We start from the raw sequence: 72,089 nt of genomic DNA on the forward strand, positions 1-72,089 counted from the left end.
GCAGTGAAGGATGACCAGACTGATCTCTGGAATGACAGGCTTATTGTGGGAGCAGAGTTTGGGGCGACTGGGCCTGTATTCTATGGGCTTTAGGAAAATGAGTGGTGATCTCAGTGAGATATATAAAACTCTGACAGGGTGAGACAGATTGGAAGCAGGGATGATAATTCCCCAGGCTGTGATGTCTAAAACAAGGGGCCACAGTATTAGATACAGGCAGGCTATTCTGCATTGAGATACCAATAAATGTCTGCCCTCAGAGACTGGTGAACCTGGGGAATACACTCGAACCATGACACTGAATATAAATACGGATTTAGAGACAGTAAAGGGATGGTGGGAGAGCAGGAGTACGGTGTGGTAATAAAGAGCAAGCCATCATTATATTTAATTGGGTAGCAAACTCAATGGACCAAAGGGACTACTGCACTTGCTAATTTATAGCTTCTCAAGGTTAATCACATTAACGGATATATTCATTGCATGGGATAAGTGCATTGTGGAGATGTTTGAACATGAATGACAATGAGGAAGGCTCAATGTGCTGTATGGCCCACTCCATTCCCGATGTTTCTGTGCAGTCTGTGGGAAAGCTCTGTGAATGTTGTCACAAGCTCTCAGATGATAGGAAGGAGGTCTCGGAAGTGTCAACAGGACTGTGTTCCCGTTCCTTTTTTCCGATACTGAGGCTGGGACCGGATGTTCTGTCCAGGTTTATCCTTTAAGACCTCGTCGCAGTTTGATACAATAGGGTGTCTTGTTTGGCCGATTCAGAGATCATTAAAAGTTTTATCCCATGTATATGTGTCTGCAGTCACAGATAATCATAGATAATCATAGATAACAACCTCCAGTCTGACAAGGGTCCTTCCACTAAACCCTCTGTTTCCTACCATCAAGCCAACTGTGTATCCAATTGGCCGGTTCCCCCAGCATTTCACGTGATGTAACCTTCCAGAGCAGCCTGCCATGTGGAACCTTAACAAAGGCCTTACGGAAATCCATGGAGACTATGTCTACTGCTCTGTCCTCGTCAACCTCCCTCGTAACTTCATCGAAGAACTCTAACAAATTTGGGAAGCATGATCGCCCACTCACAAGTCTATGCTGACTGCTCCGAAACAAACCCTGTGTAAGTAATGGGTTCAGACAATGGTATGCTGTCCTTCATTGTAAGATGATTCGAGTACATAAGTAAGACCATCTTCCTGCTGTTGTCGAGCCTTGCTGAGAAAGCATTAGGGGCACTCTCTACAGATTTGAACTCCTTTGTAAGGAAAAGTCTCCTTACCACAGACACGGGTGATGGTAACATGAGGATAGAGTGAATAAGCTGAGTGTTTAATCTGTGGAGCTGCAAGAGATGAAGAAATGGTGATGCTGAAACATGAGGAGTGGCAGCGATCACTTATTTCCAAAACAGACATTGACAGGAAGAGAAATTCCATACTTTACCCAGGATTGATTGGTTTGATTTATTGTTACGTGTACCTCAGTACAGGGAAACACTTTGTTTATGAGCAGTGGGGGCAGGTCATAATAAGCATGGCCAGACAGATCATAGGGTGGAAATAGACTTGGACAGAGTAAGGCACACAGGTTACACTGAACAGGACGTGCACTCGACAAGGTCAACATGAACAAGATCAGCATTATTTGAACTTAGAGAGTCCATTCATCAGTCTAATGTGACTATCCTAATAGTTTATTTGCCTAAATTAATTCTCCCCATGTTATTGCGCAATCGGCGTGTGAACCCTGTACTGAAAATCAGGTTGCTCACAATCCCCAACAGCAGCCACAATACCTTCCGTCTGAAACAGGTAGCCATTCCCACCAGCTTCCTCCCTTCATAGAAACACCAGGCTGTCTTCTCGGAGATAAAAGGTGCCTTCTTGAGACTTCACACAAGACATATGGCTTCCCTCCTCACCACTAGAAAACCACGTTAAAGTCCCACGTGTATATCATAAGCAACGGAGCCACGAGGAACAACGTGGAACTGTCTGTCTGTGCAGTCTCTGCCCCACTTGTTCATCACGTTAGAGCATCAATCTGGAGACGCTTAAGAATGCCGATGCTGGTGATCAGAGTAGAGCGTTGATTGCTGGAAAAACACAGCAGGTCAGGCAGCATCCGAGAAGCAGGAGAATCGATGTTTTGGGCATAAGACATTCATCAGGAATCAGCATCAATTACCTCATTCTGCCCCTGTGTAAGTGCTTTGAGGTGGGAATGGCCTCCTACTGTTCCTGAATAAGTGACTCAAGGGACTGACTGGCTTCTTCCTCGTCCGATTGGATAGGGCCAAGGGACTGACTGGTTACCCCTGGTTCCTGTTTGATAGCTCATTGCACTGACTAGTGTGACAATGCTGCAGCTTTAAGAGATTATTTTATCCGGGTTTCTTTTAAGAGAGTGATTGAACGGTTGTTACCAAGCTGGATAGTGAAGACCACTTGAGTAACAGCGAGGGAGGCCTTAGGTTTATTTTAATGCAGCCTGAATGGGTATGGCCAGCTCTCACAGATTAGGATCACTGGGTTTTGGTTTCTTAGCAACATCAAGAACTATACAGGTCTCCACAGAGTTGGAAGCTTCAGGGAATGTCTCCTGGCTGCTACTCTCTCGGAATTTTCTCTTGATGCTGTTTTCAATTCCTGAATTTTCCATTTTGCTAAGGGCTGTGTTTATGGGGAATTTCCTATGTTGGACTAGTTCATTAGAATAGCTCCTAGATCTATTATTCTGTTTAGTTGCCCAATAGAATTAGGGTTATTCTAAATTCCTCTTTCTTTGGTTTTATTTCATCTTTCGTGTTTAAATAAATGGTGTTTTGCTTACCACCGAGTAGTTTGACCAGTCACATTGCATCTGGAACAGACACTTTACATTTCCTTTAAAATAAGAAAACATTAGAGTCGAGGCTACTGCCTTCAAATATTTTCGAGGGGCTCTGGTGTGGTCCAAAACACTAGACTCCTTCTCTTCCTGAGTAATAGGCTGCAGGCACTGAATTGGCTGTCACTGTTCTTTTCCAATCGTGTCAATGGGGTGAATGGTTTCCTCATACTCCTGTGAAACCAGCGTTAGGTGCTGAATGAACTCTTGTTTAACTGTGACAAGTGCAGTGTCAGGAAGTGCTGTTACATGAATGTTATGGACACTTTAACAGCACACGCCTCAATGGAGTCTAAGTCTTGCTGCTCATGGACACAGACCAGTTCAGGAACTGATGGGGGATAAAATGTTCTGAACATTGTGGAATCTTCAGTGACCATCCCCACTTCTGTTCTTATGGTGGGGAGGGTGAGGGCGGCTGAAGAAGCAGCTGAAGTTGTTTGTGAAGAGGAAGCTACCCTGAGGATCTCCCACAGAGGTGACCCATGACTGAGATGGTGAACATCTTCCTTTGTGCCATGTTTGACCCCAAACACTGGAGAGGTTACTCTGATTCCAATTAAGTCCAGTTTTGTTCAGCTCCTTGATGTCAACAGAAGTCAACCACTGCCTTGATATCAGGGCCAGTCATTTGTACCTGAACCCTTGTCTCAACCTCTTTTGTTCATATCAATAAACCATGATATAGGAGCAGCAAGTGTTTTCTTCAAACAGGTGGTATTGAATGTCAGGATTTCTCTTCTCAAGAATGTTCGGGAAGCTAGATGACTGAACGTATTTGAAGAGGAGGTAGATGGATATTGACCTGACAGAGAGGTGAGGGCTATGAGGAATTGGGTATGAAAGAGGATTTCAGACCAAGAGCAGATCAGTCATGATCTTAGTGAAGGGCAAGGCAGACTTGCGGAGTGAACGACCTGTCCCTGTTCCTGATGTTCTCACATTCTGTTATTGGAGAGTTAGTGGGTGTTATTTTCATGGATGTTCGGTTATTGAATGTTTCAATCAGGGTGATCAGAGGATTTTGTGAGCCATCTCTGGGTGAGGTATGGGAGCTGTATTCTCAGTGAATCTGGGTCTACAACATGACCAACACATGAAGCACAAGTTGCAGAGAGGGGAAACTCTGTTTAGTTTAGTAAGGTGAGATGAGGGGCCTCTTTCATACCCAGCCTGGGTTTTCCAATTTCATTTCCCAATTCACTTCAAACCGTGTGGGACAGTACTGAGGGGCTGAATGGTCTCCTCTGTTTCTGTGCACCAGGTTATAGCAGTAAGTAGCCTCCAACTGTCCCTGTCTAGCAGGTATGAGGGGCTGAATGGAACACAGGAACATAGGACTGAGGAGCAGGAGTGGGTCATTAGATACGTTGAGCCTTCTGCACCAGGCACTAAGATTGTGGCTGATCAGGTTGTGGACTCAGCCTCACTTTCCTGTCTCCATCCCATTATGCATGACTCACTTCTCTGTCAAATATTTAACTAACGCAGCTTTCAATCAATATGAACATCAAGGCATGATAAACTTCAAGCGAAGAGAATTATGACTTGAAAGGTCCTTTCAGAATTTTTTGTCATCCCTCTTATAGAATCAGAGAGTCATGCAGAACAGAAACAGACCCGTTAGTCCAATCTGTTCACTCCGATCAGATATCAAATCTGATCCAGTCCCATTTGCCAGCATTTGGTCAATATCCCTCCTCTCAGATACTTTTTAAATGTACGATTGTAACCGCCTTCATCACTTCCTCTGACAGCACTTTCTGTACACGCACCACTCTCTGTGTGAAACATTTACATTCAGGTCCCTTCTAAATTATTCGCCCTCTCACCTTCAACCTATGCCCTCTTGTTTTGGAACCCCCTATCCTGGCGAAGCAGAGCGTGGCTGTTCAGAATATCCATGCCCCTGATGGTTTTATAAACCTCTATAATGTCACCCCTCAACCTCTGACAATCCAGGAGAAAGCACCTCAAACTAATCAACCTCTCCCTAAAGCTCAAACTTCCAGTCCTGGAACATCTGTGTAAGTTATTTCTGCAGAAAACCAAGTTGTACGCAGTATTCTTAAAATGGCCTAACAACATCCTGTATAGATACAACATACCACCACAACTCCTATACTCAATGCTCTGACTGATTAAGGCAAATGTGCCGAATGTGTTCTGTCCCACATTGTCTACCTGCAACTCCACTTTCAACGAACAATGTATCTGCAGCCCAATGTCCCTTTTTTCCACAACACTCCCCAGGACCTTACCATAAAGTGTATAATTTCTGCCCTGATTTGCCTTCCCAAACTACAAAACTTCGTATTTATCTAAATTAAACTTCATCTGTCACTCCTTGCCCCTTTGACCCATCTAATTGTGGTCTTGTTGTACTCTGAGATAATCTACTACACCACCTTTCTGATGTCATCTGTAAACTTACTAACTATGGCCCCAATATTCACATCTAAATCCTTGACATAAATGATGAAATGCAGTGAACTCAGTACTGATTCTTACAGCACACTGCTGCTCACAAGTCTCCAGGCTGAAAAATATCCCTCTTCCTTCAAGCCAATTGTGACTAGCTTCCTCTGTATCTTGTGTGACCGAACCTTATTAATCTGTCTACCAATCAGAATTAAATACTAGCTATGAAGAGAGGCTGAGTCAAACTGGCCATCAACAGGTCCAGGCAGCGGGCCGTGGAGGGTGTCGTTAGGGCCGACTGCCTGCCCCTCTTCCGGGGTTACGTTAGAGCCCGGGTGTCCTTGGAGAAGGAGCACGCGGTGTCCACCAACACCCTGGAGTCGTTCAGGGAGAGGTGGGCGCCGCAGGGAGTGGAGTGCATCATTTCTCCCTCTAACTCTATTTTGATTTAGTCCCTACCCTCCCCTTCACTGTTTTGCTCACACAGCATTGCCCTGTGGTTTGAAGGGCAGTGCTCGTCACTGGCCACTTGGGTGTTTTTCCTATCTTCCTGGTGGTGGAAATTGAATAAAGGTTTGTGCACTTTGTGTCTTTCACTGTGTCTCACATCTACACACACACACACCATGGGTGCTGGGGAAAAAAATAAGCACTACCGCACAAAAAAAAAATTTTAAAAAAAAAGAGAGGCTGAGTAGGTTATGTTTATTTTCACTAGAAAAAAGGAGATGGGGGGGGGGGACCTGATTGAGGTTTACAAAATCATGAAGGGTACAGACAGGGTGGATAGAGACAGGCTTTTTCCCAGGGTGAAGGATTCGATAACAAGAGGTCGTGCTTTCAAAATGAGAGGTGGGATGTTTAAGGAGGATACGCGTGGTAAGTACTTCATACAGAGGGTGGTGGGCGTTTGGAACGTGTTGCTATCAGAGGTGGTAGAGGCAGGCACGGTAGATTCATTTAATATGCATCTGGACAGATGCATGAGTAGGTGGGGAGTACAGGGATACATATGTTCAGGAATTGATCGACAGATTTAGACAGTATATTTGGATCGGCTCAGGCTTGAAGGGTGAAGGGCCTGTTCCTGGGCTGTAAATTTTCTTTGTTCTTTGTTATTTAAATGAATATCTTGCTGAAGTCCATATATACAACGTCTACCAAACTGCCTTCATCAATCTTCTTTATCACCTCTTCAAAAAACTCAACCAAATTAATGAGATGTGATTTCCCATGCAGAAAGCCACGTTGTCTACACCCATCAGCCCTTGCCTTCCCAAATGTATGTAAATGCTATCCCTCTGAAACCCCTCCAACAACTCACCCACCATTGACATCAGGCTGACCGCTCTAACGTTCCCTGGCTTTTTGGGTCACTGTTTCCTTTTCTAGTCCCACTCCTCCACTGCTCACAACAAATGTCAAATGGAACCAGGTCGGTGATGTGGTTGATGATATTGGTCTCAGACTGGGTCAGGGTCAGTTTTAGGAACAAGTCAGGCTAGTTTTTTTAGTCTGCTAAAACAACACGTTTATGATCCAGAGTGATGTTACTCAAACTATGATGGAATGATGAATGGCAAACTGTTTGGGTATTGCAAATATATCGTCAATATTTCGGTTTCACAAAAACACACACACACACACACACACAAACACACACACACACACACACACACGAAATCTTTGCAATTTTAACTTGAAAGAACTTTGTCCAGATATTATTGGAACTCATGACAAAAGGAAAAATTGCGAGATTGTCCAAAACGTTATTCTGCTTCTGAAGATATTGTACTCACACAGTTGCTAGCAATGGGGTTTCATCCTGGAAGAGTTGGATTTGGCTGAATTCCCTTTGCTTTAGGCAGTGAGTAGATTCCAATGAATTCTAGTCAGGGAGCACCCAAAGGGTAGCACGGTGGTTAGCACTGCTGCCTCACAGCACCAGGGACTTGGGTTCGATTCCAGCCTTGGGTGACTGTCTGTGTGGAGTTTGCACATTCTCCCCTTGTCTGTGTGAGCTTCTAATGGGTAATCCAGTTTCCTACCACAAACTGTGTAGGTTTGGTGGATTGGTCATGCTAAATTGTCTGTACTGTTCAGGGGTTTCTAGGTTATGTGCAATAGTTAGGGGAATGGGTTGGTAGGGACTTGTTGGGCCGAAAGGCCTATTTCAAAACTGCAGGAATTCTATAAAAATAAGAATGGTAATGATGACTGTAGAGACATTTTAGCTCGCACTCATTGCTGTCATGAGGAACAATGAAGGAGAGGGAGTGCAATAGGCCATTCCTTCTCAGGCAGATTACATTTTCTCCCTCTCTGAGCTGAATCACACAGTAATGTCATGCTCTCCCAAACTGGACCATGTGAGGTCTCCTTGTACATTGTCCAAACTATGTCTCCATCACATTCCCCGTTCCATGTAGGTGCATCATTGCTGATGTCATACACAGTGCCATACCCTTCGCAGAAAATGGTCTCGGTCAATTTGAAATATGTTTGCATGGCCCTGCATCATTAAAAACTTAAATGTTTAATTTATTCAGAATACCTGTGTTAAACTGAATGCATTTTTTAACGAAATACAGGAATTGCTGGAAAAACTCGGCAGGTCTGTCAGCATCCAGATGCTGTAATTGTACCAGCCTCCACCACTTCCTCTGGCAGCTCATTCCATACACACACCACTCTCTGTGTGAAAAGGTGCCCTTTAGACCTCTTCAAAACATTTCCCCTCTCGCTTTCAACCAATGCCCTCTAGTTTTGGATGCCCCTAACCTGGGGAAAAACCCTGACTACTCACCCTATCCATAACTGTTCTGATTTTATAAACCACTACTGCTGCGAAATGTGACTCCAATCAACACGAATGGCTGTACTTTCAGTCATCCTGAGCCAAAATTCTGAAATGCAATACTGACACCTCTTCCTTCTCCATCAGGTCACAATTCTAAATCCATTTTAATCAGTTTGTTCAGATATATCACGAGATACATCTGTGAGATTTACACTTAGACCTTTGTGCCTGGAGGTAGGGACTAGCATCACTCAGCAATACCCATAAAGCTGTAACATTATTCTCCTGTGTGTTTGTTCATCGGCCTGTTCTGTCATGCTGTGACATACCTCTGGAACAGGCAGGACATGAATCCAGGCCTTCTAGTCCAGAGCTAGGAACACTACCACACAAGTACAGGAATTGGAATCAATCCAAAGTTCTGGCTCAGAGACAGGGACGCTACCCACCACACCACCATACCCAGATTTTGGGTCATATTTTAGTGCCCACTTTCAGCTCGGTGTGGATTTATTATAATCAGGTTACCATTACTGAACTACACAAAACATTTTATATTGTTAAACAAATGCAAGATATTTGTCTCAACTGTAGGATATTGAGTGTTTGTGCTGTGCTATCGAAATTAACCATGAACATCTTTAATTGCTATTATCTGTAGTCTGCAATATTAGGGAAAGAAATCCTGCAGACACACTCTGCACAATGAAGGGTCTCAAATGGATATTTATTACTGAACACCACAGACGAAGGAAGAGTTTAATTTCTGGTCCCAAAACACCGATCATTATTACCCACCTCTAACGTGTGACTGCCTTCTTCCTAAAACCATGAAGTGACACCAGGCCGCTGATTACTGTCCAGCCTCACCTCCCCACTGACTGTGTCTGCAATCTGTCCCTCCTCCCCCTAACCACACAAGGCAAACCAAGCTCAGGGTCTTTGTGACAATCAAGGCCGGAATGTGCAGGCATCCTGGAGAGGGATGGGCATTTAAAATTGAAGGGGGAGGGTGAGGTGACAGTAATAAGACTCACTGGGCTGAGGGGTGGCAGATGGAGTTTAGTTTGGATTAATGCGAGGCATTGGATTTGGTAAATCGAACAAGAGCAGGATGTATACGATTAAAAGTAGGGCCTTTGGCAGTGCTGTAGTACAGAGACCTAGGCCGTCAGGTATCAGTCTTTATAATTTGCATCTTATACAGATACTGTGGTTAAGAAGGTGTTTAACACACTTATCTTTAATGGTCAGACCTTTGAATATCGGAATTGGGACGTCATGTTGTGGTTGTACAGGACATTGGTGAGACCTCTTCTGGAATACTGTGTCCAGTCTGGTCACCCTGTCCGCTCACTCCATGGGCACACCACCCTCTGGGTGAAAAAGCTGCTCCTTAGGTCACTTTTAAATGTTTCCCCTCTCTCCTTAAGCCTATGTCCTCTAGTTTTGGACTCCCCATACCCTTAGAAAACACCTTGAATATTAACTTTGATGTTATTGACGTTGAGATTATTAAACTGGAGAGGATTGAGAAGAGATTAACCTGGACGTTGCTGGGAAAGGAGGGAGTGAGCTATAAGGAGAGGCTGGGTATGCTGGGACTTTTTCACTGGAGAATATGAGATTAAGGGGTAACTTTACAGAGGTTTACAAAATCACGAAGGGTACAGAGAAGCTGAAGGGCTGATGTCTTTTCCCTAGAGTTGGGGTTTCAAAACTGAGGGATATTTTAAGGTGCAAGGAAAAAGATTTACAAAAGTCACGAGAGGTAAATATTTTAGACAGAATCTGGCTTGTGTGTGGAATGAACTTCCAGAGGAAGTGGTGAAAGCAGGGACAGTTACAACGTTTAAAGGATATTTAGATCAGTCCATGGATAAGACATCAGTTTGGATGGTGCTGTGAGCAGCTGCCCTCTCCCTCCCCCTCTCTGAATGAATCCCTGTTGGTTTTCACCCTCTGCCAATGTCTGTGCAGTGGCGTGGGGAGGCCAGCAGAGGGTGGCATTGCATCACTTTGAGCACCACAGAGACTGCCAGACCTGCCCCACACAGAGACACACAGATACACACACGGGGATGGTTAGGGCACGGCGTGAAGCTCATCTGGTAATTTAAACTAAATGTAAAGAAATGCTCAGTTCGCCTCGTAAAATGTTAAATAATGAGGATGGATCTGCAAAATTCCACTGTTTAAATAAAAACATCAATTTATTTTTTCACTCTGAAAATGGACATTTTACATCAACTATTCACAATTCTGGGTCCCACTTTCTTTTAACTGCTTATTACCCGACTCCAGCTCTATAGCAATATATTGTTTTTGGGTCTCATACCACAGGTGCTTGTAAGCTCTCAGTTCAGAACAGCATTCCCTCTCTCTTAAAGGTACAGTACACGGTTTCAACTTGATCACATTATACCCTGATGAATATCGATAAGTGGGACCTAACCGGATTTCTCTTGCTCTGTGTTTTGTCAATATTTCATCTACTCTGTCTCGTATGTGTCAGGATTTTTGTTGCTCCATTAACAGCATGTCATTATTCGACTCTGTCCGTGGGAATATATCAGTATTTCACTTGCTCACAATCGTGAATGTGGGGCAGGATTTCAGTTGTTTCATGGGGACTGTGACGCTATGACAATCTCAATGTTTGTAGATGGCACCGAACCTGGAATAACTCTGAAGTCTATGGAGGAGAGTGTGGAACTCTAACACGACAGTGACACGTTGGTGCAGTGTTCAGGTTTATGACAGATGGGGATCAATGCAGAGCAGTGTGTGGTGATGCATTTTGGTCGGAAAGACAATGAAAGACAGTTTAAAACAGGCTGTGCCATTATGAAGGGGCTGCAGGAGCAGAGAGCGCTGGGTGTATATGAGCACAGATTGTTGAAGATATCAGGACAAGTGGGGAGAGCAGTAACTATCACAGATTAGTTTCAGTATCTGAGCTGTTTACAGGGGGAGGTGTAGGAGGGAGTCTCCGTGCTCCCTTCCTGGGAGGTGGTGGTGACGATGTGTTGTGAGCCCATCCTCCTACCCACCGAGACTGTGGGGATTCCATTTGTACCAGCTCGACACAAAAGGGAGATGGCATCAGGGCCACGGCTTCTAAGTTGTGCCGGGGGGAAACGGAGCTGGCAGTGGGTTTAAAGTGAGAATTGCCCTTCACTGAACGTTGCTCCTTACTCGGTCGGTGGGACGTGGATGTTTCAGAATCTCCACACGAGGTGTCCTGGTCCTGTCCGGCTCGTACCAGGGTCCTACCCACAAGACGGGGGAAGGTGGTGGGGGGGGGGGGTGGTGAGGGAACGGATATCGGGCACTCCACCACCCGGCTTGGCCCTTTCTGTCCTATTCCAGGCTGTTTCTCCTGGAATGGGAGAAAGGGAGGGTGGGAGGGTGGGAGTGGGTGGTCCTGCTGTTAGTGCTGGTGTAGGTGGGGAAACATGGGGAGGGGTTCAGAGGGAGTCAGTATACAGTGTTGTATCCATGCAGTGCTGTTGGTGTGCGTAAAGTGGAGGGGGAGGGAGAGAGAGAGAGAGAGAGAGAGATGGGGTGGAGGGGAAGGTGCTGCATGCAGCAGTGAGAGTGGTGGAGCATGAGCCTTGTTTGGTGGTCGGTGCTATAACAGATATACAGTGACTGTGAGGGAGCAGAGAGGACACAGTGACCTTTACCCTGACAGAGTGGGGAAGGTTAGTGATGTTTGTCCCGTATTGCTAGACATTTCCTCAGACCGCAGATACTGCTCTGAGCTGGGTGGGGAGCTTAGACCATGCTCGGTGGGTCTGGTGGTGTGGCTCTCTCTGGGAAAAGAATGGTCCCCCTCTGTACTAGCGCATCTACCAGGACCTTGGTGCCCTGTCAACAAACCGTGGTGTAATTGCCATGGTCGGAATATCCAGGGGTACCCGGGTGGTGGGGAGTACTTCCAGTTATGATGGGTGGGAGAATCGGGCTGGTATTGAATGAAAAGTACACCATGGGATGGAGTGGGTAGTTAATGAGATGAGTCCAATACGTTAGCACCAGGAAACTAGCTCAGCCTTGTGTGGACGGTCACTCTGTCACACTCAAGGACAATCAAACAAAGATAAATTATTGTTAGAATCTGCCCAATGAGTCATCGATTCGGTTGAAAGCAATTCCAGTTACAAAGATGCAGAAAAAATGCTCATCTGACCTCACACCAAAATCCCTTTTTCCCATCTTTCCTGGGAAGACTGGCTCATGTTACAGGATGCTATCGAAGTGTCCACATTTCAGCATTCTGCAACCTGGGAACACATCCTTCCATGACACTGTCTTTCAGTCTCCCCCTCTCCGTCTATACCCCAAACCCCTCCCGTGTGGTGGTATTTAAACTGATTCCCCCGCCTTCTCTCTCTGGCAGTGATGTTCACACCCACAGCACCCCCTTGTCAGGGCACAATGGAGAGATGGAGCTCTGTAAAAACAATGACTGCAGATGCTGGAAACAAGAGTCTAGATTAGAGTGGTGCTGGAAAAGCACAGCAGTTCAGGCAGCATCCGAGGAGGAGTAAAATCAATGTCTCGGGCAAAAACTTTCATTCCTGATGAAGGGCTTTTGCCCGAAACATCAATTTTACTCCTCCTCGGATTCTGCCTGAACTGCTGAGCTTTTCCAGCATCACTCTAATCAAGATATGGAGATGGAAATGGGTGGGAGCTGCACATCCTGTCACTTCCAGCATCGCATGCAAGTTTCCTCACACTAACAGTGATCTAACACAGTGTTACTGAGCAATGCACTGAGGTGGGGTACACAGCTCTACATGAGGGAGGGTAACTGCTCCTGGTTTGCAGATTAATTCACGGGTGAGCATTGCACAGGTTGCTGTGGTGAATAGACTATCTGGTGAATAGGTTTATAGATAATGGAATGATGTGGACAGTGCAGCTCCCCGTGCTGGATGGATATGTATCTGGATTAGTGGTGCTAGAAGAGCACAGCGGTTCAGGCAGCATCCAAGGAGCAACGAAATCGACGTTTCGGGTAAAAGCCTTGTTTACATTGTTTTTACTTTTTACCTGGATGGATATGTAGCCTGTGCACAGTATACCATGTTGGTGGGGTGGATAGAGGGGGGAAAGGTGATGGACAGGTCAAGGAGCTCCCCGGAACGTTCTGTCCCTGACATTCTATAACTGCCATTTCCCGGAAGGTTCTGTCCCTGACATTGTTTGTGAATGGCCGAACGTCAGTGAATTGAACAAACGATAAGATCCCGAGGGAAGAGATCCCGTTCCAGGGAGAAGGAGACAATGTTCCGAAGGCCCTCAGGCAGTTAAAGGGGTGAATACATTTTCCCTGCGTTTACATTTCTTCCCGACACAGGATCGACCACAATTTAGACCAAAATACAGAAATTCCCAAACTCCGTTTGTCTTCAGGATACTGGGAGAGAATCCTTCAGGACAGCAACGTTTCCACCCTCCATATTAGGAACTGGGAAGGAGTGACCTGTGTCTGCTCTCGAGTGATCGAGTGTGTGGGAATGTTCTAGAAACCATCTCTCCTTATGGATGTGTCTCGGTGCGTTTGGGGAGGGAGGGTTTCTGGTGCTTTATGTCCCATTTTTGTCAGTAATTCTGACCTTCCCATTTGTTATTCCAGCTCCGATTATTTTAATAAATCCCTGAATACAGGGACACATTTGAAAATCTCACTGGGTCCCCGATCAAACGGATCCCTTTGCCTCCAGGCTGATGGATAATGGGTTTGTTTTCCTTCCTCACAGTTAACGTAGTGACTATCTACGTCCTGCTTTATAAAGATAGTGGATTGTCTCCATGTGTCAGACGTTACCTGGGGGCCATGGCAGCGGCGGATCTCCTGGTCATTATCCTCGACCTGATCCTGAGACACATTCCCATTGTTTATCGGGAACAGTTTTATTTCCTGATGTACTCCGTCCCCTTGTGTAATATCCACGCCGTCCTGCTTTATGCAGCCACTGACTGCTCTGTCTGGTTCACTGTCACTTTCACCTTTGATCGGTTTGTGGCCATTTGTTGCCAGAAGCTGAAAAGTAAATATTGCAGGGAGAAAACGGCGGCTGTGGTTCTGGGAGCAGTGACTGTGCTGAGCTGTTTAAAGAACATTTCCTGGTATTTTATGCTCACGGCTCGGTATTGGCTGGAGAATGACCCCTGGTTTTGTGCTGTAACAGACGCTGTTCGATTCTCCAGTGTCTGGGTCACAATTGAGTTCCTCCACCACATTCTAACCCCGTGTGTCCCATTTCTCCTGATTGTGGTGCTCAATGTTCTCACCGTCAGACACATTTTAGTGACCAGCAGAGCCCGCAGCAGACTCCGCGCTCACACCAATGGGGACGCTCAGTCTGACACTGAAATGAGGAAACGAAAAAAATCCATCAATTTACTGTTTGTGATCTCGGCCAATTTCATCCTGTTATGGTCAACGTTGATGCTGTATTCTATATGGTACCGGATGGATGATATTGGGTATAAGTCTGTGTATCTCCATTATTATGTGCAGGAATTGGGCTTCATGCTGGAGCTCCTCAGTTGCTGCACAAACACCGCGATTTATGCCGTGACCCAGACTAAGTTCAGACAGCACCTGAAGAATGTGCTGAAATATCCCTTCACCCAAATCCATCCATCCATCAAATTCCCTCATTAATCAATCTATCCGGGATTTTCTCATTTCAGTTCAGTGTTTCAGCGATGGAGCAGCCTGTCGCTATGGTAACAGACTGAGGGTAGCGCTGGTTTGTCCATCCTTATCCCACAGGGGGTTACAGGGAAACATTTCAATGTTTCTCACAACTCAGGGGCCAGTGAGAAAAGGCACCATCCCACTGACTGTATCCATCACTTCCATTTGTAAACAATAAAAATGTTGATTAAAGTGTGCCGAGCAGCAGAGTGACCGATGTTATTGTGTGTCTTTGTGTTGGAGAAGCTGGGCTGGAGAGAGACAGACTCAGCCCCAAGTCCTCGTCCTCAGGGAAGGGGAGGGCACCGCGCCCTGAGCTCAGGAAATGGGGTTAACTCCCTCTGTCCCCCCCCACTCCAACCTGAACTCCCCATTTCCTCTCCCCCCTCTTTCTCCTCATTTCTCTCCCTCTCTCTCTCTCTGCACACACTCTCTTTCTCACCACCTCTGCCTTTCACTCTCCCTCATCCACTCCTCACTCTCACACACAAACCTAACACTGGTTTCTCCACCTGCCTCCACTCTATCCTCTCCCCCCTCCCTTGCACTCTCTCTCTCTCTCCTGCCGCCTGTCTCCTTCCCACAATTCCCTTTCTACCCCATTTTCCCCCTCCTCCCATCTCCCACATCTCTCTGTCATCTCACAACCACCCCTCCAACCACATGCAGCTACAGCACCAACCACCCAACCCCACCACCCCAGTGTCTGGATCAGAGGGAGAGGGACGCATCATGGAGTCAGAGTGTGTCAGAGGGAGAGGGAGGGACAGGAGGGAGAGAGATTTAGCCAGAGAGAAACAGAGGGAGGTTGGGAGAAAGAGAGACCGAGGTAGGGTGGTCCAGTGAGAGAAGGTGGAGAGAGAGTGAAGGAGCAGGGAGAGACAGAAAGAGAGAGAGACCCAAGGGAGAGATAAGGTGAGGGAGGGAGAGAGAGAGAGAAAAAGAGGGGAGCACATAATGAGAGGGGTCAGAGAGCGGGGGGACAGACAGTGGGCGGACAGAGAGAGGCGGAAAGAGAGAGGGAGACAGACAGACAGGGGGTAGAGAGAGGGGGGACAGAGAGCGGGGGGACAGAGAGCCGGGAACAGAGAGGGGGGGACAAAGAGAGAGGGGACAGAGAGGGGGGGACAGAGAGAGGGGGACAGAGAGAGGGGTCAGAGAGAGGGGGGAGAAGGGGAGAGAGAGTGGGGCAGAGATAGGGGCAGAGAGAGGGCGACAAAGAGAGGGGGACAGAGAGTGGGGGAGATAGAGGGGGTCAGAGAGAGGGGGACAGAGAGAGGGGGACAGAGAGTGGGGGGACAGAGACTGGGGGATGGAGAGACTGGAGGACAGAGGGGGGACAGAGAGGAGGGACAGAGAGACAGGGGGGACAGAGAGAGTGCGGGGACAGAGAGAGAGAGGTGGGACAGAGGTGGGACAGACAGGGGGGCACAGAGAGAGAGGGGGACAGTGAGAGGGGGTTAGAGGGGGGACAGAGAGACGGGGACAGAGTGGGGGAGGCAGAGGTGGGGACAGCGAGGCTGGGACAGAGAGAGGGGGGCAGAGAGAGAGGGGGACAGAGAGAGAGGGGGACAGAAAGGGGGTCGGGGGGGCAGTGAGGGAGAGTGGATAGAGAGAGAGAGGGGACAGCGCGAGAGAAGGGACAGAGAGAGAGGGGGACAGAGAGGGGAGGGACAGGGAGAGGGGCACAGAGAAAGGGGGGCAGAGAGAGGGGGTCAGAAGGGGGGACAGAGAGGAAGGCAACCGAGACAGGACGGACAGAGAGTGGGACAGAGAGACGGGGGGACAGAGAGAGAGGGGGACAGTGAGAGGGGGATGGGGGGGACAGAGAGAGATGGGACAGAGAGGGAGGACAGACGGGAGGACAGAAAGGGGGAGATAGAAGGTGTCAGAGAGTAGGGGGGCAGAGGTGGGGACAGCGAGGGTGGACAGAGAGGGGATAGAGAGAGAGGGGACAGCGTGGGAGAGAGGACAGAGAGAGGGGGGGATAAGGGGGAGGGACAGGGAGAGGGGAAGAGAGAGAGGGGGACAGAAAGAGGGGGACAGAGAGAAAGGTGGAACAGAGAGAGGGAGGGCAGAGAGATAGGTAAAGAGAGAGGGGCCACAGAGAGAGGGGGGGGACAGTGAGACAGGGACAGAGAGAGGGGGACAGAAAGAGGGAGACGGGGGGCAGAGAGAGGGGGGACAGAAAGATGTGGGACAGAGAAGGGGACAGACGGAGTGGGGGCAGAGAGGGGGACAGACAGAGGGGGGACAGAGAGAGTGGGGCAGAGAGAGAGGGGACAGGGATTGAGGGGGGACAGAGAGAGGGAGACAGAGAGGGCGGTGGACAGAGAGATGGGGAGAAAGAGAAGGGGGGCAGAGTGAGATGGGGGCGGGGGGCAGAGAGGGGGGATAGAGAGAGAGGTGGGGAGAGAGAGTGGCGGGACAGAGGGGGACAGAGAGGGTTGGACAGAAATGCGGGACATAGAGAGAGGGGGCATAGAGGGGGAAAAGGGAGAGTGGGGACAGAAAAAAGGGAGTACAGAGAGAGGGTTGGACAGAGAGAGGGGGAAAGAGAAGGGCGGGACGGAGAGGGGCACAGAGAGAGACGGGGACAGAGGGGGTGGACAGAGAGAGAGGGAAAGAGAGGTGCACAGAGAGAGAGGGGACAGAGTGTTGGGGACAGAGGGGGGGAGAGAGAGAGGCGTGGAGAGAGAGTGGCGGAGAGAGGGGAGAGAGAGGGTGCAGAGATGGGGCACAGAGAGAGAGTGGGACAGAAAGTGGGAAAGAGAGAGTGGGGACTGAAAAAGGGGGTGTACAGAGAGACGGGGCAGAGAGAGGAGTACAGACGGGTGGGGACAGAGAAAGGGGGACAAAGAGTGGGTGGACAGAGAATGGGGGGGACAGAGATAGGGGCTCAGAGACAGCGGGACAGAGAGAGAGAGGAGACAGAGAGAGGGGCGACAGAGAGCGTGGGACAGAGAGCAGGTGACAGAGAGAGTGGGGACAGAAAAAGGGGGGTACAGAGAGAGGGGTGGACAAAGAGAGGGGGGAGAGAGAAGGGCGGGGCAGAGAGGGGGACAGAGAGAGAGAGGGGGTCAGAGGGGGTGGACAGAGAGAAGGGGGAAAGAGAGATGGGGCACAGAGAGAGATGGGGACAGAGAGAGGGGGGACCGAGAGGGGGGGACAGAGAGAGGCGTGGAGAGAGAGTGGCGGAGAGGGGGAACAGAGAGGGGGTTCAGACAGGGGGGCACAGAGAGAGTGGGACAGAAAGTGGGGAAAGAGAGAGTGGGGACAGAAAAGGGGGATGTACAGAGAGACGGGGGCAGAGACAGGAATACAGACAGGCGGGGACAGAGAGAGGGGGACAGACAGAGGGTGGGTGGACAGAGAAAGGGGCTCAGAGAGAGCGGGACAGAGCGGGGGGACAGAGACCGGTGGGCAGTGAGGGGAAACAGAGAGAGGGGGACAGAGAGAGGGGGACAGAGGGTAGGACAGAAAGGGGATAGGTAGAAGGGGTCAGAGAGTAGGGGAACAGAGAGTGAGGAGGCAGAGGTGGGGAAAGCGAGGGGGGACAGAGAGGGGGACAGAGAGTGGGTGGACAGAGAAAGATGCTCAGAGAGAGCGGGACAGAGAGGGAGGACAGAGAGAGGGTTGACAGAGATAGAGGGGGAAAGAGAGCCGGGGACAGAGAGAGGGGTACAGAGAGCGGGGGACAGAGAGCAGGGGACAGAGAGAGGTGACAGAGAGAGAGAGGGGGCAGAGAGAGAGAGAGGAGGACAGAGAGCAGTGGACAGAGAGGGGAAACAGAGAGAGGGTGACAGAGAGCAAGGGGACAGAGAGAGGGGGAGAGGGAAAGGGGGGAAGAGAGGGGGGGACAGAGAGAGAGGGGGACAGAGAGAGGGGGGCAGAGAGAGGGGGAGAAGGGGGTAGAGAGTGGGGCAGAGATAGGTGCAGAGAGGGGGACAGAGATTGGGGGAGATAGAGGGGGCCAGAGAGAGGGGGGACAGAGAGAGGGGGACAGAGGGAGTTGGAGAGAGAGGGGGTCAGAGATAGGGGGTCAGAGAGAGGGGGTACAGAGAATGGGCGGACAGAGAGTGGGGAGACAGAGAGTGGGGGAGGGAGAGAGTGGGACACAGAGGGTGGACAGAGAGGAAGTCAACAGAGAGAGGAGGGACAGAGATGGGGGACAGAGAGACGGGGGGACAGAGAGAGCGCGGAGTAGGAGCTGCCCTCTTTAAACAAGAGCATTTCACTCACTGATTGAAATGTGATTCTTCATACACACTGAATGTGTGCATTACTGCCGAGGTCAGCATTAATTCCACATCACTAATGGCCCAGGTTCCGGAGGCACATGAAGGGCTTTCCTGGAGGAAGGGGATTGAGTGAACAAGATGGGCTTCCAACAATGGAGGTATCACTGATGTCACTCTTATTGTCATTCTCCATCCTTCCCAAAGGGGCAACTAGGGACGAGTAATAAACACTGGCCCAGCCAGTGATGCCCACATCCCATCAATAAAGTGATAATAACACTGGGAGTTCGATCTACCTTATAGCCTCTGGTCTGTATTCATCAGGATCATACCCATATGTGGGGATAGGTGCCTTTTCCAAACTACAATGATAACCACCAGTATCCCGAGATATATCATGGTGAGTGCAGTTAGGACCACAGCTTGATGTGAGAGGAGCCGAATTCATGGATGACAGGCTATGGGCATGTGATCATATGGCCTGTTCCTTCACATTTACTTAAGAGTGGTCCCTGTCAATGTCCCCTCTATCTCCACATTATGTGGGAGGAAGATATGATAAGCCATCTAAATACATTTTTTTAATATAATTCCGTTAATTTGGACATCATCCTAACTTCGTCACTTGGTATAATTGGAATCCCGAGCACTGAGAGTGCCCTTGCAGTTGCCATTAAACCAGACCTTGGTGAGCTGCTGTAACTGGGGTGGTCAGCATTGCTGCCTCACAGCACCAGGGACATGGCTTCATTTCCAGCCTTGGGCGACTGTCTGTGTGGAGTTTGAACATTCTCCCCATGTCTGCAGGGGTTTCCACCCACAGGCCAAAGGTGTGCAGGTTAGGTGAATTGGCCATGCTAAATTGCCCACAGTGATAGGTGCTTTGTCAGGGGTAAATATAGGGTAGGGAAATGGGTCTGAGTGGGTTCCTTTTCAGGGGGCCAGTGTTGGGCTGAAGAGCCTGTTTCCATATTATAGGGAATGTAATTTAAACTGACAGTGAGAGATATTGGGGTGGGTCTTCTCCTGGAACAAATGTTTACACTGTTTGTCACAAATTTGCTCTGGGGCTTTCTCTTGGCTGGTCTGTCTGAACTCCTCCCTCATCCTGTTCCTGCAGATACTGCACAGGGTGTCCCAGCAATGATGACAGTGGGCAACAGAACTGCATTCTGTGCAGTATCTACAGCACAGAGACCCAGAGATAGAGAGCAGGAGGAAGTCTGTGATTTTGCTCCTCACCTTGTCTTGGAGCTTCATCCTCCTGTTGTTCATCTATGTTTTAAGTTTCTTACATTATGTTATTCAAGGAGTCCATCCTGAAGATTTCTCGCTTTTCCTGCATAACTTCACAAAACTTGGTTATATGCTGCAGACCCTAAGTTGGTGCACAAACAGGGTTATTTATGCAGCAACATTATCTCGGTTCAGAGTGAAGATCACTAACACAGCAAAGTAGCGAGTTACACAAATTCCTTGCATAATGAATAAATAAAACTCCTGAGCGAAGCCACAGGAGGGTCCTGTTGTTCCAGACATGAAACAATTTTTCAAATTCATTCATGGGATGTTGGCGTCACTGCCCATGCCCAGCATTTATTACCCATCCCTAGTTGGCCCTTGAGAAGTTGGTGGTGAACTGCCTTCTTGAACCGCTATTGTCCATGTAGGTCAACCCATAATGTTGTTAGGGAAGGAATTCCAGGAATTTGACGCAGGGATATATTTCCACTTCAAGATGGTGAGAAGCTTGGAAGGCAATTTGCATAAGATGGTGTTCCCATGTATTTGTTGCCATTGTCCGAAATGGAAGTGGCTGTGGGTTTGGAAGGTGCTGTCTGAGGATCTTTGGTGAATATCTGCACTGCATTTGTAGGTGGTATACACTGCTGTTACTGAGCATCTTTGGTGGAGGGAGTGGATATTTGTGGTTGGGCTGCCAATCAAGCAGGTTGCTTTGTCCTGAATGGTGTGAAGTTTCTTGAGTGTTTTTTGGAGCTGCATTCATACAGGCAAGTGGAGCATATTCCATCACATCCTACAGAGAGTCCTTATCCCAGTGTAGAGGCAGGGTTGAGCTGGGAACCAGCAGATTCCCCATCTTAGCATAATCCAAAGGAATTGTCCAGGAAAGTGGAATTTCTTACTGGGTAAGTCCGATCAGCTTGGAACCCTCTGAGTGTCCATCAAAAATCAAATTCTTCAGCGGGTACTGATACAGTTAAACAGACTAGTGCACGGTGGCACAGTGGTTAGCACTGCTGCCTCGCAGTGCCAAAGACCCGGGTTCAATTCCCGCCTCAGGCGACTGTCTGTGTGGAGTTTGCACGTTCTCCCCGTGTCTGCGTGGGTTTCCTCCGGGTGCTCCGGTTTCCTCCCACAGTCTAAAGATGTGCAGGTCAGGTGAATTGGCCATGCTAAATTGCCGGTAGTGTTAGGTTAGGGGTATGGGTGGGTTGCGCTTCGGTGGGGCGGTGTGGACTTGTTGGGCCGAAGGGCCTGTTTCCACACTGTAAGTAATCTAATCTGTAAATATTCCATGTCAACCAACTCTTTACTAATGTCCCAAATAGCTACCTATGAGCTGTTTTGAAGTGAGAAATCATGGCAGGTGATTCCATGATATTATTAGAACCCACTCATCAAAGAAATGGCTGGCCTCTATTTTTCAGCATCAAGCTTCCAGTTTCTTTGAGCTTCTTATCCATTGCAGTCTCATCAGAAATTTCCTGCCATTGATTACGATGCAGAGGTCGAACCTCTCTGTTAATTAAACCAAACACCCAGAGAGTCTTGGTTCACTCTGTAATCTGTTAAAATAATAGGGACAGAAAACTCTAAAATTCCAATTCATTAAGAAAATTATAATTATTTTCTTAACTCTAATAGTGAACACTAGACAACAACTGTTCACAAATCCAAGTCCCCTTCTTTTACCTACTTAGTATCTGACTCCAACTCCACAAAAGAACACTGTTCCAATTATTAAAATCGACACTTATTAAGCATTGCATTAACTTAATCTCAAGACCAAACAGGTTCCTCTGAATTCAATCCTCTGGCTGCTGATCTCGCTGGGCTGTCTTGTTTCGTTTTTTTTTTAATGTGAGAAGGTTGTACATGAAAAGGTACTTTGGTTAAAATTGTTTTCTAATTTCTTTGAGAGGAAGATGTGAGATGGCCATTTAGCTCGGGCTCGGCAGCAGTTGCTCGCTATTCGATGGCAGTTGCTCTCCCGCATACTTTCAAAATACCGGGTTTATATAACATCCACGACTCAATAAACTCTTATAATCAGTTTCAAGGTGTCAAAACAATCAAACCAAATGCCATTGGTTTCTGGTATCATGGGCACAACTTAAACTAATTGGGTAAATTGGAATTGTGGTCAAAACAGCACCCAAACCTCAAGAACATGTATCTATTTTGGAACAGCTCCTCTCTCAGATGGCAGGTGTTGCTGTGCTTAAATTCAAAAAGCACTTTCGATTTTGCAGCCAACAGACAATGTGTTGACTTTGGAATGATATGGATTCGTTGCTTACAGTTCCAGATACAGACTGCACATCCATCTGTACTGTCACCAAAAAACCAGATTCACCGACACTGCAATCACCCACCCCCCCGCCCCCACAACTGATCCCTCCCCAACACTGCACTCACCCCCTCCCTGACTGATCCCTATCCAACACTGCACTCACCCCATCCCTGACTGATCCCTCCCCAACACTGCACTCACCCCCTCCCTGACTGATCCCTACCCAACACTGCAATCTCCCCCTCCCTGACTGATCCCTCCCCAACACTGCACTCACCCCCTCCCTGACTGATCCCTCCCCAACACTGCACTCACCCCCTCCCTAACTGATCCCTACCCAACACTGCACCCACCCCCTCCTTGACTGATCCCTACACAATACTACACCCACCCCCTCCCTGACTGATCCCTATCCAACACTGCACTCACCCCCTCCCTGACTGATCCCTACACAACACTGCACTCACCCCCTCCCTGACTGATCCCTCCCCAACACCGTAATCTCCCCCTCCCTGACTGATCCCTCCCCAACACTGTAATCTCCCCCTCCCTGACTGATCCCTACACAACACTGCACTCACCCCCTCCGTGATTGATCCCTCCCCAAAACTGTAATCTCCCCCTCCCTGACTGATCCCTACCCAACACTGCACTCACCCCCTCCCTGACTGATCCCTACCCAACACTGCACTCACCCCGTCCCTGACTGATCCCTACCCAAAACTGTAATCTCCCCCTCCCTGACTGATCCCTACCCAACACTGCACTCACCCCCTCCCTGACTGATCCCTACCCAACACTGTAATCTCCCCCTCCCTGACTGATCCCTACCCAACACTGTAATCTCCCCCTCCCTGACTGATCCCTCCCCAACACTGTAATCTCCCCCTCCCTGACTGATCCCTACCCAACACTGCACTCACCCCCTCCCTGACTGATCCCTACCCAACACTGCACTCACCCCCTCCCTGACTGATCCCTGCCCAACACTGCACTCACCCCCTCCCTGACTGATCCCTACCCAACACTGCACTCACCCCCTCCCTGACTGATCCCTACCCAACACTGCACTCACCCCCTCCCTGACTGATCCGTACCCAACACTGCAATCAGCCCCTCCCTGACTGATCCGTACCCAACACTGCAATCAGCCCCTCCCTGACTGATCCCTACACAACACTGCACCCACCCCCTCCCTGACAGATCCCTACCCAACTCTGCACTCACCCCCTCCCTGACTGATCCCTACCCAACACTGCACCCACCCCCTCCCTGACTGATCCCTATCCAACACTGCACTCACCCCTCCCTGACTGATCCCTACACAACACTGCACTCACCCCCTCCCTGACTGATCCCTCCCCAACACTGTAATCTCCCCCTCCCTGACTGATCCCTGCCCAACACTGCACTCACCCCCTCCCTGACTGATCCCTACCCAACACTGCAATCTCCCCCTCCCCCCGACTGATCCCTCCCCAACACTGTAATCTCCCCCTCCCTGACTGATCCCTACCCAACACTGCACTCACCCCCTCCCTGACTGATCCCTACCCAACACTGCACTCACCCCCTCCCTGACTGATCCCTACCCAACACTACAATCTCCCCCTCCCTGACTGATCCCTACCCAACACTGCACTCACCCCCTCCCTGACTGATCCCTACACAACACTGCACCCACCCCCTCCCTGACAGATCCCTACCCAACACTGCACTCACCCCCTCCGTGACTGATCCCTCCCCAACACTGTAATCTCCCCCTCCCTGACTGATCCCTATCCATCACTGCACTCACCCCCTCCCTGACTGATCCCTACCCAACACTGCAATCACCCCCTCCCTGACTGATCCCGACACATCACTGCACCCACCCCCTTCCTGACAGATCCCTGCCCAACACTGCACTCACCCCCTCCCTGACTGATCCCTACCCAACACTGCAATCTCCCCCTCCCCCCGACTGATCCCTCCCCAACACTGTAATCTCCCCCTCCCTGACTGATCCCTACCCAAAACTGCACTCACCCCCTCCCTGACTGATCCCTCCCCAACACTGTAATCTCCCCCTCCCTGACTGATCCCTGCCCAACACTGCACTCACCCCCTCCCTGACTGATCCCTACCCAACACTGCAATCTCCCCCTCCCCCCGACTGATCCCTCCCCAACACTGTAATCTCCCCCTCCCTGACTGATCCCTACCCAACACTGCACTCACCCCCTCCCTGACTGATCCCTACCCAACACTACAATCTCCCCCTCCCTGACTGATCCCTACCCAACACTCCAATCTCCCTCTCCCCCCAAGGAAAAAAGAATACCTAGAGAGAAAATAGGATCCTTCAAGGACCAAAGTGGACATGTGTGTGCAGAATCGCAGGAGTTATTTCTCCTCTGTGTTGACCTTGGAGAAGGACATGAAGGCTTGGGAACTTGGGGAAGTTAGTGATGATCTCTTGGGGTCAGACCATATCACAGGAGAGGATGTGTTGAATGCATTAGAATGTATGAAGGTGGATAAATCTCCTGGACCTGACCAAACATATCCAACAGCACCTCAAGAGGCGAGGGAAGTACTTGTGGGGTCCCTGCTGATCTTTTTGCCTCACTGTTAGCCACGGATGAGGTCCCGGAAGACTGGAGGACAGCATATGTTGCGTCCTTATTCAAGAATGGCTGCAAAGATAAACCTGGGAACTATAGATCAGTAAACCTAACATCCGTGGTAAGTAAGTTACTTGAGAAGATGCTGAGAGATTAGATAGACATGCATTTGGAAATACAACATTTGATTGGGAGTAGTCAGCCAAGCCTTGTGCATGGGAGACCATGCCTCACAAATCTGTTAGCGTTCTTTGATGAAGTGATCAGGAAGTTTGACGAGGGCAGGCCAGTACATGTAGACTCTACAGATTTCAGGAAGGCCTTTGATAAGGTTCCACATGGTACCTTGCTCTGGAAGGTTAGATCGCATGGAATCCAGGGGGCGTTGGCAAGCTGAGTACACAATTGGCTTGATGGTAGGAAGCAGAGGGTAACAGTCAGACTGGAGGCCTGTGACTAGTGGTGTGCCTCAGCGGTCATAGAATCATAGAATCCCTCCTCTGTGGAAACAGGCCCTTCGGCCCAACAAGTCTACTGGCCCTCTGAAGATTATTCCACCCAAACCTATTCCCATACCCTGTTACTCTACATTGACCCCTGACTAATGCAACTTACTTACACATCCATGAACATTATAGGTAATTGAGCATGGGCAATTTACCTGACCTGCATATCTTTGGACTGTGGGAGGAAACCGGAGCACCCAGACGAAACACACACAGACATGGGGAGATCATACAAACTCAGTTGGGTTGGCATGGTGGCTCAGTGGTTGGCACTGCTGCCTCACAGCACCAGTGACCCGGGTTTGACCCCAGCCTCGGGATACTGTCTGTGTGGAGTTTGCACATTCTCCCTGTGTCTGCGTGGGTTTCCTCTGGGTGCTCCGGTTTCCTCCCACAATCCAAAAATGTACAGGTCAGATGAATTGGCCGTGCTAAGTTGTCCATATGCTCGGTGCATTCATCGAGGGTAAATATTGGGTAGGGAGAATGGCTCTGGATGGATTACTCTTCGGCAGGTCGGTGTGGACTTGTTGGGCCAAATGGCCTGTTTCCATACTGTAGGAAATCTAACCCTACCAGGATATAATCCACACAGACCATCCTGTGAGGTTGGAATTGAACCTAGATCCACGGTTCTGTAAGGCAGCAGTGCTTACCACTGAGCCATTGTGTGGCTGAGCTAGTCAGTGCTAGGCCCATGGCTGTTTGTTATCTATATCAATGATTTGGATGAGGATGTTTAAGGCATGATTAGAAAGTTTTCAGATTACACTAAAATAAGTGAGGAAGGTTCTCAGCAATTGCAACAGGGCCTTGATTAGCTGGGGAATTGGGCTGAGAAATGGAAAATGGAGTTTAATACAGACAATTGCGAGATCTTGCATTTTGGAAAGTCACATCAAGACAGGGGTTTCATGGTGAATGGTAGGGCCTGAAGGAGTGTAGTGGAACAGAGGGACCTTGGATTCCAGGAGCACGGCTCTCTGAACTCAGGGAGACAGGGCAGTGAAGAAGGCTTTTGGCACACTGGGCCCTTCACCAGTCAGGGCATGGAATATCGAAGTTGGGAAGGTCTGTTGTAGTTGTGCAGAATGTTGGTGAGGCCGCACTTGGAATATTGTGTTCAGTTTTGCCCACCTTGCTATAGGAAGGATGTTATTAAACTGGAAAGAGTACAGAAGAAACTTACAAGGATGTTGCCAGAACTCAACTAGACATATATAGAGAGAGGTTGGACAAGCAAGGACATTTTCTTTCATGTGTAGGAGACTGAGGGGGTGTCCTTATAGAGGTGTATAAGATCATGGGAGGCATGGATAGGGTGAATGCACTCAGTCTTTATCCAAGGGAATCGAGGATGAAAGGGCATCAGTTTAAGGTGAAAGGGGAAAGATGAAAAGGGAACCTGAGGGCGAATGCTTTTACCCAGAGGGTGGTACACATACGGAATGAACTTCCAGCAGAAGTGGTCAAGGAGGATACATTTAATAACATTTAAAATGCACTTGGACAAATACATGGAGAGGAACATATTGGAAGGATATGGGCCAAGTGCAGGGAAACGGGGTTAGTGTGGATGGACCAGTTTGGGCCAAAGAGCCTGTCTCTATGCTGTAGAACTCTATGACTCTATGAGTATACCCAGGTGTCCCATAATACAGATGCAGCCAAAGCAACATGAACACGAGCCGGTACAAATGTGAAACAGTCCTGCAGAATTTGGCAGGAAACCAGCCTGGCCTTGCAGTGAATGATTCCTGGTACAGGAGCTGTGATGAGATGCCCATAGAGAACCTGGGAAGGAAGCTGGAAAGCTCACTCCACTGCCAATAGCCTGGAGGACCCCTGGCTGGGATAAGGCAGCTGGGATCCGTTCACTCCAGGGAAACCTACAGGCTGTGACCGAGCTAGGTCTTCTATACGATGAGCAGGACAGAACATTACAGGAAAATCTCACCCACATGGGACTACTCCAGTTACAATTGGAAAGAGCCCAATCCAGTGAATGGAGGGTCTCTGGGCTTGGGGAGGCAGCCTCAGGTTACATTGACAATCTGGAAGGACAGTGTATGAGCTCCAAGCAGCTGCATGGGTCCTGTACACCTGTACACGGAGCAACACACATCAGGCTCTAGTAGGAGGTGCCAGGAGCAAATACAATCCCTAGGGAACCAGGACTCCTCCCAGAATGGGATAGTGTGTGTTTTGGGGTTCTACCTCCCCAGGGAGATAATGACAGACCCCACACTGACACATCCACACCCGCTCACAGATGGGGAATCCCACTGCCTTTCTCCCAGGTAACTGCACCTTTTGCCCCAAGTTCTGGCCCACAGCCGAACTCAGAGTCCAGGAATCCTGTGGTTACCCAGAGTCAAACAGCTGATGGTCTTACTCCATACACAACAGCCGTTCCAGCCACCCAGCTGGTGGGCAGCACTAAAAAGACCACTCTGTTTGATCCTGTCTCAAACCCAGATACATTTTTGGATGAGATAGACCGACAGTCTGTCATACACGGACTGGATGCTGACAAACAAATTAAATTAATCACCATGTGACTTTGTCCACCAGGCCATTCAGCCCTCCCTGAGGGACAACAGTGAGGGAGGGACATCCATGATGAAATGAAGGCAACGGTCCTCACTGCTCGAGAAAAGTCCCATCCCGGATTAGTGACAAACAGTGTAAATATTTGTTCCAGGAGAACACCCATACTAACATGTCTGACTGTCAGTTACAGCAGCTCACCAAGGGCTGGGTTAATGACAGCTGTAAGGACACTTTCGGTGGGGCACTGGGCTTGGTGCGAGGGATTCCAATCATCCCAAGTGACAAAGTTAGGATGGGGATCTTTGAAGTCGAAAGTTTCGGAATTACATTAAAAAAGGTATTTGGATGGGTTATCATGATTCCCTCCCACATGCTGGGGAGATAGAGGGGACATTGACAGGGACCACTTACGTAAATGTTAAGGAACAGGCCATACCACAGCATTCCCATCGCCTGTCATTAACGAATTCGGTCCTCTCACATCAAGCTGTGGTCCTAACTACACTCACCTTGATATATCCCGGGATACCAGTGGTTAGGATTGCAGGCTGCAACAGATGGGTACGATCATGGTGAATAATGCCTGGATCCACCCCCAGGGGCTGGAAGGTAGGTGGAACTCCCCGGGTGATCACCTTAGTTTCATTCATTTGCAGCGTTTGAGTTTTCCTGGCTGGGCCCAGTATTGATTGCCTGTCCGTAGCTGCTCGGGAGCTGGTTTTGGTGGTGAGCTGCCTCCTTGAACTGTTGCAGGTGGTGGATCCACAATGTCCTTAGGGAAGGAATTCCTGGAGTTTGAGCCAGGAGGTCTCATTCACTTGCATTTATTCTGCTCACTGCATGTTGACTATGCATCACAATTCTGTATGGATTCTCAGGACAGAATATGTTTTGTCGAAACAGTTTGGAGAGCCACAGTCACTCAGTGGTTAGCACTGTTGCCTCACAGCACCAGAGACCTGGGTTTGATTCCACTCCTGAGTGACTGTCTGTGTGGAGTTTGTACATTCTCCCTACATCTGTATGGGTTTTCTCCCACTGTTCAATGGTGGGCATTTTTGACAGATTGCCCGTAGTGTCGAGGGATATTCAGGTTAGCTGGAACAGCCATGGGAAATGTGGGGTTTCACAGATATCATCAGGGGATAGATCTGAGTTAGATTCTCTTCAGAGGGTCATTGTGGACTCGATGGGCTGAAGGGCCTGTTTCTGCTCCGTAGGGATTCTATGATATCACTTATCAGCCATATGACAATCGGTTTGACCAATGTACAAAATGGTTTTCGCTCAAATAGCAGGCTACTCTGACAACAAACATACCAACTTTTAAAATTAGGTTTGTAATTCATTGTATAAGCTTCTTTCTATTCAAAAGACTGGATGGGGGAGGGGGAATGGGTGAAATGTTCCTGCCTCCTTGTTAAAACACAGATAGACAACCAAGAGATGCTGGGTATATTGGACAAGTTATACTCCCAAATCACAAAAGCCAGACAGCAGCCAGATGGTTATCCCATCAGCATAATGTAAAAGGCAACAGTTCCCCTGGGCAGACATATCCCTAATAACGTCTCCACCAAACAAAGGAGGGCCCAGACAGGAAGGTACTGGGTCCTGCTACACAAAGAAATGAACAGGAACAAGCCATCCAAATGATTAGCAACGCTTCAAACTATTAACTGATTCTCCTAATTGGCCAGAAGTATAGAAAGTTCTGGGAAACCATCCAGAAATGAACAAAACCAGGGATCACCTGCAGACTGATCATTTGAATTTTCTGGAGGCTTTCTGAGGAGACCAACATGGCAAGGGACAGAGACCCGCTCACCATCCAGAGAGAGGGAGAGGGAGACAGGCTGAAGGAAACCTCAGGAGCATGGGAGAGAGGGAGTGTGAAAAACCATTGAGAGAGAGAGAGCTGGAACCAACTGGAATACTGAGTGTCACCCCTTTAGTCTGTCCATGTTCAACGCCTGTTTGTCTCAGTCTGACTTCCCCTTCTCTCTTTGTCCTTCTCTCTCCCTGTCTGTCTCTTTCTCTCAATCTGCCTTTCTCTCACACCCTCCCTCTCACTGTCTGTCTCTGCCCCATCTTTCTCTCATCCCCCTTCTCCATCCCCACTCTCTCTACCTCGCTCTCTTTTTCTCACCCTCCCTTTCTCTTTTTCTTTATTTCAGACCTGAAAGTGCTCACCCAATTTTGACCCCCCTAAAAACATTTGCCCCTCATTTTAACTCTCCTCCCAAATTTATTCCCTTCCCCAAATACCTTCCCTCCCAAATACCTACCTTAACCAACTGTGCCCCCCTCAAATATTTTGCTGTCCCCCCAACATTGCTGTGATCCCCACTCCCTGGGGCAGAGGGAGTTGAGTGGAAAAGTGTGGATCTGGAAAAGCCCAGCAGGTCAGGCCTGAACCATCGACTCTCCTGGCTGACCTGCTGTGCTTCCCCAGCTCCTCACTTTGTAACTCTGACTCTCCAGCATCTGCAGTCCTCACTCCAACATTCTGTACCGCACACCTCCGCCCTCATCCTTTTCCATCTTTCTCTGTCTCGCCTGAAGGCACTAAATCCTGGAATGTTGAATAACCACTCCTGCCTGGCTCTCAATATGTCTCCGTGATAGTAACCGCATCACTTCCTCATTTATGCTGGTAATTCATCCGCCTTGTTCATCAGACTCTGTCATTAAAACAAATACCATCCAACGTTGCTATCTCCCTTCTGATGTTACCGGCCAATAGTTTCTATGCCTCCTTGACTCCCTTGCTGTGTCCTATAATTTTAGCTTTTCACATTGTCCTGCTGATCTTTCTGTGTGGATCCCAGCTTCTCCAGCACTCTGCACAATTATGATTCTTGTATCCATTAACCACAGAAACCTTGATATATGAGAACTGATTGTATTTGTTATGAAATTCGTCAGATAATTTATGCAATGTGTTTCCTAAAGATCCTCTCCCACCAACCCTTCTCCTAACTGTGAGCTCCAGTGAAGAAATCGCAAGCAGCAAGTTTGCAACCGTCGTCTGTTCAATCATCGATTTCCATCCGAAGTCAATCTCCGTGAGTTGGTTGAAAAATGGCCGACCCTTGGATTCTGGCTTCTTCACGTCTCCCTTGTGTGAGGCGAACGGGAACTTCTCGGTGACGAGTCGGCTGATGGTCCCTTATGGTGAATGGTTCAACAGCGCAGTCTATACCTGCCAGGTCACTCATGGAGAGAACACTCAAAGTAAAAACATCACTGCACTCCAGGGTAAGAGACACATACTGAGAGAGCTACAAATCATTCGAAACTCTGATGTGAATCAAACACACTAATTTATCAGGAGTAGTAAACAGCACAGTACAGCTTCTCATTTCAGTTTGAGTGTTACATTAGCATTGCTCATAATTCAACATTTTGGCAAGAGAGAAAAGCATGTTTCCTCTCTGTTGAAGATAGATATATAGACAGTGAGCTTTGTTAAATAGTTCGTTGCCTGACCATGCTGGGAAAGGCATTCAGAGTGCTGAATCCCTACCTGGTAACGGCTTCAAGGATAAGTTTGGGGGTGGATGGGGGATACTGGAGAAATATCTGATTGAAACATAGAAAATACTGAGAGACTGAGGTCGAGTGAACGTGGAATAGATGTTTTGACTGGTAGGCCAGACTAGGACCCAAGGGCACAGTCTCAGGGTCAAAGGGGCACCGTTTAGAACTGAGATGTGGGGAGAAATGTCTTCAGCCAGAGGGTGATGAGGCTGTGGAACTTGTTGCTGCAGAGGGCTGTGGAGACCAGGCCATTGTGTGTATTCAAGCCAGCGATAGATCGGCTCTTGTTTAGTATGGGGAGAAGACAGTAGAATGGCTTTAGCCCAAAACGTCAATTTTCCTGCTCGTCGGATGCTGCTTGACATGCTGTGCTTTTCCAGCATTATTCTGATCTAAACTTTGGGTTGGCCGTACAGCCTTATTCTGATCCTCTATCTTACGATGTTGTGGTCTCAAAATGACGTGGTTAAAATATACAGTGACCCTTACTTGAAAATAAATCAAAATGCGTTCAATGCTTCATTCCCTGCTCAGGAATGACCTGTTGGCCTTGGACATTGTACGACATCGATTTTTATCTGGTACTGAGCTCTTTAACTTCATTTATGGGATCAGACCCCAGACCAAGTGGGTATCACATCAACTGGGATAAACGTGATCTCACTGAGCTTCTTTAAGATGCTCTCTGTAATTAGTGGATGAGGCAGGAGAATAAATTCTGGTAAGAATGCTACAATAGGGATGAATGAACTAGGAACTCGAGACAGGCTGATTTAGCCTGGTTTGGGGTGGCGATGTTTACACAGTGAGTAGTGGATGTCTATAAAATTACATTTCCATCGCGTTTGTAGATTAATTTAAGACGCTTTTGTTTGTTTTTTTTTCTTCCCTGCTCTATGAAGAAATTAAAAAATGCAGCTTGGTAAATAAAGTGAAAGTACAGACCAGTCATGAACTAACTGAATGGAGGGAAAGACTTAAGCAGATGGGTGTCCTTTTCAATATCCAATGCTGTACTCAATGTCTTGTTTTCAGATCTACTCCAAACTCAGCCCACGAGGAACAGTGACATAAATTAGAGAATGACATCACACCAATAACGCAAAGTATTTTTGATCACGTTAAATATAATGAACAGAATTTCCATGGCTGTTCGCCACTCCTGTAACACTTTAGAACTCTGCAAAGAGAATAATTATTATTTATTATAATTTGTCTAAAATGTAGGATGTGATTTGGCAGTCAGCATGACCAGCAGCATTTGCACCTAAGGGTTATGAACGTGGAAATGAACTCATTATATTCAGATTACTCTTGTCACAAGTATCAATAGATGGTCTTAAGTGAGAGACAGACTCTGAAAGAAAGGTAATTCCATGGGTTACGTGATGGTATCTTCGATGATTTTACTTTTTTCACAGGTTTCACTTGTTATAAAGTCAGTGTTCTTTAGGAATAATTACACAGGGTATGTTATAGATCATCACAAATGCTTTCACAGATCAAAATACATCAACAAGAGTAAGCATCGTTTCAGCAATAGTTGGAGTTGCCATTTTGAAGGTGGTGTCTTCACCCTGTGAAGAAGGAATCTGAAGATTGGCTGTTTGTTTCATAAAGGGGCATTTTTCATTGACTTTGATTTTTGTTTCATAGAAGATACCGAGTGCCACCCTAACACCGTTAAAATCCTCCCACCGCCAGTAGAACAAGTCTTACTGGAGGCGACGGTGACGTTAACCTGCGTTGTGTCCAATCTTCCTTCTGGAGTCAACGTGACCTGGAAACAAGAAAAGAAGCCTCTGAAATCAGAGATTGCTGACCAGCCTGGACAGAATCCCGACAGTGTGATCAGCAAATTAGACATTTCTACTGAAGCCTGGCTGAGTGGCGTTACTTTTGAATGTGTGGTGTACCATCAGAATCTACCGACTCCGCTGAGAGACTCCATCCATAAGGAGAAAGGTGAGCAGTGAGATTAAAGCACAAAGGATCCCATGTGTCATCCAGATCCAGTTACATCAATGTCAGGCTTTGATTGGTAATGAACAAACACTGTTGGGAGCATTAATGATGGATCTGAAGGCAGGATAGCTGGGTAGCTGCTTAAGAAAAAGGTGGACCAAAGGATATTGTATTCTGATTCAGTCAGATAAAGTGGGAAGAAGCCTGGGTTTTGACGTCACCATCAGCAATGACAGTTGGACAAAATGTCCTTGTTGTGGGCTGGAAACATGGAGGCAACTTTCACATTAAACTCTACTTTTTTTACTCAACAGAATGTGTATCATTCTGCTCCTTTAGTAAATGGAAGTGAATAAATCCCAAATTAAACATGGCGTATTTTAATATTTAGTGTAATTGTGATCTTGGTTCAGGATTTTTTGGTTGATTGATATTTGTCTCAAATATTCTGCAGTGATTAATCCGCTGGAGCCATCAGTATCTGTCCTCCTGCCACCAACAGAAGAAATCTCCGCTCAGAGGTTTCTCTCCCTCACCTGTTTAGTGAGAGGTTTCTCCCCCCGAGAGATCTTCGTCAAATGGACAAACAATGACAAGCCGGTGAATCCCAGTAACTACAAGAACACCGAGGTGATGGCGGAGAGTGACAATACCTCCTTCTTCATGTACAGCCTGTTATCCATTACAGCGGAGGAGTGGGCCAGCGGTGCTTCTTACTCCTGTGTGGTGGGACATGAAGCAATTCCATTGAAGATCATCAACAGAACAGTCGATAAATCCAGCGGTAAACCGAGTTTCGTAAACATTTCACTTGCACTGATGGACACTGTTAATTCATGTCAATAAAAATCTCAAAGTTGCATTTAATAATTCAACAGAAGTAATAAAGTTTTTTTTTCCTCCATTTGTGAGTTAAATACTGAATTAATTGTTTCCCACTCTGACTTACATTGCATCTGTGTAGTTAAAGTGGATTATTAACAGGTCTAGGACAAGTGTCTTGTGCAGTTAATGTTCTCTGCTCAGATACATCCTGGGTCAGAGACAGAGTAAAGCTCACTCATTACAGGATTTCGCCAAGTACCTTATCCATCCTAAATCCCTCTGTGACAAAATCTGACAATATCCATTTTATGTCAAGGGTAGGGCACGAATTTTGAACTTGGTGTTCTTGATTCCCCGATTGGACGTTCTTACAAAATTCATGTCAGTTTTAAACTGCCACATTGCACCAATTGGAAATGTAAATTTAAGTCACTTTAAAATTAAATTTGATTGGAACATACCAATCGTAAAGAGTGCAGAACAGTTTGAATGTAACCTTTGTTTCTGGGGAACTTCCAGGGATCTTGCGCCAGTGCATGAGTTGACAGAATGTATCTTCACTTTCACACCAAAGAGAATCGACAGATAAGTTGTCGTGGAGCAGAGGGGAGGGGAACGTTGAATGGTCTGTCCTCTTGCTCCCTGTGCAGAGTTTTCATGGTAGATGTCCTCTGTAATGTAACCCAGTTACTAACAGTAACAGTCAGCTTCTTGCTTACTGTCCAAAGATTTAACATTTCCATGCAAAATAATACCTTTGAAGCATGTTGGACAAGCTTGGCCCTGTTAACAAATGATTAACATTGACTCCCATAATCCAAAACTGGTGTTTGCATCGTCCCAGTTTGAATTCCATAGTTTTGGCTCAGTTTTCTGGAGCACATGGGATCAATTCTGGTATTCGAATACCTGATATCATTTTGTTTCACATACAGAACACAAATAGACATTTTCTAATAAACATATTCAGAAATGTTATCAGTGAGGATTTGAACTCACGCCTTTTCTCTCAGAGACAGAAATTCTATCACTGCAACAGAAGAGTTGCTCATAAAACGCTTATCTCTCCACGACGATGGGCATTGTTTCCTACGACGCCAAGGTCAAACCTAATTATGGGCAATCTATTAAAATTAGAACAATAAATCAGAATAATAAAAATTGCAGTCTGGTATAAGAACAGATACAGAGAGATGATCGCAAATACACATATACGGGCTCTCACCTAAAGACACATATTTATGTGCACACTCAAATGTGCATATAAATAAGATGTCACACACGCATATTCGCACAGAACCACACATGCAAGTGGTACTTGAACACTCACCTATGCTCATACAAAAACTCACATACACGGAATGAAAATCATTTGCACAAATCAACAGGGGTACTCACACATAACCATGAGATACATAGACACAGGGTAACACACAAATGGGCATGAATACATATGCATTCATACAGCACAATGCGTACAGACATACACGCATGAACACACAGATACAAATTCCGAAAAATGTCCTCCCACATGTCAACTCACACAGACACATAAGTGCACAGAGATAAACATTAATATCATTATTTTCCCATTTTCAGAATCACAAACATACGATGACAGAGGCAGCTTAATTAGTTATTTTTAAACCACATTGATCAGCATGTATACAATATCACACGTACACACAAATTCAGAGTCTCACATGCAGACACGCAAGTGCATAGATCAACAAATAGAGGGGCGTTTATTAAATAAGGAGAATGGGCACAAGCATCAGCAAGCATCCACACACAATAACACAAACAAGCTTATCAGGAGATGGTTTGGGAAAGATGCCACACAAGCAAACATCATCATATAAATATAAACATCCATCAAAACATAACATTGCATGCTAACATTTATTAAGCATAAACATGAAAATAACCTAGTTTGGTAGGATCTGAAACAGACACATAAGCAAACATTTTAGATAGCACTAATGAAAAGTGAACACTCACAAAGACATTACAAGATAAGCATAGGCAGCAATGAAGTAGCATATTAGCATTATGCTTACACAATGTGAAAAGACCAAAATTTAGGTGCACAAACACATGAGCACACCAGCAGTGAAGGAACAGGAATATGTTTATTCATGCACAGACTCCAACATGGGCAAGAGTGAAGTAAGAGACTCTCATAACCACATACACAAACATTAAAGGAAAACCAAACACACCAAGCAGTGGATCAAATAAATTAAGGGACACATGTACAAACACTTATTCCTAAATATACAGATCCTACAAACAAAAATATGAAGCAACATCCTGACTGTGATGTCACTTATATTCATGATTTGCCAAGCAATTGGTCACCAATACATAAAGATGAGAATCACATTTGAATTTTTATTCAGTGATGGCCACAATTTTCAACATCCTATATTTAAAATATAATGATATTATTAAAATAATCATTCGTAATAAGCATTCCTCAAATAATAATATCCTTAAATAATAGATGAAAATAAAAATAATTTAAAACATTCTGACATGGACAATGAAGAACGAACATGTGCAGTTAGTATTTGTAATTTCTTGCTGAGAGTCAATGATGCACTAACAGATACTGATAAGAGTCACATTTGAGAAATACCTGACTGCTTTATGAAGATGTAATAGTCTCTAATTACATGATTTGGATGCAGATAGATTGATCTGGATCAATAAACAATCTAAATGTGTTCTCTCGGCTTTATATTCATAGATTCAATAGATCGCACTTGGATTGAAGACTATGAGGATGATAACAGCAACATCTGGACAACTGCTTCCACGTTCATTACCTTGTTCTTCCTGAGTATTTTCTACAGCGCTGCCGTCACTCTGGTGAAGGTGAGAATAATCACATCTTCCTCACGCCAAGCAGCCCAATATGTTGTGTGAAATCTCTAAGTGTGCCATTGAATAAACATTAAATCTGAAAGTCCCTGATCATAAATATCTATATCATTGCTTTATCTTTCTTTTCCAGGTTAAGTGAATGAATTGTGGACCCCCTTGATTTTCCTGATCTGCTTATCAAGGTCTCTGAATTCCCAATCTACAATCTGTCCTATTGCTGACTCTAACAGTGAGATTACTTCAGTTTATCAGCTTGTAACAGACAATTATTGATGGATTTTCCTTTTTACTTTGATATCTTTGAGATGGTTGGAGTTGGAAGAATGTGTAGCTCCCAGTTGATTGAAGCCACATTTGTTGTGTTTTTATTAGTTCCTTACTCAGAATGGTTGCCTATCTTTTCTGATGAGCCTTTGTATTCCCTTTCTTGTGACTGTTCCTGATGTACAGAAAATTCCCAGCTCACAGCGCATGTGTTCTCATTCCAATGTGGCATCCAGCCATTATATTCACTTCTGTTAACTCTTACATCAACTTTTTGGATAAAAATGCTTTCTGAAATGGTTAATAAATCTCGAATGAATATGCACTAACCTTGAGTTTGCTTAATTCTCTCTTCAAGGCCAGTCAGTAATAATACATTTTCCCACATCCTACTCCTTTCCCAGCCAAATGCTTTCACTTGTTCTGTTTGGTTGTGTTTCATCCAGTCATTTAGTTTATTGCGGCGCTACCATGCAGCCCACTAATGTAAATGCATCTATCACACGATATGCCTGATGGAACACTCCAGAGGCAGAATGATTCAAGAATCCTCTTATGCAGTAAGGGTCACGGCCTTGGGTCACCTAATGATACAAATGAGGAGCTTTGCTCCACCAGAAGCCTATAAAAGGCAGGCAAAGGAGTTTGAAAATTTACTCTACACCGTGTAAACTGAAAGTACTCCCAATGTCGGGACAGGCTGGGTTAGTAATGCAGAAATCACCACCTAAAGCGCCCAACGAAACATTCATCAGCCAAAAATGTCAACGTTCAGTCAGGTATTCAGACACAACAAGTGCACAATCCAAGGGTGGATTCTCAGATCTGGAGTTTTTCTCACACATAAATCTCATGGAGCACAATTCCTGGGATCTATTTGACACACCACACCTGTCAAATCCCAGGGAATGAGACTGAGATCTATCTGATAAAGGGATATTACTGAACAGCAACCCTCAAAAATAATAAATCAGAGGTCGATGTTGATCAGGCAAAGCAGAGCTCATGAGTAAATATTCAGCCATTGGGATCTATATGACGCAAGACGAAATTGAGAACCAATCATAGCAACTGTTCACAGAGTCTGGAAACTATCAGCAGAGGAGAACATTCTCAATTTCTCAGAGTCGTTGAGGTATATCATCCCGGGAATAGTGTTGTGAATCAGTCACATACCCAATCTCACAACTTCGAATTTTTTCAAAAACGTAGCACCTGAAACTAGATGCAATATTCCAGGTGAGACAAGAGACTGTTTTATTTCAGTTTAACATAATTGCTCTGTGTTTGTTCTCCACAGCGTTATTGATGAAGTCGGGATTATTTGCTCTTCTGTCCATGTGTCATAGTACATTCCCTGATTTGTGCACATACACACGGAGGATCCTCTGCTCCTTCACCCCTTTGGGTTTACACCCTTACTATTGTATGTTCCTCTGAGTTCATCACAAAACAAAGAAGCACGTCACACCTCCCTGAGACTGAGATCTATCTGACACACCGATATTCATGAATAACAATCCTCAAAAATTATAAATCACAGGTTGATTTCGATCAAGGAAGGCAGAGATCAGAAGTTCTGGAAACCCTGCTGCTTTCCATGTCCTGTCCCACAACCCCTCTGTCAAACTTGATGCTCTTAGCTGTTCTTCCAATATCCTAACATTTTACCCTAAATTGTTATTAATATTTTTCTGTAATTTTGCATTATATACCAAAGCACAGGGTGAAACAACAAAGACTCCAAACACTGAACTCTGAGAACGTACACAATAAGGCAACCTACATTTTGATTTGGCAAACCCCCGTTAACAAATGGTTGACAAGTACAAAACAGTGAGTAAGATTAACTTGAACTCATCAAAATAAAAGGAAAGTCCTCTGGAGGTACAGCGGTGTAGGCAAGACCTGGGCAAACAGAATGGAGATCGTTTTTTAAAATTCTTGTTTATATCCATAATTTTCCTTCCACACAATGTAACCTTTTATTTCCCATCACCCAAGTCATCCATGGTATCTTTATTCTCAGCTACTAACCATCACCAGTAAATTGAATAATTTATGTTCAAAGCCCCTCCCACCATCAAAGGTACGGCAGAAATAGGAAGAGCTAGAAGGAGATTGGAGTCAATTTTTCTTGTGGTGAAACATTACTGCTGTTCTAACACAAGGTATTTCTGAGGGATGGTCCAGTGAAGCTATGTGGACGGAACTCATAAATAAGAAGGGCATGATTACTTTGATGCGATTGTAATAGTCCCCCCAGTAGTCAGAGTGAAATTGAGTAACAAATATGTGGAGAGATCTTATTTATATGTAAGAATGATAGGATTGTATTAATAGCAAATTTTAACCTTCCCAAACATAAATTGGGACAGCCATGGTCTTAAGAGCTTGGATGGTGAGGAATTTGGTAAGTGCTAAAGTCAATTTTCTTCATTAATATGCAGATGTAACTATCACAGAAGGAGCAAACCTGACCTACTCTTGTGATACAAGGCAGGGCAAGGGACTGAATGATTAGCAGGGGAGCTTTTCGGGGCCGGGGTCATAATTCGATTAGTTGTAAAATATCTATGGAAAGGACTGGCATTATATATAAGCTAAAGTTCTTAATTGAACTAGGGCAAATTTTGATAGTATGAGACAAAAACTTTCAAGGGTTGATTGGAGTAGACTGTTTGCAGCTCAAGGGATGGCTGGCAAGAGTGAAGCTTTCAGAAGTGAGATAACGAGAGTTCAGAGGTGTGATGTTCCTGTTAGTGTGAAGATAAGGCTGGTAAAAGGAGGGAACACTGGAGGGATAAAGATATTGAGGCTCTGGTTCAGATTAAGAATGAATCATATATTAAATATAGATAAATGCGATCAAGTGAATCTCGAAGAGTACAAGAGGTGCAGGGACATTCTAAAGAGGGAAATGAGGAGGGCAAGAAAGGAAAATGAGATAACCTTGGGAGATAATGTTAAAGATAATCCAAAGAAATTTGAATAGTACATTAAGAGCAAAGGGGTAGATCATAGAGTCATAGAGATGTACAACTTGGAAACAGATCCTTCAGTCTCACTTGCCCATGCTGACCAGATATCCTAAACTAATCTAGTTCCATTTGCCAGTACTTGGCCCATATCCCTCTAAACCCTTCCTATTCGTATACACACTCAGACGCCTTTTAAATGTTGAAATTACACCAGCCTCCACCACTTCCTCTGGCAGTTAATTCCATACACACCATCCTCTGCAAAAGTTACTCCTTAGGTACTTTCAACTTTTCCCCCTCTCACTCTAAACCTATACTCAAGAGTATAGGTTTAGGTGAGACTCCACCCACCTCAGGGAAAAGACCTTGTCTATTCACCATATCCCTGCCTCTGATGATTTTATAAACCTTTATAAAGTTACACCTCAGCCTCCAACACTCCAGAGAAATCAGCCCCAGCCTATTCAGCCTCTCCCTATATAACTCTACATGGCTGTGAATATGTATAAGCCTAGAGGGATGGCTTCATAAATCATGTTGCATTTTATATAAATGCTGTTTTTTTTAATCATCATTTAGTTTAAAATGGAGGATGGGTGCCCTTTCAATTTCATACCAGTAGCACAGAAAGACCTGGGGAAATAAACTGCAAAAAGAAATGGAGAACAAGTTATTGCACTACGGATAATCTCACCATATAATTCATGAAAAAAATAATTCCCTGTTTTGACCTTGCAGTTAATAGAGTCTATTAATTAACCCTGTGTTTGTAATAATTTTCACCTATCTGTCATTCTACATTTAGTTGTTATAGTTACCATGTGGATTACTGCACCTCTCTAAAAATTCAAAACAAAATAAAGTAAAATTGCAAATTAAATATTGTATCTAATTACGACAAAAAAAATTAGCAATTCAATGACACCAAATTGGAAAGGAATGTTGAAATGTAGCCTATTCTGAGGACCAGAAGAAGTTGCAAGCGATCATTAATTAATTTACGGTATGTTCAAATAATTAGCAAATGATTTCCACACAGATAAACACCTTGGTAGGAATAATGTGGAGATCACTTATTCAAAAATGCACGTCTAAGTGAGGGAGACAAACAAAGGGATTTCAGACAATTACATCAGTCACTAACAATTTCACCACAGGTTCCAAAGGCCATAAAAATGCAAACAAAGCTCAAAGCTTTATCTCTAAAGGGATAGATTTGAAAGTAGGGTCCCTATAAAAATTTGGTTGACTATAATTAAGAGTATTGCTTGCAGTTCGAGTTGACATATTATAGAATGTATGAGAGAGAGTGAAGAGAAGGTTTATAAAAATGCTACACAAGTTTCTGGCTGTGCATATCAAGGAAGAATTGTTGTGCTGTTCACCTCTCTCTTGAAATGAAAGCTAGCAGTTCTAAAATTATGAAAGGTTTTGAAAGGAGAAGGTACAGAGAAAACATTTCACTTTGGGATAGAACATAACTAGAGGCTGTCAATATAAGATGGTACCTCAAGAAATCCAAAAGGGAATTCAGAAGAAACCTCTTCACTGAAAGAATGATGAGAACGGGGAATATGTGACCAGACGGAATAGTTGAAATCAATAGTTTCGATGTATTTCAAGGAAACTAGGCGAGCACTTGGAAGGGATGGGAATAGAGAATTACAATGGGCGATTTAGATGAGGAAAGATGTGAAACTCCTTGAGTGGAACATAAGCACTGGCATGGACTGATTGTGCCAAATGGTCTGTATTTCGTCTGTAATCCTGTGTAGAAATCACCATTCTATGAAACAAAAAGTGTATTAAGAACATCTAGAAGAATTATAAAGTTTCTCACAAAAATGTCTCAAGTATCCAGCAGTGAATGTAAATGATTTTATCACATAGCCACACTTCACTATTTGCTTGATAGCACTGAAACAGCAGTAATCACAGTACTCTTACTAGGAGTAGGAGTAACCCATTGTCCATGCTCCAATTGGGGGATCTTAATGACTTATTAATGGTCTCAGTAGGACCTTCCAACCTGATCCTGGGAATGTTGTGAACATTCTAGCCCTCACGGCTTCTTTCACTCACTTACTCTGATTTCCAGTTCCCGTAATGATCGCTACCATGGACAGGAGACTGTTCCTGTATGCAGATGGGATACCCTGTTGTGAGCCATGAGGTGCTTCATTAGGAGGGACATCCTGCAGGCGTGTCTCTAGGATGCAGGAGGAGGTCTCCCACCCAATGGAGGACCCACCTACTGCTAATAAACTGCCAGCATTAGCGGGAACAGACTCTACATTGACCACCTGAGTGGCCATCCTTTCCCGAATTTGGTATCAATAAAATACTACAGAGGTGGAAATATGAGAGCCACTGAAACTCCTTCCTTCCCTTATCATCTTCCACCCTATTATCCACCTAATGACCTTGCAGCCTGTCCCTAGAGGACTGATAGAAAACAGTCCCATTCCAATATTCAAGAACATGAAGAGCTGGCAAACTGGTCAACATTGATAAAGCTTAGCACAAACAGTCTTGGCCTGACTGTCAAATTCTAAAGTGTAGCTTGAGATGAGTTCAATAAAAATGGCAGAAGTACAGAAACAACCACTTCCATCCGTCAGAAACAAATTTCTGTGAATGGGAACGGGGTGGTCCGCTATTTGGAATGGAGCAGTGCATTTGAAGAGTTAATGAGGAGCAGCAATGTTTTATGTTGGATGTGTGCACAGTTTGAAGCTGTTTACTGATTCAGTTTTGCTAAAGGTTTGGCAGATACATTCCAATTAGAATCAATTAAATCTGCCAAAGTGGATATTAATACTCACATTTATGAGATGCTTTAACATAGAACATAGATAAATACAGCACAGAACAGGCCCTTTGGCCCACGACAGTGAGCCGAGGTTTTCTCCTAATGTAAAATATAATAACAACCTACACACCTCTCAATTCAACGCTAAACATTTGCATGTCCAGCAGTCACTTAAATGTCCCTAATGACTCTGCTTCCACCACCACCTCTGGCAATACATTCCATGCATTCACAACTCTCTGTGTAAAGAACCTACTTCTAACGTCTCCTCTATACCTTTCTCCGAATATCTTAAAACTATGACCCCCTCGTACCAGTCAATCCTGCCCTGGGGAAAATTCTCTAGCTATTGACTTTATCTATTCCTTTCATTATTTTGTATACCTCAATCAGGTCTGCTCTCTTGCTCCTTCTCTCCAGAGAGAAAAGTCTGAACTTATTCAACCTTTCTTCATAAGGCAAGCCCTCCAGTCCAGGTAGCATCCTGGTAAACCTTCTTTGCACCATCTCCAAAGCCTCTATATATTTCTTATAGCAGGGCGACCCAGAACTGGACACAATATTCCAGGTGTAGTCTCACTAGGGACTTGTAGAGCTGTAGCAAAACCTCGCTGCTCTCAAACTCGAGTCACCTGTAAATGAAAGCCTAAACATCACACGCTTTCTTAACAACCCTATCCACTTGGGTAGCAACTTTGAGGGAACTATGTACTTGAACACCCAGATCCCTCTGTTCCTGCACATGGCCAAGAATCCTGCCTTTAACCCTATATTCAGCATTCGAGTTTGACCTTCCAAACTGGAAAAGGATGCACCGAATGCCAAACAGGAGAAGGTTGTTGGCATGTATCAGAAGAGTTAGGGCCAATGACTAGAAACATGAAACTGGCTTTTAAGCAAGCTTTCAAAGTGAGAATGAGTACCAGAGGGCATCTAAGGGAGTTTATCAATAAAGTACATCTAATTCAGGGGACTTGACCATACTCATGGACAAAAAGGTATAAAGCAATCAGAGAACGAAAGAACAGAGTGTGTATATAAAGGGTACAAGAGACAGGCCAAGAGACAGGATCAAGGCCTTGAAGAATTTAGAGATAGACATAAGTTTTAACTCAATACATTAGATGATAATGAGCCAGTTAACATAGAACATAGAACAATACAGCACTGAACAGGCCCTTCGGCCCACAATGTTGTGCCGAACATTTGTCCTAGCTTAAGCACCCATCCATGTACCTATGCAATTGCCGCTTAAAGGTCACCAATGATTCTGACTGATCTCAGTCCTTTCTCTATAAGCACAAGTTTAAGTTTACCAGTCTTGTCCAGGCCAGCATTAAATGGGATGTTTATTTGCACTGTGCACACCTCCTGATTTCACAAGATATCTTAGTTTTGTAAATGCAATAGATTGCATTTTCCATCGTTTCAGCAATTCATTAAATAGAAGTTAACAGAAATCGACAACTTTCCAAAGCTGTCTTTCAACAGCCAGCCTGATACAATATTCAAAGAGGATCTGCATCAACAAAGTGGCCTTGTCAGGGAGTTAAATCATTTCAAATTCAAAACCTAGATTCCATTTTAATCATATCAGCTGGATGTGGGATACTCCATTAAAAAAAGGTTCCCATATTCAATCGGTTGTTTGCAAATATTGAAATTGGATATTGCTATAAAATAGGACATGCTCTTTTTTTTTGTCTTGCATACATCAGGATAGCTGCAAGGATTTTGATATTAAGGGAAACAAAATTTTACACTGGACAAGAAAAGAGTTCTGATGCTTTGGAAAGTGCACAATGATTGATCGAGATGTCCCCAATGGAAATGAACTGGTCAGATGGTAATGGACAGTTAACAGCTAAACTTTGTTAAGTTTTCAATTGGCAGGTTGCCTGAGTGGTCATGATATTACCCTGTCAAATGAATCAGAGAATGACCATCACCAATTTAGTCAAATCACAACAAGCATTGGCAGTTAACTACCAATCATCACCTGGTCCACTCTCCATGCCTTTACCAATCAGCACTCATTACCCAGACAAATTAAATGCTTTCTCCCTTCCCATTGGTATTCTTGAGAGTGTCCTGATAAGTACAATACTAAAGACTGAAATTTTAAAAAAACTTTATTTTCATCAATACTCAAATTTCCATGTTGTACCAGCTGGCAGAGGTGAAACTTAACCATAATGTATCAGGCCTACAATGAACTGGTAAAGTTCTGCACTGGTCTCAGAGGAAAACCAGCAACAATGTCCTTGTGGAGACATTACTTTGCCTTTGATCCTATACAGCAGTAATTCCAAAGCCATTGGAGGAACAGAAATAAATAGAAACAAACCACATGCACATACACGCAGCATACTATTATTTAAAGTAATAGAGATAAATTCTGCACAAGCAGAAAAACTAATTGTTATTCTGAATAGTGAATGTGGCACCAAAAGCACCCTTGTGATAATGACAGTTGGAAAATCTAGCCCACATTGGTTTGCAGTAGTTGAAGAGTTGCTCATTCTGTTGAGGGCCCCGCTCAGTTCCTACACCAGTATGTGACCATTGATTCAGATTGTTTTTAAAGGCAGATATCAATATGCAGTGGCTCCACTGAAAAGGCTTTTAAATCCTGAGGTACATAGAAGAGCACATAGTTATCCCTGTAAAATGACCTAATAACAATTAACAACATTATATTTGATCTGCTATATTTTCCATTACTGGCTGCAATGAATCTACCTCATGGGATACAGAAACTCACCAGTGTGAGTAAAAACCTCTTAAACTTTGGGCAAAACCCAGGCTATTGTCTTAAGAGAATAAACTCCATACAATAATGCAACAAAGAAAAGCAGATTGAAGTCAAATGATGCACAGGTTTGATGAAGAGCAAAACCCCCTCTAGCCTTGTAGGAAGGCAAGTAGAAAAGTTGTGCATTTATATAACATCTTTATGCAATCTCAGAGTATCCTAAACATCTCTTTCCAGATCTCTGAAACAAGTGCAGAACCCCTGGGGCCACTGACAACTACATGTTATCAAACCCAGGGAATCATAGACGGAAATATCAGCATGTGCCCATGTAACAGTTTAAAATGTGTGTTTAATACCTCCGCTCGAGTAATTAGCAAAATTGTTTCGCGGTATGAACAATAAATGAGAATAGGTCACTTGGCCTTTCGAGCCTGCTCCACCATTCAATAAGATCCTGACTGACCCGATTTTAACAAGTGTATAAAACATTCCGCTGACAATATCCCACTTGAGCTTCTCTTATTCTATCAGTTTAGTATATTCCACTACATATCTGTTGTAATCTGGAGAATAATTCTCCTGCTGTTACTCACTGATCCACACTGTACTGCTCTCCTCATGCACTGTTCTTTTCCTCAGCCCATTCTTTAGACAAGATTAAATAGATTGGAACAGACTCCACTGTTTTCTGGTACTTGACACAATGAGAAGGATTGAAATATTTCAATACACTCCTTTGGTGAAAAATATAATTTGCTTTAATCCTTTAAAACTGGTTCAATTTATTTTATATTTGCATTAAATGGTATATTAGTTTGATCCAGATGTTAGTACAAAGTGAAGTATTACAGCACTGAGCTCTGTCTCATTCTCATTTGATGGAAGTTGGGAAGGAGTGTTTTCTTATAGCAGAGAGTTAAACATGAACAACCAAGTTGAGTAATAATACATGCAGGTTCTGACAAAGTCAATTTTCAATCAGAGATGTTCTATACAACAACTGAAGTACTTTTGATCATGTAGTCACATGTCAGAAATGTGGTTTCCAGTTTGTGTACCATGAGAAAAGCAGGAAGGAGATGATGACCAGATCATCACTGGCCGGGACACCAGGTATAATCTCCTCACTTTAATTCAAAATAATAAGCGTCCTTTTAGAGGGCAGAGTGGCTTTGGTTTAATGCCTCATATACATCTGATGTGCAGGATTATCTCAGGACTGCACTGCTGTGGCAGTATCAATTAGTCTATTCTAAACCCGATGGTAGATCTCGACCCCTCCGACTCAAAGATCAGCATACTACTCAGTGATACCTGAGCAACACACAATACTCTGACAAGTGGCTTATTATTTACATCCCCAGGGCTTAATGAAGCAATTAAGGGAAATTGCATCAATTCTATATGAGATGCAAAACAGGCCACTTATGGTAGAATGATAGTCTCCCTACCCCTAGATCAGTAGGTTTTAGTTCCTAGGTTAGACTTAGTAGGCTTAAATTCCTGTCCCAACTACTCCAGAGGCGTGTCATACATCGCTGAACATTTTAATTTCAAAAAAAAGGAAAACCGCTTCAACCAATGGGCTGTTGTCATTTGGAAAGTGCAACATGTGTAATTAGGAACCAGCACTTTGGGTCACCTTTGCTGATTCCCTGTGTGTTCTACGGGAGTCAGTAATTTCTATCAGTGTCCAGCGTTACAGCTCGAAAAAGTCCTATAATATCTCTCCTCAATAGGTCATTCTTCCCTTTTGAATATGGGCAGTGAGCACTCAGTCCTGTCTCTTTCTTTAGCAACGAATGGCTACCTTGCTTCTAGCCTGCTACCAGCAAGAGGTTAACTTGCACTGTCAAAGTGTGGCAATACTGAGAACAACCCTCCCCATATTGACCCAGGCTAAGATCACAAGATGCAGCACAAGCCAGTGTTTATGCCCAGAATTAGATAACCAGGAAGGATGTCGTCCACGGCTGGGGAGTCCAGAACCAGAGCTCATGGTCTAAGGATACTGGCGCGGGCATTTTGGACTGAGATGAGGAAACCTTTCTTCACCCTGACAGTGGTGAATCTTTAGAATTCACTGTCATAGAAATTGATTGAGTCCAAAACATAATAGGTTTTTTTCTGGCTAAAGGGATCAAAGCTTATAGAAAGAATGATGGAACAGGGTACTGAGTTAGATAATCAGCCAAAATCATTTTGAACAGCAGCGCATGCTTAAGGGGCTGAATGGCTTACTGTTCCACCTATTTCTGTGACCATTCTGTGGCTTGAAGAGATGTGTTTGGTTCAAAAGCTATTTTGATAGGAAAACAAAAGAGAATGTGTTACTGGCGATGAAAATCGAAATGACCAGAAAGAGTTAGTATAATCACATGGGGAGATATGTGGAAAGAACCTGGGAATTACTAATCTCACTACACATTATATTGATTGAGGAAATGCTGTTCCAATCAAGCAACATCCTATAGACCTAACCTTTGAAGGTTGGCACAGGTTCAGAAAGAGACTGAACACATGCTGAAGCATAACATGGTTGTACATTGGATCAAACTTACTTTTTGACTATCACTTTCTTTTCTCGTGAACTTAAATTGTCAACTTCCTCAGAACTTGGACAGAGTTTGGACTCCATGTTTGTTTCAATTGACTGGAAGGACAAATTAAGATACTTCAAGCAAGCACTTTCAACTACAATTAAAGAGGCAGTTTGATATAGCCCTTGGGGAAAATGGGATCAAATGTTATGGGGAGAAAGCATGATTAGGCTATTGAGTTGGACAATCAGCCTTGATCGTGGTGAATGACAGGGCAGGCTCGAAGGATTACATGGCCTCCTCCTGCTCCTATTTCCTACGTTTCTAAACTGGCTTAAATACCCAAGAAAACTGAAGATTCAGAATTATACGCCTTCATCAGATGATTTAGGTAAACAGGTTAGACATTAGATATTGAGTCAGCATATAAAGTTAGTCCATATGATCTCCCAATATTGTTGCTTGAGGCTGAGATTACAGTTCATTAGAAGCTTTCCCACCACTAAGATGAATCTGTTTGCTGGATTTATCCAGACAATTTTGAACAAAAGTATTTTAAATGTTGTGATTCTCCAGTCTCTGATTCCATGCCTCTATTTGAACAGGATTTGGTTGTTGTGGATATTATCACTGCAGCTTCAATGTTCCTTTTCTCTGTATCCTCAGGTGTCTCCAATTCAGTTGTTGTCAGTTACCAACACTCAATGACAATCAGCCTTTCTAATTGAAACAGAAATTGCTGGAGAAGCTCAATAGGTCACAGGACTCAAAAACATTAACTCTGCTTACCCGCCGCAGATGCTGCCAGACCTGCTGATTCCAGCATCTGCAATTTTGTTTTATTTTAGCCTTTCTAAAATTCTGTCAAACTTCATCTCATCCAAGTCTCAACTACATTTTGTTTCACCATGAACTGGACATCAACTTCCTCTTTATAATACCTCAGCCAGACCCCTGCCCCTATGAAGTTTAAACAGGGGATTCATGAGAATTGGCCCCACTCATTCTTTTGCTCCCCTTTCACTGTTTGTGACTAATCATGACTTTGGATTCCCTTTTAAAGTTAGCTGCCAGTCTCCCTTACTCTTTAATTCCCCTCTGAACTATCTATAGACCATAGAACATAAAACATAGAACAATATGGCACAGAACAGGCCCTTCGGCCCACGATGTTGTGCCGAACATTTGTCCTAGCTTCAGCACCTATCCATGTACATATCCAATTGCCACTTAAAAGGTCGCCAATGAATCTGACTCTGCCACTCCCACAGGCAGCGCATTCCATGCCCCCACCACTCTCTGGGTAAAGAACCTACCCCTGACATCCCCCCTATACCTTCCACCCTTCACCTTAAATTTATGTCCCCTTGTAACACTCTGTTGTACTCAGGGAAAAAGTCTCTGACTGTCTACTCTATCTATTCCCATGATCATCTTATAAACCGCTATCAATTCACCCTCATGCTTCGCCGTTCCAATGAGAAAAGGCCTAGCACTCTCAACCTATCCAGTACAAACTATTCTCCATTCCAGGCAACATCCTGGTAAATCTCCTCTGCACCCTCTCCAAAGCTTCCACATCTTTCCTAAAATGAGGCAACCAGAACTGCACACAGTACTCCAAATGTGGCCTTTCCAAGGTCCTGTACAGTTGCAACATCACCTCACGACTCTTGAATTCAATCCCTCTGCTAATGAACGCTAATACACCATAGGCCTTCTTACAAGCTCTATCCACCTGAATGGCAACTTTCAAAGAGCTATGAACATAGACCCCAAGATCCCTCTGCTCCTCCGTTAACCCTGTATTCCGCATTCTTATTTGTCCTTTCAAAGTGGACAACCTCACACTTGACAGGGTTGACCTCCATCTGCCACACCTCAGCCCAGCTCTGCATCATATCTAAGTCACTTGCAGCTTACAACAGCCCTCCTCACTATCCACAACTCCACCAATCTTCTTATTGTCTGCAAATTTACTGACCCACCCTTCGACTCCCTCTTCCAAGTCATTAATAAATAAATATTACAAACAGCAGAGGACCCAGAACTGATCCCTGCGGAACTCCACTTGTAACTGGGCTCCAGGCTGAATATTTACCATCTACCACCACTCTCTGACTTTGACCGGTTAGCCAGTTCTCTATCCAACTGGCCAAATTTCCCACTATCCCATGCCTCCTGACTTTCCACATAAGCCTACCATGGGGAGCCTTATCAAATGCCTTACTAAAATCCATGTACACTACATCCACTGCTCTACCCTCATCCACATGCTTGGTCACCTCCTCAAAGAATTCACTAAGACTTGTAAGGCAAGACCTACCCTTCACAAATCCGTGCTGGCTGTCCCTAATCAAGCAGTGTCTTTTCAGATACTCATAAATCCGATCCCTCGGTACCCTTTCCATTACTTTGCCTACCACCGAAGTAAGACTAACTGGCCTGTAATTCCCGGGGTTATCCCTATTCCCTTTTTTGAACAGGGGCACAACATTCGCTACTCTCCAGTCCCCGGTACCACCCCCATTGACAGTGATGACGAAATGATCATTGCTAACAGCTCTGCAATTTCTTCTCTTGCTTCCCACATAATCCTAGGATATATCCCGTCAGGCCCGGGGGACATGTCTATCCTCAAGTTTTTCAAAATGCCCTTCCTCACAAGTATCTCCTCTACCTTACCAGTCTGTTTCATACTCTCCTCTTCAACAAAACGGTCCCTCTCATTTGTAAATACTGAAGAAAAGTACTCATTCAAGACATCTCCTATCTCTTCCAACTCAATACACAGTCTCCCACTACTGTCCTTGATTGGATCTACCCTTGTTCTCGTCATTCTCATGTTTCTCACATACGCATAAAATGCCTTGGGGTTATCCTTGATCCTACCCGCCAAAGATTTTTCATGCCCTCTCTTAGCTCTCCTAATCCCTTTCTTCAGCTCCCTCCTGGCTATCCTGTATCCCTCCAACGCTCTGTCTGAACCTTGTTTCCTCAACCTTATGTAAGTCTCCTTCTTTCTCTTTACAAGACATTCAACCTCCCTCATCAACCAAGGCTCCCTCACACGACCATCTCTTTCCTGCCTGACAGGTACATACATATCAATGACATGCCGTATCTGTTCCTTGAAAAAGTTCCACATTTCAACGACGTCCTTCCCTGACAGCCTATGCACCCAACTTATGCTCCTCAGATCCTGTCTTGCAGCATCGTATTTATCCTTCCCCCAATTGTAAAACCTACCCTGTTGCACTTACCTATCTCTCTCCATAACCAAGGTGAAAGTCACAGAATTGTGGTCACCATCACCAAAATGCTCACCCACTAACAAGTCCATCACCTGTCCTGGTTCGTTACCAAGTACCAAATCCAATATGGCCTCCCCTCTGGTCGGACAATCTACATACTGAGTTAGAAAAGCTTCCTGGACACACTGCACAAACACTGCCCCGTCCAATCTACTTGATCTAAAGAGCTTCCAATCAATATTTGGGAAGTTGAAATCGCCCATGACTACTACCCTGTGGCTTCTGCACCTTTCCAAATCTGTTTCCCAATCTGTTTCTCCACATCTCTGCTGCTATTGGGGGGCCTATAGTAAACACCCAACAAGGTGACTGCTCCTTTCCTATTTCTGACTTCAGCCCATACTACCTCCAAAGGCAGATCCCCCTCGAACTGCCTTTCTGCAGCCGTTATACATTTCTATTTAGCAAAGTCACCGCCCTCCTTTTTACCACCCTCCCTAATCTATATTCAGCACAGTTCTCACTGGGGTTAACAATAATCCATATCCTTTGCAACATCATACAGAGAATAAGAGTTTTGTTTTTGCCACCATTTCCTGCTTGTGGAAATGTTAAGCTGTACTGTACAGCTGAAGCTGAACGTTGCCCAGATTTGTGCTCAAATGCCCTCTTGCCCCATTGAACTCAGCCCTCCTCCAACTCAGAATTATTCTGGATTGTTCCTTGTTCATTTTATACACAAGCTGAAATCTTTCGATACAATGATCAATGCTTCCTTAAATGATCCCAGTCTAATATTGAATGCATTTTATACATATTGTGTGTATGCACACAAATTATGAAGTTGGCAGTGCAGATTGAAGTTATCATTATGATTCTGAACATTATAAATCGGACCGTGGCATGCAAAATAAAGGAATTATGACAAATGGTTATAAACAGTCCTGCTTTTCCCTCATGTCTAGTATTTATGCAGCACGCTTCAGGAAGGGATTTGAGAAGGTGCACAAAAGGAACGCAAAAATGGTACCAGAGATGAGCAACTGGAGAACTATGTGGATAGTTTGAAGAAGCTCGGACTGTTCTTTATGGAGAACCGAAGATGAAGAATTCATTTTACACATGTTCAAAATCATGAGGGATTTGGATAGAGTAGAGTAAAAGGGTAACAGAATGCATTTGGATTGGTTACTCTTTGGAGAGTTGGTGTGGATTTGTTGGGCCACGTGGCCTGTTTCCATACTGTGCGGATTATATTTTAAAAAGGCTTGAGAAGAAAAGGACACTGATTTAAGATGATCAGCAAAAAAAAAGAAATCAACGGTTACAAGGAAAACTGTTTTTTTTAAAAACAACATTGATTGGAAACTGGAATGTTCTGCCTCATAGAGTAGTGATGGAGGCAGCTTCAACTGAGGTCTTCAAAAGAATCTACAATTTTCATAAGGAGAGGTTTTGCAGTATCACATAGTAAAAGGACTTGGGAGTGAACATAGGCAAGTTCCTCTTTGAGAGCTGATCAGATCATTGCCTCCGAGTTGTTACCATTGATCATTGTATAACATTGCACAAACTACCAGCTCACCAGTTATTTTGTAATGGTTTGCCATATTCTGATATAATGACTAACCTAGTCGTGCATGTGACTAAACATACTTTGCAATTACTTCACTTCATCCAGGAGAACCTGCACTCCCATTTTCCTCACTGTTTGCACTGACAATGTTTCCAGAACTGCCATTCATCAAAGAGCACAAATTAAGTCATTTAACATCAATAAACTTATCCAGAATTAAGTCCAAAGCAATTTAACAAAACAAATCGCAGACTTGAGATTCAATATTCCAAGCCTGGTGGACTAGTTTTCTTAATTTAGTCAATGACTTTGCAATTTTAATAAATCACATTATTTGCCATAGTGATAATAAAAGAACAGAGATATCCATGCAAAGTCCGAATCAGGTGTAACAGACCTTTAGCTGATCGTTGTTCTCTTCAGAAATTGTGATTATAGGCTGGAAAGGTCCTTTCAGTGTAAGTCTAATGAGTTATTGTAGTTCATTCCGCAGAGTGTAAGTGCTAGGTAGCCCAACATCGTAGCCCAGTGATGGTGAAGGGAGCGGCAATTAGGTACTTTAGTTCTTTTGCCAGTCAATCAAACTGCTCTCTCTTTGATCATATTGAACTTCTTGACTATTGTTGCAATTACCAGGTGAGCAGTGAAGATTCCAATGCTCCCAATTTTAGCCTTGTAATGGTGATGTTAATGAGGGGGTAATGACAGAGCAGTATACCTTGTATCCCAGTCTTGTAATCTTGCTAATGTAACTAGTCATTGCTGCCTTCACCACCCATCCCCCTGGAGTGTATTGACAATGCCATTCTATGATCTGGAAAATGTTGCTGGGTCTTTATTTGTTTTCAAGATGTATCATGAACCATCGTGGTCATGTTGGCATGGGGTTCTTTTAACTTCCACAGGATGTCTACAGTACACCACAATAAGGGAATGCTGGAGTTGGAGTGTGGAAGACACAGTACAGAATGAAAAGAAGAGAAAATCATTTCAGTCGTATGTCACCATTGTTGATAGCCATTTCTGGGCGATGCAAGACCTTCATACTGAAAGACAAGCAAAATTCAACCGACCATTGAAAAACTTTGAATGTTTTATGCTGATTCAAGATTGGTCTTTTAAAATAAGCCAAGCATTTCTGGACCAGTCAAGCAGTTGTTTTCTGTGATTGTTCTCATCTGTGTTGGTGTTCACCACACTGCCATGGGATGCCTTCATGAGGCAATCCTGACATAATCTTACAACAACTGCCAGCACTTCCCTTTCACATTATTGGATTCCCTAACATAGCAGATTTAATCTGACATTAGACCAAACTTATTTGCAAATTTGTTTACTTAGTTTCTGACAAACTTAGCTTTCCACCTAATTCATAGTGTGAGGTGTCAACACTTTCACAGCTGCAACTAGTCACAAAGTACCAGTTAAATCATTTTAAATATGTGCATGATCACAAAGTTAATATTTGGCACTTCTTATCAACATCAAGAGTTTTGGCTGTGAGGGCAGGAGCTGGTGAGTGGGGAGTAAAGAGGTCAAATAAAGACTTGTCTGCAATGGTTCAGAGGGAAAACATCCCAAATGCAAGGATCTAAGTTTAACTTCCTTATCTCGGAAAAAGAAACTCAACCTCTTTATACACTATTGCTAATTAAACCCTTAGAAGCACAATTAGTAACTCAATGTTTGATTCAGAATCTGAACATTGTAATTACTCCTTATTCAAATTTACTGAAGGTCCATGTCATATTAGTCAGTATTGGCTGTTTTGTTGAAAAGAAAATTTTATTCCTTTTCCTTTCCTGCTCCTTCGTCCATTCAGAGTTTACTGAAAGATCTGACCATAATAAACCCAGGAATAATTACAGATCTCTGACCCAGAGCAGTGTAATGACCCCAGGATTTAGGTTTCTATTAATTGATGATATCAGTGAAACGGTGTGGATGTGATGCTGCCTGTATTGAATTCACCATGAAAGCACTTTATAAGCTTGATTCAAACAAATAACTATTACTAGGGAAAGTGCCTGACTCTGTGGATACACATGGCCTCTGGCTAACTTAAATTATAAAAAGTGCGAAGCATTCAATGGCGATGCTGTATGGGAGATAGACCAAGGCGAGGAGACCAGAAGCTGGTCCCAATCCATAGCCATATTTCTTCAAATACGCAGCCATATTTCATCAAATGTCACCAAACTCTGGAGACCATGGCAATGATTTTGGAGGGAGTGTAGAATAGGGGAGGGTTGGGGGAGTTAGGATGAGCAGGAAAGAGAAATAAAGCGAGGCGATGAGGTGGGGTGTAGGAGAGGAACCCATTTGCAGTATTTTCACTATGGCTCCAATGTCCAGAAATAGACCTCAGTATTGATCAGCAAGCAATTTCCTATCTCAGCATTTAGGGTGGTGGTACTACTATTTAAGACAATTCTGTCTCAAATATTAAATTACCCCGGAGGCAGTCTAGCAGCCTCTTTAATGGAGCTGCTGTTGTCTGAACTGACATCCGTCGCACTGCACAAAACATTTTGAAGGAATCAATGGTTCTCCAACATTCCCTTTTCACATTGTTGTATTCCAAATGGAGCATAATTAAACCACATCAAAATCAGATCAAATTCAAACTTGCTTCCTCATTTCTGGCAAACTTTGATTCCCATCCTCCTGACAATCTCGTCTGTCAAAATGTCCCCAGCCACAAGTCATCATGAAGCACACATTAAACAAAGGACTTACACCTATAAATGATTCGCAAACATTTGAAAGTAAACCCTGAAGATCAAAAGGCTCTATTGAGCTGATACAGCATTTTTTAAAAATAAAGTGGAATCACTGTTATCACCAGGAATAATGCAAATATTGGGAGGGGCTGTAGTCTGGAATGGTGGTGTTTGCTATAGCACCGAGAGATGTTGTCAAGAGGAAGTTCCTCCAGAAATCTTACAGAAATTCCTGCTCTCCAGAAATTCCTTTTCACATTACATTCTGTTAAAAAAAAGGCCACTTTCAAAAGCTATGACTGCAATATATGTTGGCTTTTTTTCAACTTTTACAGAGGTTTGCAGGACACCACGGTCTGTTCTTTTTGAAGGGATGGGGTGAGGAGAGGTAGCTGATGTATTAGTATTGGGAAGCAGCGAGTTAAGTAGTCAATGTGTTTTCAATATGTTTAGCCTCATTGCACAGTCCAGTGCTTGGAAGTGAACAACTGAAGGCCTGAACATTGAAGGGCTAGAAATGATTATTGAAAGACTTTGTGTTTAATGCCTGCTCAATTCTTCACTGGCTTTTAACTGGGAGGTGGTAGGATTCAGAAAGTGACAGGGAGGGAGTCTGCCACCTTCCCATTGCTAAGCCATGCTGACATAGACCTCATAGTTCTCTTTGACATCTTAACGCTCCATGAGCTCTCAAGCCTGCCTCCCTCATTTCCCTGATTGTGCCCAGCTTTACAGGCTCAGTGATGATCAGTTTGAATAGTAGGGCTCAGACATGTGCTGATCTGTCCTCCCTCTTACTGGAGTAGCAGCTCTTGAAATTAAGCAGCACCGTCAACTGATGAATAACCCTCTTCATTTTAGATTAGAGTGGTGCTGGAAAAGCACAGCAGTTCAGGCAGTATCTGAGGAGCAGGAAAAGCCCTTTATCAATGAAGAATCTCTTCATTGGTCACTGCTGGCAACATACCATCCTTGGCATACGCCAAAGCCTCCAGGTTTCAGTCCCAGCATGAGGTCTGCAGCATTAACTGCAAGCTTCCACCTAAAATGTCTTTTTACAAGACTGACGATACAGCAAAGATTATATGCCAGTCAATAATTTCTTTAATGTAAAAGGACAAACTGTGGAAGTTGACAATCTGAAAGAAATACAGAAGTTGCTGGATAAACTCAACATATTTTGCAGCATCTATGGACAGAAAGCAGAGTTCACATTGAGTCAAGTGGCCCTTCTTCAGAGAGGTCTGAAGTTCTGAACAGGAGTCATTCAACTAAAAACATTAACTCTGTTTTCACTCCACAGATGCAGCCAGATCTGCTAGCTGTTAGTAGACAGTCACATGGTGTATTCAGTTTATTTTTCAATGACCTTCTTAATTTCTGGAGAACCAGAATCATCAGCTCCCTTTCACTTTCAGCAGTTGACGTTTTCAGAGCTGCAAATGGTCATCAAGTGCCATTAAGTCAATTGAAGCAAACACTTACGTTCAGAACAAAAACATTTTTCGAAACTTGAATATGAGTGTCAGGATTTCAAGCTCCTGACAGTCAGGCTGGAACATGGAAATGAAGGATGTGACAAACTTATTCCTTCAATACTTTACATGCATTGCATAGTCTATAAAAGTCTCAAATAAAGAGCTTAGGGCAATTATAGAAGGACAACTAAGTGTCCAATTTCTCCAGTGAAGAGCTTTGGATACTGGTTCTAATACAGGATTGACTTTTCCTCATCAATGGGTATTGGCTCAGCAATTGCAAACATTAATAGTGGCACAGAAAGGTTTGCCACTCTGCTATCGTTCCGATTTCACCATCACCTCTTTAGATTGGGCCATTTCATTCTTGGGATAGTGACCCAGCAATATCTTCTTGGTCAGGCCACATCAGCAGCATGCTGCCCTTGGTGGTGCCATCCACCACAGCAGCGCTGGCTCCAGCTCTCAGTCCAAGCAGCAGGACTCCACCACAATTCACAACATTATTACTGCAAAAGACTTTTTAAAAAAATACACCACAATCTAACTTCTCGGAAAAATACACACTTGGGAGGCAGAGCCCAGCAGTTTCCACAATGTGCTAACTGTGGCCTGGAACAGCGTACTTGACATTGTTCTTGCATGTATACAGAAGGAAATACCTACATAACTTCACAAGAATTGCTAGTTCTCCAGCAATAGCCTTTATTCCAAATACAATATTATTCAGGAGTTAAATTGCACTTTGGGTCAAACTGACACTTCAGTTTCTTCAGTTGTTCCTGACAACTATAGGTTTCATTTCCATTGCAGTTTGGATTGTTACACTTACTATGCCTGCAATTGATGATAAAAGATAAATGAAGTTATTTAAATGAGCATTTACCTCCATCCCACAATTTTGTGCCAGCTGTTTGGAAGACTGAAGATTCGGGATTCAGGACTGCAGCTTGCATTCAGCCGTTTGAGTGAAACTGGCCACACTCCAGATGGGTGACTGCAATAAATGTTCATGATTCAGTTACATCACATTGTAAATTTTTGCTATAAATTCGGAGTGTTAGGATTGAGCCCTGCACTATCACTTGATGAAGGTGCGACACTGCGAAATCTAGCGTGCTTCCAATTAAACCTGTTGGACTATAACCTGGTGTTGTGTGATGTTTAGCAATAAATTATTAATTTGTTCTTCAAAGCCTTTGTTGCTGTTGATAACGATTAGAGACAGAAATGGGATAGCAAGTTCTTGAATGTATTCATATTCAGAGTTTAGAAACTTCAATAACAAAATGCAAGCAAACTTACAAAGAAGTGTCTTCGATGTTCTCTCCTGGTACAATATTTTTGAAACAAAATTCTGAATCCCTAATTCTCATGCAGGTAACAGAGAGATAGTAATGCAAATGCTCTTGCCTGTGCTGCTGTGTGATGTTTCCTGAAAAGTCCAGAGAAAGTGATTTACTTTCTATTTTGTGTACTCTGAATGAAGCAAAACATTAATCACATATTGTTTTCAAACTGTTAGAAACGAAAATCGCTTCTTAATAATCGCTCTAGACAAATTCAGGAAAACAAAGTTTTATTAGCAAGTCTGCAGAGTCGGGCACCCTTCTGAGTAAAAGGCGCGCTGAGGCTTACAAAGTTTCTCATTATATACAGTACAAGTCCCTCCCCTCCTTGGTTCTAACGAGCCATGAGGTTCACATTCTTAAAAACATCATTATTCTCCAACTTGTATCCTTATCACAAAGTCTGCAACAAATGTCTCCAGACCCTCCCCTTCCTGGCTCTTAATGAGCCATGAGGTTCACATTCTTAAGAACATCATTATTCTCCAACTTGCATCCTTATCACAAAGTCTGCAACAAATGTCTCCAGACCCTCCCCTTCCTGGCTCTTAATGAGCCATGAGGTTCACATTCTTAAGAACATCATTATTCTCCAACTTGCATCCTTATCACAAAGTCTGCAACAAATGTCTCCAGACCCTAGAGGTGTTATTTTTCTCTCCCTGTAGTCTTATCAGTCAAAGACTTATTCTTCTCTGTGCTGTAGCAGATGTCTCTGTATCAATCTGTAGCAGATGTCTCCCGAGTCGTTTCCCTGTCTTGCAGCCTCTATCAGTCAAGGACTCCTCCTCCCCTGTCTGTGTTTATGGTTTCATCAATCAAGGGCCTGCTTGTTTTACTCTGCTCACAAATTGTCAGCATTCTGCACAATTTAAACTATTCTACTTTTGAGTATACAAAATGTTTTTAGAAAAAAAACAAAAAGTCTAATGTTTTAGAAAAGACGTCACTCTGCTTACAAATTGTCAGCAATATGCACAATTTAAACTATTCTACTTTTGAGTATATAAAATGTTCTAGAAAAGAAACAAAAGTTTTGTCTTTTATTATGGATCAGTCTGTGGTCCAGGCACATCTTAAAGTTTAAACCGAAATTACCTCTCACACAAACTTACTTTTTTCATGATGGATTTTGGAGTGTACAGTTTTTCATCTACCTTGTACTTTGGACTGCAGGTGATCTGCAAATAGTCAGAAAAATCCTATGCAGTCATTTTAAGCGTACATCTACATCCAACAAAATCATCATTATTAACCTGAAGAATTGAGTAAGTATTTCAAGCGATTGACAGCTAGTTTTATAAAACTGGTTCAAGATTCATTAGCTCAAAACCCTCATTGCCTGTTGGCAGGACAAGCTAATGAGGCTGGAGTATGGAAGCAAAGAAAGGGAGATATGATGCAACTAATTAATTTCTTCAAAACTTTATACTTGTTGCAGCGTCTCAAAATATCTCAGCTAAAGAGCTCCAGGTCCAAATGGAGACTAGGCAACTAATTTTCCAATCTCTCCAATGAAGACCTTTGGTACTGTCTCCACAGGCAGGGCTGCATTTTCCATCTCAACTGGCATTTGCCAAGATTCTCATGAGTCAGGCCAAGCGGAGGGGAGTTCAGGAGCAAAGCCCAACTCCCTTCTGCCCCATTATATTATCCTGTCCGTGGGAGGGGGGCAAATGAAGTCACCAATTGAGAGCCACTCGTGTCTGTCTGAGTAGTGAATAGGAGAGCTCCTCAACTCCCGCAGTGGGCCGTGGCCTGCAAATCTCTTGAGTACAGGCTCAGCAATATCCACCACTACTGGCAGCAAAGGACAGGTCACTGCTCTGTCTTCATTCTGTTTTTGCTGTTAGCTCCTGGGATCATGCCATTTCAATAATGTTTTGTGACGAGGCATCAACTTCTGTACTACCTACTGTCAGTACCATGCCACCCTTGGCACTGCCAACCATCACGTTTGACTCCAGCTCTCAGTTCAACCAGCAGGACTTCACCAGAATTCATAAACTGATGACTGCAAAGGTCTCCTGTAAGAAATAACACTAACACTATCTGAAAGTAATACATCCTTTGGGGGTTAAGCTGACTGTGGTAACTAGGGCCTGCTACATGGTTCTTGGATGCAGAAGGAAATATCTACATAACTTCACAGGAACTGCTTCTTCTCCAGCATTTGCCTTGGAAAATATAATATCAAATTAAGTACGAATTACACAAAAGATCAAACATATTTTCCAGTTATTGCAAACAATCTTGGAGAATTATATTTTACATATCCCTTGCAGTTTGGATTGTCAACCTTACGATGCCTGTAACTGGTCAGACAAGATAAATTAAATCCTTAAATTAGCATTTGCCTCCAGCTACTATTGAGTGCCAGCTGTTTGAATGGCTGAAGACACTGGAATCAGTCCTGCAGCTTGCGTTCAGCTGTTTTTGTTAAACTTCTTACAATCCAGATGGATACTGCAATACTGATTTTATTCTTCAACCCCTTTCATAGGTTTGATGAACATTATAGCCGGTGATAAGGGTGAGAGTGTGATGGGATACGTATTTCTTGAATATATTCATTTTAAGAGACTAAAGTGATCAGGGATAAGTAACTCAAATTTGCAAGCAACTTTGAATTTAAGCTTCCTTGATGTCCTCTCCTAAAACTGTCCGTTTTGTAAAAAAAAACTCTCCGACCCGAGGAATAATGTCGATAATGGAGAGGCAGTATGTGATTGCTATGGATGGAAATGGTATTCTCTGCATTGCTGTGTGCTGTTTTCATGAGGAGTCTTTACGCTATCTTACTGTAACTGTCAGTCCACCAGCAATTTACTTTCATTTTCTTGTACTCTGAATGAAGCAAAATCGTGGTCACATATTGCATCAAACATACTTTGTCATGACCCCTTTTGATTTGGAAGGCATGGTTTTCCATCTCCATCGCAATTTAGGCTGTCAGGTTTCCCAGGCTTGCAACTGAACAGACAAGTTTAGTCACTGAAATCAGCATTTGCCTCCATCTACAAGTGTGTGCCAGCTGCTGGAATGGGTGAAAAATCTGGATTCAGTATTGCAGCTCTTATTCAGCTGCTTTTTTAAAACTGTTCACACTGCAGAAGGATGACTGCATAGTTTGGTGATTTTTTTTGTCAAATTTACATAACTAGTTTGCAAGAAAGCAGAGCACAGATAGGGGAAGAGGCAGAGAATGTCAGGGAGAAGGGATTTTTCTTTGCAGTATAGACCAGAGAGGTCAATGGGAGGTGAAGCGTTCAGGACCGGCCTGATGAAGGGGAAACACTTCACTGAAGATATTTGGATCTTTTAAAGCAATGGCTTTTCCAGCAACTCTGTTTTTCTTTCTGTTTTACAACATTCACCGTTCTTTTGGGTTTTATTTGGATGGATTCTGTTGTTCTAGTTAAATAAGAGCTTCAATCTATAGGAACAAAGCAAGCATGAGAGATGCAAATTGAGTGCGATTGCTGTGGTCTGGTCTACAAAGGTGTTTGTTGCGCTGCTGTCACATGCTTTCAAGAGGCAGCCCCTGAACAATCTAAACAACTGCTCTCCAGCAATATCCTTTCACGTCTTTGAATTCTGAATCAATTATCATTTATACACAAACTGGAGCAAACTTATTTTCTGCAACTGCCCCTGGAGAAATTAGATTTCCCGATTCTTCACAGTATACGCAGCTGAAATTAGTCATGAAAGAAGACATTTTAAACTAGGTCTTGTATGCACAATTGGCTGATGGCTGGTATAAAATTGCTGGATGCTCAGGGATTCAGTATTATATTCTTTGATAAACTGTATTTATTAAGTAGATCAACTTCCACAGGTAATGGGACAATGGAAAACAGTAGGTTTTTTCTTTAAAACTTTCATAGGGGCTTTGAAAGACACCACAGGCAGACTGAGGGGAGCAGAGGATATAGGAACCCTAATCGTTCAATATATTTATTCTTTTTTCCTAGTTCAGCTATCTAAATGTTCAAATACAAATTGAGATCTGAATATTGAATGGGCAAGCAATTTTCCACTGACCACTTTTGAAGGTTTTTTTTATTGATACAACTATTTTTTAAGCAAACAAAATCTCTAATCTCTCAGAAAAATGCAATCATTATAGACATATTAAAGCAACTTTGATAATGTGACTGACATAAGCTGGTGTTTGTTGCATTGCTGTGGCATGTTCTCAGACAGAAGCCCCTCCATAGAACTTACGGGAAGTGACACTAATTTTCTTTCACATTGTTGTATTCTAGAGGAATCTTAATTAAGTCACACATTGGACTAAAACTTTCTTTGTGATCACTGTATTCATTACTGGAATCTCTTCACAGTTTCCATATCAGCAATTAGTGTTACAGCACAAATTAAGTGATTTTAAACAAACACTTGAAAAATTCAACCATTGAAAAAGCTCTGAAGATGGAGGATTTCAGCATTATAAACTTTGTTGGATCTGTGGGATATAGGTAAATTAATGTTACTTCTGCAATTCTGTAATTCCATTTTACAAAGTAAAATGAACTCACACCAGTGTGTAATTGTTTTAGCCACGAGCTGAGTCAACAAGAATGGAAACGATGTGGAGGAAATATATAATTGATTTGTATTAGCTAAAATTGTATGTCAGAATGAAATGTGACTGCAAAACAATGGTAGACCTTACGGGCAAGTAGATAAGATGTTGTGAGGGGATGAAGTTAAGCTAGATACGCTGGTACAAACAGTAGGAATAAACATCTGTTTCCCACTTTTACAGAGACAGAGGAACAAACCCCAATTAAAAGGGTCATAGGGATCAGAACAGCCTCGGGAAAGACGCAGATGAAGGGGGTAGATAATGATGAAGAAAGAATATGCCCAACAATGACCTATAGCGGGATGAGGTCAACCGCCTTGTGAGGCCAGAAATAAGCATTTTGTTACAGACAAGGCCAGATGAGGCAAGAGGTAAACAAGAGTAATGGGGGCCGGTCTTAGGGAAGTGGAAGATGTAAACAGGGGAGGAGCAATGTAAAACAAAAGAAATCAAATCATATAAATGTTGTGTATGAATTGAATTTGGGTTGTGTATGTCCTCTGCCTTTTCGACACTGGATATCACACCCACTTGCAAGTGTAAAATAAATGACACTACTGATTCAGATCTTGTCTCGGACTGAAATTATTGAAGTGAGTGAGCTTTGTTTCTCACAGATCTTTACATTTAAACTCCAATTTGTCAGTTTAATCAACCTGCCACATCCCATACAAACAGGGATGAGTTAAATATTCAACATGAGTATGTCTTATTAATTGTAACGTTAAATCCACATTCCTGCCTACCCTGAAAACCTTTCACCATCCCTCTCTCAACAATAAACTATTTATCTTTGCCTTTAAAATATTCCATAACTCTGCTTTAATAACGTGTCAGAGTTTCCAAATTTTGAGATAAAACAAATCATCTCGATGTGTTTTAAAAAGGCAACCACACCATTCTGAACTCTGTTTAATTCTCAGTTCCAAACACTGAAGTAATGAACATTCATGTAAAAAAGGCTGAACCCCTGAATATAACTAGAGTGTACCAAAGTAACAATAGGATTCTTGTCAGCCCTCCTCTCTCTCTGTCACTTTCTCTCTCTGTCACACACACACACACACACACACACACACACCATGGATAAGTGAAAATCATGAAATGTAAGATATCTGTAAGATAAATGGATACTATAAACTTCCACTGTACTATGTCAACCTTTTAGCAAAACAACAATGGTTGACTCAGACCCGTGGCCTGTGCCTCTTGCCTGATGTGGGAGCTCAGGGACATGGCTGACGTTCCTGACTCTTACACTTGCAGGAAGTGTGTCCAGCTGCAGCTCTTGTTTGATCACATGATGGCTCTGGAGCTGCAGATGGACTCACTGTGGAGCATCTGTAATGCTGAGGATACCATGGATAGCACGTTTAGTGAGTTGGTCACAACACAGTTTAGAATTGCTGAGGGAGACAGTGAATGGGTGACCAAAAGACAGAAAAAGAGTAAGAAGACAGTGCAGGTATCCACTGCCGTCATCTCCCTCCAAAACAGGTATACCGTTTTGGATACTGTTGGGGGAGATTGCTTACCAGGGAAGGGCAGCAGTTGCATGGTTCATGGCATCGTGGCAGGCACTGGTGCTCAGAAGGGCGGGAAAATGACTCGTAGGACCATTGTCACAGGGAATTCTCTTGTGAAGGGAGTAGATAGGCGGTTCTGTGGCCGGAATGGGACTTCTGGATGGTATGTTGCCTCACAGGTGCTCAGGTCAGGTATGCCACCGATCAGCTGCAGAGCGTTCTAAAAGGGGAAGGCAAACAGCCTTGGTCTTGGTGCTTATGGACACCAACGATATAAGTAGAAAATGAGATGAGGTCCTCAAAGAAGAATTCAGGGAGCTAGGAGGGAAGTTAAAGAGGAGGACCTCAAAGGTAATGATCTCGGGATTACTACCAGTGCCACATGCTAGCCAGCGTAGAAATAAAAAAAAAAGACAGGTTGAACACATGGCTTGAGAGATGGTGTCGAAGGGAGGGGCTCAATTTGTTGGACATTGGGACCGGTTCTGGGGCAGGTGGGACTATTACAAAATGGACGGTCTACATCTGAACCAGACTGGAACCAATGTCCTTAGTGGGGTTTTTTGCTACTGCGTTTGGGAGTATTTAAACAAATGTGGCAGGAGACTGAGAACCAGAAGAGAAAACACGTAGGCAGTGATTTGGAGACTGGAGACTGTAAGAATTATGAAGCTAGCATTCATAAAGGGAAGAGTAGGCAGACAGTACATGAGAACAAATAAACTGGTAGCCTAAAATGCATCTACTTTAATGCAAGGAGTATAGTGTGAAAGGCAGATGAACTTAGGGCTTGGATTGGTGCCTGGGAGTATCATGTCATTGCAATCACAGAGGCTTAGTTGAAGGAAGGGCATGAAGATTGGCAATTAAATGTTCCAGGATATAGATGCTTCAGACAGGACAGGGAGGGAAGTAAAAGGGAGGGGTGGAGTTGCATTGCTGGTCAAGGACGATATCACGGCTGTGCTAAAGGAGCACACTATGGAGGTCTTGGGTAGTGAGGCATTATGGGTGGAGCAGAGAATTTAGAAGGGTGCAGTTACACTGTTGGGGCTGTATTACAGGCCTCCCAACAGTGAGCATGTGGTAGAAGAACAAATAGGTAAACAGATTATGGAAATATATAGAGGCAATAGAGTAGTGGTGATGGGAGATTTTAATTTTCCCGACATTGACTGGAATATGCTTAGCATCAGAGGTCTGGATGGGGTGGAATTTGTAAGAAATGTCCAGGCGAGCTTTCTACTGCAGTATGTCAATAGTCCGACTAGGGAAGAGGCCATATTGTGTCTGGTACTGGGGAACAAGCCAGGACATGTTGTAGAAGTTGCGGGGGGGGGGGATTTCTTTGGGAACAGTGACCACAATTCTGTAAGTTTTAGAATACTCATGGATAAAGAAGAGAGTGGTCCTAAGGGAAGAGTACCAAACTGAGCCAAGACTAATTGTATCAAAATTTGGCAGAATGTTGGAAATGTGGAATGGACACAGCTATTTGAGGGGAAGTCCACATTTGAGACGTGGGAGGCTTTGAAAGGTAGGTTAAAGATAGTGCAGGATAGGCATGTCCCGTTGAAGGCAAAGGATAGGAAGGGCAAGATTCGTGAACCGTGGATGACAGGAGAAATTCTACGACTAGCCAAGAGGAAAAGGGAAGCGTACATAAGGTCTAGGCAGCTAAGAACAGAACGGGCCTGGGAAGAATATCGGAAAAGTAGGACAAGTCTTAAACGAGGAATCAAGCGGGCTTAAATGGGTTATGAAATATCTTTAGTGAGCAGAATTAAGGAGAATCACTAAGCATTTTATTCGTATACAAGAAGCAAGAGAGTAACTAGAGAAAGGATTGGTCCACTAAAGGATGATGAAGGAAGGCTGTGGGTCGAACCTGAGAGAATGGGTGAGATTCTGAATGATTACTTTGCATCAGTTCCACTGAGGACAGGAACATGATGAATGTTGAGATTAGAGACAGAAGTTTGATTAGTCTTGATCATGCTGACATAAGTAGCGAAGATGTGCTGGGTAGGCTAGAGTTTATTAAGGTGGACAAACCCCCAGGACCGGATGGGATCTTTTCCACGTTGCTGAGGGAGGCGAGAGGGGAAATAGCTGGGGCCCTGACAGATATCTTTGTGGAAACCTTAAATACAGGTGAGGTGCAGGAGGATTGGAGGGTAGCTTATGTTGTCCCCCCGTACAAGAAGGGTAGAAGGAATATTCTGGGTAATCAAAGATGAGTGTGTATGATGTCAGTGGTGGGAAAGTTGCTGGGGAAGATACTGAGGGGTAGGATCTACTTATATTTAGAAAATAATGGGTTTACAGTGATAGGCAAAATGGTTTTGTGTAGGGGAGATTGTGCCTTACCAACTTAATTGAGTTCTTTGAGGAAGTAAGCAATTTGCTAGATGAAAGAAGGGCTGTACATGTCACATACATGGACTTTAGTAAAGCATTTGATATGATTCCCCATTGTAGACTAATGGAGAAATTGAAGTCATATGGTGTGCAGGGTATTCTAGCTAGGTGGATAAAGAACTGGTTGAGAAACAGGAGACAGAGAGGAGTATTTAAAGGGAGTTTCTCGAAATGGTGAAAGGTGACCAGTGGTGATCCACAGGGGTCAGTGTTGGGGCAACTGTTGTTTGTAATATAACTAAATGATCTGGAAGAGGACACTGTTTGTATGATCAGCAAGTTTGCAGATGACACGAAGATTGTTGGAGTAGCAGAAAGCATAAGTGACTGTCAGAGAATGCAGGAGGTTATAGAGGGACTGGAGATTTGGGCGGAAAGTGGCAGATGGTTATCAATCCAGACAAATGTGAGGTGATGAATTTAGGCAAGACTAATTCTAGAGCGAATTATACAATGAACGGAAGAGCCTTGAGAAAAGTTGATGGGCAGAGAGATCTGGGAGTGCAGGTCCATTGTACTCTGAAGGTTGCTGCACAGGTGGATAGAGTGGTCAAGAAGGCATATAGTATGCTTGCCTTCATTGGATGGGGTATTGAGTATAAGAGCTGGCAAGTCATGTTAAACTTGTACAAAGCATTGGTTCGGCCACATTTAGAATACTGTGTTCAATTCTGGTCGCCACATTGTCAAAAGGATATAGACGCCTTTTGGAGGGTTTTGAGAAGGTTTACGAGGATGGAAGGTGCTAGCTAGAAGAAAGGTTGAGTAGGTTAGGGTTATTTTTATGAATAAAAAGGAGATTGAGGGGGGACCTGATTGAAGTTTACAAAATCGTGAAGGGTTTAGACAGGGTGGATAGAGACAAGCTTTTTCCCCAGGGTGAAGGATTCAATAACGAGAGGTCATGCTTTCAAGGTGAGAGGTGGAAAGATTAAGGAGGATACATGCGGCAAGTACTTCACACAGAGGGTGGTGGCAGTTTGTAACGCGTTGCCAGCAGAGGTGGTAGAGGCAGGCACAGTAGATTCATTTAAGATGCGTCTGGACAGATACAGTTGATGGTGAGCAGAGGGATACAGATGCTTAGGAATTGACCGACAGGTTTAGACAGTACATTTGGATCGGCTCAGACTTGGAGGCCGAATGGCCTGTTCCTGGGCTGTAAATTTCCTTTGTTCTTTTTTGTTAACTTATACATTCCTTTTCATGTTGTATTTATTAGAAGGTGAGATGTTGGGAAGTGCTTTTGGCAAAAAGGACCCGAATGTCCTTGGTCACACGTCACGAACAGAATTCATTTTGTGCATCCATTCACCAGGACAAGAAATGAAACATCAGCCTTCATTACAAAATTAATCATATGTAGGAGTTGCGGAGTGTTGTTGAGGCAGTATTTCAGCTATTGTGGACAGACTCTCTGACCTTTATAAATCAATGGTCTCCTTGTCACAGAAGCAGTGCAAAGCTGTTTTATCAGAATAATCTCTGGGAATTTGGTAACATGAAGAGAGTGTAAAGGAAATGGATGTTTAATGTGTAGCATGGTGAGAAAATAAGAGTTGACTGCATTGAAATTGAAGATTATGGACGAACACACATTATGTTCAGAGATAGACATTGCTGGCATAAGAAATACATTTTCCCCAAGATACGTGTTTCTTGGTAATTTATGTACCTCTGAGGAGCTCCTATGTTGGTTGGGAGAGAGCTTCAGGCTCTGAATGAACTCTCATTGCCTCAATGTGCAGTTGGTGTGTGACCCTGCACTGAAAGTCACCTTGTTCACTAATCTGTCAGCAGCTGCAATGCCTAACTCCTGAAAATGTTAGCCGTTCCCAACAGCTTCTGACCTCCACAGGGAATACCGGTCTGCCTTCTCGGAGATGTCCTCTCTCCTCACCATCAACAAACCATATTAATGTATACATTGTGGACCATTAGCAATGGAGCCAGGAGGAACGACATAGAGCAGTCTATCCGTGCAGTGTCTGTTTCATTGGTTTGTCTTGTTTGGTCATAGATAACATAGTCTTATTTCTGTACAATGGGCTTGAGCGGCTGAATGGCCACCTCATGATGGCATGGGAGATGCTCAAGAACCTGACTGGGCAAACTGTGTTTCCTGTTTAACAGATCAATGTGTTCGACTGGACTCCTTACCTTCCTGTGTACTAGTCAGGAGGGAATGAATGGGCTATCCCAATTCTTATCCAACAGCATTGATGCACGGAATGACCTCCTCATATTCCTGTGAAGTGAGCTTGAGGTGCAGAAGGAGCACCTCCCTTTACTCTGGTAACGCACAGTGTCCAGCAGGACTGTTACATGAGTGGTACCGACACTTCAACAGCACAATCCTGAATGCTGTCCGGGTCTTCCTGCACATGGACACAGGCTGCTTCAGGAGCTGAGGGAGGCACATTATTCTAAACCTTACATGATTTTCAGTCACCATCTCTACTTCTGAGATTCTGATGGGGGGAAAACACCAAAGGCACAAATGAGGATGGTTGTGCTGTGCATCTCCCGCAGAGATGTCCCGAGACTGAGGTGGTACATGTCGAAGAACTACAAACATCTTGTTTGTGCTGAATCACTCCAACCTGTGGGGAGGTTTCGCTTCATTCCCATTATGTTCAATTTTCTTCAGGTTACTTGATACCATCCTCAGTTAAACACTGCCTTGTTGTCAGGGCCAGTCACCTGGTTTTTATATATTTTGTTGATGTCAATTGGTCATGGTTCATAGTTGCGGTGTTTTTCCTTCTCGCAAAGGGGATTGGCCTCGGGACATCACTATTCCACAGAGGAAGGGGAGATAGATCATTGAGGTAGTTGGAAGAAGGGATGGATGGATGTTTGACACGGTAGATACTCCAGGAGTTGGGGCTTAGAGCAGATCAGCCATGAGCCAATTGAAGGGAAAGGCAGACCTAGGAGCTGAATGACCTACTCCTGCTTCTCATGTTCTTGCATTCTGTTATTGGAAGGTTCATTGTTGTTATTTTCCTGGCTCTCCTGTGAAGGAATGTTGTAGTCAAAGAGGCCAGAGCATTTTGTGAGCAATTTTTGGGTACAGTATGTGGTCATTATTCACTATGAATCTGGGTCAACAACATGACAATTAAATGGAGACAGGGGAGCTTCCGTAAAGAGACAGGAGAGGACTGTTTCACAGTAACACCAACTCTTTTTCCCAAGAACGTTTTCCGATCAACACCAAATCATGTTTGACTGTATTCAGGGGCTGAATGGTCACCTCGGTTTCTGTTCACCAGGTAGTAGGAGTAAGTGGTCTCCAACTGCTCGTGAGTAACAGATTGAGGGGCCGAATGAAATGGGGCGAAGTAGGACCGAGGAACAGGAGTGGGCCCCTGCCCCACCAGGCACTAAGATTGTGACTGATCAGAGTGTGGTCTCAGCCCCACGTTCCTATCTGCATTTCAATATCCTTGAGCCACTTTCCCGTCAAATATTTAACTAACACACCTTTGAATAAATGCAAACACACAGGTACCACAAAACCTGTGGGTAGGAGAAATTCCCACTCAAATGGCCTTTTGAGAAATTCTCCTTATCCCTGTTCCTACTGAGATTAGAGAGTCATTGCTTCTTTTTCTAGTCCCACTCCTGTAGACGTTACGACAAATTATCAGTGCAACTAAATGTGTGATATGGTAAATGATATCCTTCTCAGACTGGGTCAGGTTCAGTGTTAGGAACAAGTCAGATAGGTTTCTTAAATTTGTAAATATAATTAATCTAAAACCAAAGCAAAGTTACTCAAATTACGATGGATACATAAATGATATACAGTTTGAACATCGACAATATGTACATCAACATTTATTTTTCTATAAATCTGAGACACAGAAACATGCATACGAAGACACATGCACACGCATGCAAACACACACGTCTGAAGGCAAACAGAAAAAAATGGAACTCTGCAGAATATTAATTCGAAAGAGCTTTGTCCAAATAACAGTCAATTTCAGAATAAAAGCAAAATTGAGAGAGTTTCAATTGTTTTTCTGCCTCTGAAGTGATTCTGCCTCACAGAAGTTGTTAGTATTGGGGTTTCTTCTTGGAACAGTTGGATTTGGCTGAATTCCCTTTGCTGCAGGCAGTGGAGAGGTTCCAATGAATTCTCAACAGGAACCCTCAAAGAGTGCTAAAGATGGCTGATTGGTTTTCAGCTCTCATATGTTGCTGTAGAGAAGTACAAGTAGAGACGGAGCAATGGCCGATGCTTCTTCGACAGTTTGCATTTGCTCCCTCTCTGATCTGAAACATGCAATAAT

At 44.2% G+C, this 72,089-nt stretch overlaps 1 long non-coding RNA gene and 1 gene segment (V, D, J or C); one reads left to right on the top strand and one right to left on the bottom strand.

Moving 5' to 3' along the window:
* The first annotated feature begins 30,840 nt into the window (after positions 1-30,840).
* On the top strand, positions 30,841-38,098 carry LOC140465944 (Ig heavy chain C region, membrane-bound form-like). The segment is given in 5 exon segments: positions 30,841-31,548; positions 33,487-33,795; positions 34,250-34,579; positions 37,373-37,500; positions 37,640-38,098. Coding segments are annotated over 5 exon segments (873 nt in total).
* Positions 35,097-60,338, bottom strand: LOC140465945 (uncharacterized). The gene is made up of 3 exons (XR_011955191.1): positions 59,201-60,338; positions 58,782-58,892; positions 35,097-35,744 (listed from the first exon to the last, which is right to left on the bottom strand). It is a non-coding gene; the product is annotated as an uncharacterized lncRNA (long non-coding RNA).
* Positions 60,339-72,089: the final 11,751 nt, after the last annotated feature.

This window comes from Chiloscyllium punctatum, chromosome 42 (assembly GCF_047496795.1).
Source record: "Chiloscyllium punctatum isolate Juve2018m chromosome 42, sChiPun1.3, whole genome shotgun sequence".
NCBI lineage: Eukaryota > Metazoa > Chordata > Chondrichthyes > Orectolobiformes > Hemiscylliidae > Chiloscyllium > Chiloscyllium punctatum.